The sequence below is a fragment of the Trichoplax adhaerens genome, genomic scaffold (genome assembly GCF_000150275.1).
Source record: "Trichoplax adhaerens TRIADscaffold_1 genomic scaffold, whole genome shotgun sequence".
Classification (NCBI taxonomy): Eukaryota; Metazoa; Placozoa; class Uniplacotomia; order Trichoplacea; family Trichoplacidae; genus Trichoplax; species Trichoplax adhaerens.
Window position 1 is genome coordinate 1298628 of NW_002060943.1, and position 57988 is coordinate 1356615.

The 57988-nt window shown below is 32.4% G+C and overlaps 8 protein-coding genes across 8 annotated transcripts in view; 3 read left to right on the plus strand and 5 right to left on the minus strand.

Annotated features, from left to right (window-relative positions):
• TRIADDRAFT_51366 (uncharacterized protein) overlaps nt 1–1714 on the minus strand; it is a gene marked incomplete at both ends in the record, with an annotated part of 6691 nt that extends 4977 nt beyond the window's left edge. The window contains one exon of the mRNA XM_002108417.1: nt 1639–1714. Within this exon, the coding sequence (XP_002108453.1) occupies nt 1639–1714 (76 nt within the window). The remainder of the gene's footprint in view (nt 1–1638) is intronic.
• A 3350-nt stretch (nt 1715–5064) lies between these two features.
• On the plus strand, nt 5065–6738 carry TRIADDRAFT_19863 (uncharacterized protein; the record flags this gene model as incomplete). The annotated part of the gene is made up of 1 exon (XM_002107613.1): nt 5065–6738. One exon carries the CDS (start codon nt 5065–5067, stop codon nt 6736–6738), a length of 1674 nt encoding a protein of 557 aa, XP_002107649.1.
• A 4867-nt stretch (nt 6739–11605) lies between these two features.
• TRIADDRAFT_51368 (uncharacterized protein) lies at nt 11606–20652 on the minus strand (the record flags this gene model as incomplete). The annotated part of the gene is made up of 24 exons (XM_002108418.1): nt 11606–11682; nt 11821–11867; nt 11964–12060; nt 12183–12232; nt 12350–12419; nt 12665–12787; nt 13023–13154; nt 13242–13372; nt 13707–13777; nt 13882–13991; nt 14132–14287; nt 14404–14523; nt 14622–14744; nt 14961–15080; nt 15512–15631; nt 15748–16085; nt 16241–16541; nt 16715–16978; nt 17134–17700; nt 18154–18370; nt 18473–18970; nt 19239–19622; nt 20107–20243; nt 20442–20652. The coding sequence occupies 24 exons, from the start codon at nt 20650–20652 to the stop codon at nt 11606–11608; spliced, it is 4464 nt and encodes a 1487-aa protein (XP_002108454.1).
• A 10669-nt stretch (nt 20653–31321) lies between these two features.
• On the minus strand, nt 31322–33145 carry TRIADDRAFT_19026 (uncharacterized protein; the record flags this gene model as incomplete). Its single annotated transcript, XM_002108419.1, has 4 exons — nt 31322–31541; nt 31687–32020; nt 32255–32355; nt 32439–33145. 4 exons carry the CDS (start codon nt 33143–33145, stop codon nt 31322–31324), a joined length of 1362 nt encoding a protein of 453 aa, XP_002108455.1.
• Nucleotides 33146–34857: 1712 nt separating this feature from the next.
• Nucleotides 34858–36808, plus strand: TRIADDRAFT_63164 (expressed hypothetical protein; the record flags this gene model as incomplete). The annotated part of the gene is made up of 3 exons (XM_002107614.1): nt 34858–34993; nt 36271–36366; nt 36735–36808. Exons 1-3 carry the CDS (start codon nt 34966–34968, stop codon nt 36806–36808), a joined length of 198 nt encoding a protein of 65 aa, XP_002107650.1. The 5' UTR covers nt 34858–34965.
• Nucleotides 36809–41726: 4918 nt separating this feature from the next.
• On the minus strand, nt 41727–42942 carry TRIADDRAFT_18652 (uncharacterized protein; the record flags this gene model as incomplete). The annotated part of the gene is made up of 3 exons (XM_002108420.1): nt 41727–41996; nt 42187–42411; nt 42550–42942. 3 exons carry the CDS (start codon nt 42940–42942, stop codon nt 41727–41729), a joined length of 888 nt encoding a protein of 295 aa, XP_002108456.1.
• A 1913-nt stretch (nt 42943–44855) lies between these two features.
• TRIADDRAFT_19400 (uncharacterized protein) lies at nt 44856–47557 on the plus strand (the record flags this gene model as incomplete). Its single annotated transcript, XM_002107615.1, has 8 exons — nt 44856–45000; nt 45941–46140; nt 46286–46406; nt 46496–46540; nt 46641–46762; nt 46929–47165; nt 47257–47339; nt 47434–47557. The coding sequence occupies 8 exons, from the start codon at nt 44856–44858 to the stop codon at nt 47555–47557; spliced, it is 1077 nt and encodes a 358-aa protein (XP_002107651.1).
• A 1170-nt stretch (nt 47558–48727) lies between these two features.
• On the minus strand, nt 48728–53034 carry TRIADDRAFT_19032 (uncharacterized protein; the record flags this gene model as incomplete). The annotated part of the gene is made up of 12 exons (XM_002108421.1): nt 48728–48835; nt 48938–49013; nt 49118–49238; nt 49323–49376; nt 49709–50055; nt 50243–50490; nt 50835–51263; nt 51421–51500; nt 51766–51844; nt 52023–52093; nt 52506–52635; nt 52975–53034. Coding segments are annotated over 12 exons (1803 nt in total), but the record flags the coding sequence as incomplete, so codon positions are not given.
• Nucleotides 53035–57988: the final 4954 nt, after the last annotated feature.

The window sequence follows — 57988 nt, forward strand, 5'->3', positions numbered from 1 at the left end:
GTCACATACTAATACTAACTGTACTGTACTGTACTAAAATTGTCCTGCAACTCTAATATATTCTTAAATAAAACCATTTTAAACTGTTCTTTAAATGTAGATACTTTTATAGCCTTCTTATGGAATCTACAAATATAGGTTGATATGTTTAGTTATTTACACCCCATACAGTCTTCGCCAGTTTTCTATAATTATTTGCTATTACATAGCCTATTATGGTAGATGATGTATCTAATTTTGTATCCTAGTTCTTTCCATGTGCTGTGTCTCTAAGGCTATAAACACCAACGACTTCTGCCTCAGATTTAGTTAGTTGCAACAGTTGTAGCGTTAGTATTTTTCACTATACTTCATGGCAGCTTACATGCTCCCCAACATTACAGTACTACCAGATCGTAGGTAACCACAGTCTACAACATTGTACCTATTTTCTACTGAAATCTTTGAGTGATTCTCTGCATGGCAACTAAGTCTGCTACTGCTGTTGTATCGAGCTCTCCATCACGCTACTTTCTATAAATTTGTGTCGATTGTAGATTTATTTTACAACAGGTACGATGGAATAATTCCATTGCATAAAATCCTTTATGTAGGCTCCAAGATATGGTACCATATCGATTTTTGTAGAAAATAAATCGAATTTTAAAAATTTTCAAGTAACGTTTTTAACTTTAAACTGTATTTAATTAAGTGGTCTAGATGATTACAGCAATTAAAAATCAAATCCTACAAAATATAGATAATTTTCTCGTAATTCGAATATATATTCCTGTAATGGCTACTTACAATTAGCACTAGTATTACTATTAACATCGTAAAAATCTATATTCTACCTAGAAATTTTAGTATTATAGTACTGTATACATATAGCGAAACCAGTTCAACGATAAGCATGCACGCTTTACCCATTCTACTTTACTATAGTTATTCAACTATTTTACATCGTTATACACGCTAAAACTTTATACGATGTTTTTCTCATGCTCACTGCAATCAAGACAACTTTTTACTTGGTTATTCTCTGTAATTTCTTACGATTGTAGCGGACAGATAATATCTTGAAACATCACAACGTGCAGTCCATTTAATAATTAAATGAAACAGCCTATAGCACACTATAAGATATGCAAAATGCATCTCAGTCAATATTTTCTCGATAAATCTATATCCTATATTCTTAATTGAAATCATTCTTAGTCATGGATTATTTTAATGGAAAACATACCAAAGGTAATTTTATTTAACCCAGATGATGAAAGTAAACGGTTGTAGAAGTAGGTAATTATATGTAATATAATATGCTATGAAATTCAAATAAGGCAAGGAGTATTTCATTAATTAATAAATCTATATCTTATATTTCTTAATTCAAATGATATTGACCTTGACCACTTCTGTTAGAGGGCTTATTTTGAAGCTAATCTTATTTAATACTGATGGCAAAGACTAACCATGGCGATAACGGAAATTATTAGATGCCGGCGTAAAACTTCAGATTAAGCTGACCGCAAAGTTATGTATTCGTTCATTTTTTGAATACATAGATTATATAATTATCGTTCTATACCACGTTAAACAGTTTAAGTTTTGACTACTGTTGGTAAAAAATTATCTACATTAAAATTTTTTTGTGCTTACCTGTCGTAGTTTGGCCATAGCTGATGATAGCAATGGCAAAAATGATTGCCAAGACGGAAGTTGAATTTGCTGCCATTCCGCTGTTGTAATTTACGCTTTTTCTTTATCGTATTTACCAATCACGGAGTTTTTATGTGATATTTCTTCATCGATTTCATCTAATGCAAACCTAAAAAATATTTTACCGTTTTACTAGTGAGACTGTGCGTAATTCGCTTTTAATACTTAAAAGCTATTAATATATATATATATATGAATTAGTGTGATAAGAATCAACGTGGTCAGGATCGAAAGGAACGCTACAGGGAACAATTGACAATAATGAGATTAGTTCGTATTCAAAACAAGTTACTTTCGGTAACATACACGTGTACTTACTGGTAGTATATCTTGACAATTGCTGTCTAATTTTCAGTCTTCTAGCGGCACTATTTTACCAAAGTAAGATAAAGAATATGTGTGAATAATTTTATAATCAATTAGAGCTTACTTGCCTCTTCCCCATTTTACGCATACGGGTATAATATCAACTATACTAAAAGTGAATAATAGCAGCGTTATTTATAACTTGGTAATAACAGATAGATGTTTATTGACTGTTAAATTTTAGGACATAAAATTAAAATTTGGAAATCGAAGAAATAATATGATTTGAAAAAAGTGCGTTATTCATCCCGTTAATTATCATTAACGGACTTTGTTGCAGTATCTGCCTGAAATATATTATGAATATAATGTACTAATCGTGATGTAAAAGACTACAGAATAACAGTCAATCACTATTATTCCTTATACATTTTCGTCTTAATTTATTTACTCAACATGAATTGATAGGGGAGTTTTGCATCTCTAGCCGTTAAATGAAATGAATAAGACTGAAAAGTATAAATGCTTAATTATTATCATTAGCATGGTGAACAATCAATGTTACATACAATGGGGAACAATAATGCTAGAATTCTGCTAGTATATGATATTTTTGGCTAATATATCACTTAATAAGGTTACTGTACTAGATAATTACAATTTGAAAATTTTAATTTTGTACATTAAATCACCATGTCTACGCTACGTTGACCCCTACTGCAGGGTCCGTCAATGCATTAGCCAACTCCATCTGATCAATAGTTTGTATATAGGGCGTTCCCATAGTATTTTATAAAATAAATTTATCGCTTTATATAATTTCTTTCGATGATAAATTTAATTTATATTAAAATATATGGCTGTCTAATAACCACTTTAACTTAGGTTACACGACTATAACAGGAATAGATGTAATACTTCAGCTCAATCTATGAAGCTACAGAAAATTTATTTGGCTCCGCCAGTCAAGTCTTGATAGTTAGTAATACAAACAATACATTATACTCATAGATAATATTGAAACATGTAATTTTCCAGTTATTGTTATTTTAATGGGTATGCATTAAATTTATTCACAAATGTAACCAAGCACTGTCCGTAGAATCTTAAGATGTATAATAATTAAACTATTTAGATCGAATGGATAGACCGCATTCAATTTAGACGAAAATGGACGTATTTAATTACATACTCATATTTTCAGATTTATCTACTTATATCTGATAATTTCGTCAAATCTACTTGAAAAAAGTCCATTAACCAGATGTAAATTTAAATCTTTAATTTTTACAGCCACTATGTGCATTTTATTTAATCGTATGATCCTTATAATGAGATAACATAGCATAGGCTAATCAATGGAAGACAGAAAATCAGAGCCTTACGCATTTGAAATTTTGCTTTAGTTTCGATTTATTTACTACTGCTGTAATTGAAGTATAAAATTTTTTAAAATTAGGAGCGTATTAATATTGAAGATGTTCTCTTATGTTGAGTGTGTCGTTATAGTCAAAGATGCAATAATACATTGTTAATTTCTAATGTGTATTATTGAAAATTTCGTCTAAGCTTAGTGTGAATACAGAATGCTAATATTAATTGTAGAAAATATAGTGTTCACTATCAGGCCTTACCAGTACAAAATCATCCATTTACGGACCAAAGACGTTAAGATTGTCAACATATACGCTTTGTAATGACTATTTATTACTGCAACATTGTGTCGGGATAGCAAATTAGCAAGGGCTGCAAGGGCTGAAGAACTTAATGTAATATTGTAGCGACTGAGAAGCAAAATAAAATTGAGGATTAACAATTGTCCCCGTCTATATAGTATTTTAAGCCGATAAGCTATTCCCCTTTACTAAATAAACAGTTTGCTGACTATAAATCAACTTTATACACTATTGAATCATTAATCAGAACTAAAGCCTCCTAACTAAAATACGGTAACGTAGAATTCTATGCCAGATTAAATTTGACTTGCCATATACAGTCAATAAATCAATTGGTATTAAGACCTCTCTGAAGGCTTGGTAGCTAGCTAGTTTTATAGCAACTTAGAAAATGATGTTAGTATCAAAATGCATACTTGTTAATTAAATTTAACTTGCAGAATGTATGTAATAATAGTATGCTGAGCATGTGTCTGCCTACGTGACCTAGAGACTAATTGAATCAAAGATCAAATTTGGGTGTGTCGTCAACGTTTTATGTATTAGAGTAAAAGATAAGCGTGGAAAGCTACATCATATTTAATTATCCAATTCTTTACATCATCCTTTCCACATCTGCATTTACCTATTTTCGTTTGCCAAAGTTTTGTCTTAGAAATGATCGCTGGCATGGTTGATGATTGAGTATCTGCTATTATGATAGCAAGGTTTAAAGTTCAATCACCTTCAATTTAATAAAGTTCAATTATAAAAGAAGTTCTACCTCTAAAATTAAAGTTAAACTTGAGCAAATTGAGTAGTGCTCTATAGAAAGAAAGGCATCGCCAACCATTTTGTAGCGGTTGCCATGGAGAATCTAGGGGGGCATTTCCGCCCCTATTATCTCTAGCTCGGCTATTAACTATATCGATCAATATTATATTCTCTATACTGTTACTGTTTTTAAGCAAGTTTAATTTGTTTTAGTGCTAGCAGCAGCTGAAGCAGTGCCTCTTGCCAAGAAGAAGACATCATCGTTCTAATATCACCCTACAATTTAGTAATTTATACTGACAATTTACTAATGTATAGGATAGCATACTGCATCGTAGCTATTTTTAGGTAGTTTATATGATATACAGGGGGATGTAGCATGCATTTCATTCCATCCTATAGGAGTGACCATAACATTAATCCATTGCAAAATCAAATTACCTTAATAAATCCTAACCAGTCCATACCCTATGAAGAGAATTACTCCACAACTTCTGCCTTGTTTTGGGAGTAATAACAAAATTTCTAATAGATAATACTCAAATCATGGTTAATCTCCACATAGCGATATCATTAACTTGATAAGAATTGAAAATATAAATGATCGTACAAATTAGTATTTAGAATTATCATGGCTACTGATTCAATTAATTTACGCCAGCCGTCATCTGCTACCGAACAAGATAACGATTCCGATTTTAATGATCGAACAAAACTGTTATCTGATAGTCAAGAGATAAACTCAGCGAATGGATCTACCCATCACGAAGGTGGAAAAAGTAATCGACGATTAACTGTGGATGACATTGCGGAATCACTCAATTGTGGCTTATTCCAGTATTTATGCAATTTTGTCTGTGGATTATGCTTCATCGCTGAAGGTCTAATTATCCAATCGATCAGTATTATTGCCATGTCCGCCTGTGATTTAAATATCAACCCCCATAACCGAACATGGCTTAGCATGTCCTTGCTTATTGGTATCGTTGTCAGTTGTGCATTTTGGGGCCGATTAGGCGATTCCTTTGGTAGGAGGAGAGTGTTGCTATTAGCATTATTTATTAATATTACATTTACGCTTCTGTCAGCATTTTCTTATAATTATCAAATGTTAATTATCATGGCCTTCTTTAACGGATTTGGAACAGGAGGAGTGTTACCTGTAGCCTTAGCTTATGTTATTGAATTCTTTCCTCGAAAGTATCGAGGTATGGCTGGATTTTCAGCTAATGCATACTGGAGTTTTGGTAATATTTATGCCGCGGTAATGGCACTTTTAATTATAACTAGATCGATTGCAATTCCTATTGGTAATATTGTTTTGACCGGTTGGCGTATTTTCACAATAGTTTGCGCTATACCTCCGTTGATAGCATTAATCAGCTTAGCATTTATGCCGAATAGTCCTCGATTTCTAATTAAGCAAGGCAAACGAGAGAAAACATTAAGTGTAATAAATAGAATACATCGCATTAATAGTTACTGTAGCAATAAGCATAGAAATCAATCGTTGCGTATCAAATTAGCAGATTTGCCTACTATGAGTGATATACTAAATGATATTGATAAGGATGAAGGTAAAGCTAGCTGTTCATGCTGGTCTCGAATAGTACAATTTATGCGACAATATGCAATCCTTTATTCTTTAAAGTGGCGTAAAAGGACATTATTAATGACCGCTGTATGGTTTTTATTTTGCCTTTGCACTTACGGATTTTGGCTTTGGTTACCAACCTATTTCTCACTCTATGCTCATGGTCATGGACACAAATGTCTCCGCCCTGTTATTTTGAATCGTACACGTTATCACATGAATGTGTTAAATCAATCATTATCATGTATAGAAAACACCCGCAATACAGCTATTTATCGTAATTTATTTCTAACAACGCTATCAACACTCCTTGCCGAACTTATTTTTATACCTATTATTAATATATCTGGAAGAAAACTATTATTTAGTGGATTAGCTCTGGCAACGGGTGTAATTATGTTAAGCATTTGGTTAACCAATACATCAACAGGTGTACTCGTATTTTCATGTTTGTTCACTGGTATATCCGGTGCTGCGTGGCCAGTATTAAATGTATGGACTTCTGAATTGTATCCAACACAACTTCGTTCCACGTCCAATGGCTATCTTAATTTATGGGCTCGAATTGGTGCTATAATAGGAACTACCACATTTGGTTTATTATTACAAGTTAGCTGTAAATTACCAATTATTATTGTTGGCATTATATGTTTACTAAGCGCAATTCTTGCTATATTTTTGCCAGATACGAGTAAAGTAGATATTGACTAGATGATATCAATTTAATATTACTGAAATATTTAAAAGTATTTGTGATTAGTATTGCTAGACTGGATTTATGTGTTATCAGACTGGAGTAGTGGATTCTGTCATTCTAAGTTTGTTCGTAAATTTGGTCACGTATTTCATAGTCATAGTTTGAGATGATGAACTACAGTCAACTTTGCAAATGAATAATGAAAAAATTAATGATAATATAGGATCTATTTAACGATAAGAAACTGTAGTAAAGGTGCTATAACAAGGCATTAAAGCACAATTTAGGAATTCATTTAAAACATCGCGAACATAACAAATAGTTCGTTAAAATCGAAGAGATCTAAGTGGTTTCAAGATTACAGTTTCATATCCTTTACTGATAGCTTTATTTAAGCAATAGAATAGATGGCATTCCTTGAAGACGCTATAGGTTTTTAAGAGCAGAATGAAAACATAATGATTATAAGTTCAGTGTTTTTATCGTCGATTATAGGATAGAATAACGAATCAGATCGCATATTATATTTTATTGTTTTGCTGAAGTCGATTGTAGTGTATAACGAGATGTAATTTACTTTTTTGGATGATTCATTTAACCGGCGGAACCAGTACCAGCAGCTGATATACAGGATTACTTGCAATGTTGTGGGATGTAATGATTTTACATAATGTATGATATAATAAAGTTTGACGGTATATTTTTGATATACTATGACATTATTTTTACCAACAGCGTATATTTACTGCAAATGGGTGCGTCATGGATGGACAGATGCTTTAATTTTTTATCTTTATGATACGTTACAGTATAATGAAAAATGAATAACTTGAAAACTAGTAAATAAATTTAAAATTTGGTTTAATCTAAGGTTACTTGATCGTCTATACTTCAAAATATTTGACGTGCATATTGAAGTACAATTCAAATTTATGGCTCGATTCACGAGCATACCGCCATACTTCCATCGACTGTTCAATTTTACTAACTGTATAAGAACTACTGCCCTTTGTAGTAGATCTATCACTAATTATAGCATGCACCAAAACTATGCTGCAAAACGCACGTAGCGCTAACTTTATGTCTCACTCATTACTGCAATTAAATTAAACTCTAAAAAAGTTTCAACATGTCCTAATATTACGGATTTGCGAGTATAACAGCTCATTGAATTTTATTTTGCATAGCCAATTTTCAGTTGCTAAGAAATACTTTTATTGCGACATTTCCTACAATTTTACTCCTAACACGACAGTCATGTCATACAATGACGATACTTAAGGCGCATTTACTACATTACTAGACTCTATCTCGGCTTATTAAGACAAGACAGTAAATTGAAGTAGATGTCTGTTGCTATATGCACAAAACAATACACTGAAAGGATACTTGTATAAATTGTTTTAAATAATAGAATATAGGATTATGGACGGTGTATCTATAAAATACGCTATTCTCAATGGAATAAAGGGAGTAGGAATAAAAGTTTTTAAGCCTGAAAATCTTATCATATTTTCGCGTGTTCACATGCGTTCTTAGTCTGTAGCAGTGAGGAACATGAAGTATTAAGTAGTGAGTAGGCTACAGTTTCTGCTCTATTTTATGTTGTAAATTTGTGAATTAGTCGGTGGATCACCAAATCATTAGTACTTTTTCCGCATAGGCTAGTAGTCGTCCCGATCTTTGCATTGCTATTACGTTCTTTCTGATGTAACGAATAGGTAAATGACTTCTATAGCTATCATAGATAATCTAAGCTGTCTCTAAACAATTCATATAATCAGCTCTACCTTTATGATATTAATCCCTAAACTACGGGCAAGGCGCTTTAGGTTGCTCCATCAATCAATTAATAGACAGTTTACCGCTCTAACTAATTCCCTAGGGTAAATAGCCGCCATAATTATTAAATCCGGGTCTGTCTACCCTAATCGGAATGCTTTTAATAATTGTAACACTATCAGACTTTAATTATCGCATTTGTTCAAGAGATTCTATTATATATGAAATTCTTTACAGTAATATTTGCAATTGCAGGTCAATTGGTGATATTTTGGATAGAAAGAGAACGCTATCAATGTGTTTATCTATTAATGTACTTTTTACTATTCTGTCAGCGTTTTCTTATAATTATCAAATGTTAATTTTCATGGCCTTCTTTAACGGATTTGGAACAGGAGGAGTATTACCTGTAGCATCAGCTTATGTTATTGAATTCTTTCCTCGAAAGTATCGAGGTATGGCTGGATTTTCAGCTAATGAATATTGGGGTTTTGTAATATTTATGCCACGTTAACGGTGTTTTTTAATTAAAACCAAATCAATAGCAAATCCCTTTGGTAATATTGCTTTGACTGGTTGGCGTATTTTCACAATAGTTTGCGCTATGCCTCCGTTGATAGCATTAATCAGCTTAGCATTTATGCCGAATAGTCCTCGATTTCTAATTAAGCAAGGCAAATGAGAGAAAACATTAAGTGTAATAAATAGAATACATCGCATTAATAGCTACTGTTACAATAAGCATAGAAATCAATCATTGCGCATTAAACTAATAGATTTACCCACCGTAGATGATATGCTAAATGATGTAGATGAAAATGAAGATAACGTTAAAGCTAGCTATTCATATTCTCAAATACAGCAATTTATGCGACGGTATGCAATCCTTTATCCATTAAAGTACAGTAAACGGACATTATTAATTACGACCTGGTTTTTATTCTGCTTTAGCATCTATGGGCTTTGGGTATGGTTACCAACCTATTTCTCGTCCTATACTCATAGACAGAAATGTTCTCTCTCATCTCGTTTAAATCATACTAGCCATTATATAAGCACTTCACCACTAAATCAATTACTACCCTGTATAGAAAACGTCCGCAACACAGGCATGTACTGTAACGTATTACTAACAGCGCTATCGGCACTCCTTGTCGAAGCTATCTTCATACCTATTATTAGTATAGAAAAAAAACTACTATTTAGTGTATTAGCTCTAGTAATTAGTATAAGTATGTTTTGTATTTGGTTAACCAATACATCAACAGTTATACTCGTATTTTCATGTTTATTTAGTGGTACATCTGGTGCTGCTTGGAATATAAGAAATGTTTGGACTTTTGAGTTATACTCTACATAATTATGATCAACCTTCAAAGGTTACAATCGTTTATGGGGTCAAATTAGTGGTATATTAGGAAACTACAATATTTAGTTTACTTCTACAAGTTGGCTGTAAGTTACCAGTTCCTATTGCTGGTATTTCATGTTTAATAGTAGCTATTTTTAGCTCTATCTCTGCCAGATACTACTACGGCAGATATCGATTAGCTGATTTTAGTCACCAATATAACAGTATTTTTCTAACTGCAGATAACAAATGTTGAAAATTGTTTTGGAATTGAAGATGTTTAATAGGGTAATGATAAGTATCCCACTGGTAGCCAGGCCAAAAATTACTACAGTAATAATCTTTATAGTCCATCATTGTAATTTTTGAGATGGTGTTACGGTTCATCATTACCGTAAATAAAAAAAAAAGATATTCATATTTTTCTAAAGTAGAGTTGTGATATGTCAAGTCGTTAATGGATTTCCATTAATGAATGTATGATGAAGATTGTCACACTTGATTAGTGAGTTGTTAAGTAACAAGTCTAGTTGATTTGTTAATTGGAGTAAGAGTGGTAAACACTCAATATTAATTTACAGATATTTATTCTATACTGACTATCATAAATGTATGTTATACAAAACCAAGTATATTGTAAATAGAATTATGCCGATAGAAACTGGCACAGGTATATAAGAGCGTGCCTTTAATAATAGAAGGAGGTCTGATATTACATTGCCTAGTAGTATATTCTATCGCTCGAATAAAGAGGATTTATGAAGTCATCTGGATATACTCATTGCTGAATAAGGTCGTATACTGAACTGGTCGAGTTAGTGAAGCTTATTAGCAACGGTATATTACGGTAGAGCGGTTACGCTAGGAATCAAATTAGTTACTTGTGTCACAGATGGATTTGTTATGAATTTAACTCTATAATGATTACATGATCTATTTTCAATCAACTGAATATTAATGTAACAGCCTATATGAATTACGTAGATTTGATAAGATAATGCAGAGCAATTAAATTGCTCTTTTTAAGCAAGTTGCTATGTCAAATTTAACTGTAATGGATACAGCTCAGCGAAGTACCTTGGTGCCGTGTGATTGCTCTTACCTTAAAAATAGCTAGAGCGAAATTATATTGAAAATAATTTCACATATGATCCATTTTCCCTTGATATAATTTATTTGAATTCGCAAGTTCAAATTACATCAATTTATAGAATAAATCCAATATAAATTAAGCAAGGTAATGTTTTATATTATTTGCATTGCATAATAATAAAGGCTATTGGAGGCATTAATAATGCCGTAGTCGAAGAAGTTTTTAAATTAATGAAATGATCCGTGTATTAGCAAGTTACAATTAGTCTAAAAGTTATCAGATTATGGAATAAATGAACCATAAATATGCGTATTTACTTAAGCTACAACAGTTGAAAAGGATAAATGATAGTTTTAAATAGTTTACACAATGCTAAAAAAAGCCGTGATTCGATTTCTATTTCGATATTCAAGCTTGATATCTAATCCTGAATTATCATACTAAATAATTATCGATTTAAGAATCGATTTGTTAACAAATTAACAATTAAAGACTAGCTATTAAGAAGAGTTCTAAGTACTGTAGCTTTTCTAATCAAGTAAGATTTCTGGATTAGAAACTTCTTAACCTGTCTAGAATATCCCCTATAGATGTAAACAGATTACACATTTAGTACTTGATCATTTTTTATTGATATTAGCTGATTACCTTATCCTTATAATAAAACTACATAGATATTGTCTGTTACCTCCTGTTGTCCATGTTGATTTTCGAAGGCTACTGGAGTCTCTGCTATAGTAAAATAGTTAATAACGAATTTTAATAAAAAGATAATATCTTTATAACTTTTAATATCACCATACCAGCGATAGCAGCCGACTACGTGAAAATTGCATAGAGCACAGTTTAGTTGCTAATATTGCTATCTACCTTTAGCTCGGGGAAGCAAATTCTGTTCTGGCGTTACACTTCTTAAGCTGTCGTTGTGATACGAAAATTAAAGTGAGTCAGGATAGGATTCAAATATAGTCTACATAAAATTACAACAACAATTTTTTGATTTTATTTCTTACGTCTTCTTTTGGTTATGTTTGTACACAAAAACTGCTATCGCTACAATGACTAATACACCAACAACAGATCCCACAGCTATTCCAACGATTGTTCCCACTAAAATACAGATGAAAAACGTTAATACCAGCAATTAGATGATAATCTATCGCAATATCATGCGTTAATATAGAATAATTATTTGTACGTGGTAACTGTTTAGACCAACATATTAAACTCACCACTAGTAGGCAAATTTTGACAGCGATTTCCCGAGACACCTTGCGTACAACTGCAGTTAAATAATACGTATTCAATTACAATACTTAATGTTCCATCCGTTACCAAAATATTCAAATTTTCCATTGAAATATCTTAGCTTTTACTGATAGGGCTATAGTGTACTTACTTGCATTGTGCAGCACCATTAGAAGCGTAGCATGTACCTCCATTATTACAGGTATTAGCGAAACAGACAACTGAAAAACGGGGAAAAAATGTTAATCATAACAGTGTAAACTTACATCAACATATCTAAGGTTATGCATAGATGGATAAATTACATAAACAAATAGATAGATATCTTAAGAAAGATATATAGTATTTGTGAGTAATATTTATAATTATTTATGTACAGATATATAAGGGTTATACTATCCTAAGTTAGATTGCAATTTGAGAAAACATTGGTATATTATAGTTTGTAAAATTTCTGCTGACTTACGGGTGCAAGTTTTTCCATCACCCGCAGAGTGACTGTTACAAGCGCAGGTATAGGATCCATTGGTATTCGTGCATGTAGCGTTAACATGGCATGGCTTAACAGCAGCACTACATTCATTTAAATCTTAAAATAGAAAGCCAATAAAAAAGACATACACAGTTATAAGACAGGTTTTCAATATAGACCTTATAAGTGCAAGAGAAAAGTTGCGAATTCTATTCTAACATTGAAAAAATTACTAAAATTCAGATTTATGTTTCCTTGACAGATGTTATTATTTAATCATAGATGAGAATTATCAAGGATTGATTTCTTTATCGTAAATCAAATGATTGTAACTAATATAAATATTTCTTACCAATGCATAGCTTAGAGGCGATATTAAATGTAAATCCCGCTCGGCAACTGCAATTATAGGAACCGACGGTGTTGGTACACTGCTGGCCTCCAGTACAATTGTTATACTGAGAGCTGGAGCACTCATTGAAATCTATTTGGATAATTAGAATCGAAATCGATGCAACAATTTTAGCACATATTAAAGTATATGATCACGATTGAATACAAAGATCGTTACCTGATACAGCAGAAGATTGTACATAATGATCACCGATTGGATTAGTGTCCAAAATAGACTTTAACGTTGGTGTACCAAAGGTGTAATTTTGAAGCAATGTCAAGACAAAATCAATGATGATACTTCCTTGTCTATAAAGTAGTTATAATCAATAAATGAATATTCTACTATCGGTAATTTTTAAGTTATTTAGGAATTAAATTTCGTATTATCAGTAGTTACTAAATCATTTTAAAGAATAGATAGAATACTACAGGGAATGTGAATGGGGCAAAGAAAGTGATAATTTTATGTATACATCTCAAGCCGACTAATGTCGCAAGAATGACGAAATAGTTTAGAAAATTTTTCCACTAACTCATGGCGATGAAAGGACATCTTAATATGTACCGATGAGCTAATACCATATACCGTCGCTGTATAGTTAGAGAAAAACATTAAATAAATAAATAAATTGATTTTTACCTTAAATTAGTAATAGTTACAGCTTTGACAGTATTGCTGGTTCGAGTATCCCGTTGATATTGAAGTAATATCTAGGGTACATCAAAATAAATTCTTATGTTCTGTAGATCATTCTTATAATCTTTAGTAGCTAAAAGGTATTAATCGTTAATAATCTAAGCTATAATTAACTCACATCATTTTGAAATTGTATTACTGCGCTCTTATAGGCAGTGCTAGTTTTATCATTGTATTGAGGATTAAATGTGCCATTTACGGTAGCAGTTACTTGGTAAGCATCGGCTCCTAATAATTATAATCAAAAGGAAAGCGTTTATTAGGGAGAAAGCAGTAATTTCTAATTATTAGCAGGCGAATCCTGTTGTATAGATTATTATATATTAGCAGATAAATCAATGTTGTACAGATTATTATATTATACTCACGCTGGCAAGTTATGCCATCTTTGAGAGACTGGCTCAGGACTAATTGTTGATTTGGCGAATAAAGACCAGGTTTGCATTGGCAGTAATAACTTCCGTCATTGTTAATACAATCGGCAAGTTGGCCGCATGGCGTCCCGGTGCTGCATTCATTAATATCTATCATAAAGGATATCAAATACGTTCTAAATATATCCTGTCTACTTTAATAGAAAATTCTTAAACGAATGTATAGATTTGAATTTGTAGTTAGCAATCTAATAGATTTAACTAACCAGTACAAGTCTTGCCATTGCCCGTGTATCCAGCTTTGCATTGGCAGGTATAAGAACCGACAGTATTTTGACACGTTGCTTTAGCATGGCATGTACCAGGAATATTGCATTCATTAATTTCTAGTCACAGATAATTTGAAATGTTACAGTAATAAGTTAACGGAATAGAAACTATGTCATTCTCAACCAGAATTGATTCAGTAATATCTGTCAAAAACCTGTGCAATTTCTGCTATTAGGATGGAGTTTGTAGCCTGCTGAACATTGACAATGAAATCCACCAATGGTATTATTACATATCATTTGGCATAAATTATTGTTGGCTGTACATTCGTTAATATCTGTCCAAAATAAAATATTGAACACAATTTAATACTGCTTCAAATTTGTTTATTAATGATCTGTTGATAAGTGAAATGTGAAGAAATCGTATAGATTAGCAGTGTTATTTCGAAGTCAACAATACGCAACTCATAGAAATTGTGGAAGCTAAGTAAACTATCTTAATAAGTTATAGGTATTATCGATGTTTTGAAAATTTCTGAATTTTCCCTAACCTGCACAACTTTTTCCATCACTTTGTAAAGCGTATCCCTTCCTGCAAGCACAATAATCAGTTCCATTGCGCTGAACACAAATATGGCTACATGAGTTGGTTCCATTGCATGGAATAGTAACTACGTTGCCAATAAGGTCGATATAAAAGAACGAATTTACATTTAGTGTGATATACCTTACGCGTACAGTGCTAAAAAATTGTTCAATAAATCATTTCTGTTTCATTTGATCTAAGATTATGCAAATTTATAGCACTATATAGAGAATTACTACGATCAAACTATTCATTCTAGGCGTTTTACCCTGTATTACTTATATCGTAGACCATAAATATGGTCATCAAAATTTTAATAGCTTCAATTTGTATGATTCAAAATTTCTAGTTAGAATAATAAGTAAACGATTACTTGTTATGTATATAGGCTAAATGGTATGATCTGGATCTAAAAGACAAACTAATTTTTCGTTGTGATGACCTAGATAGTACTATATTCTAGCTATAATTAATTAGCCATCGTAAATTTTAATTATTTTAATTTTTTTATCATACCATTGCAAGTTGAGTTGTCACTACTGAGAGTAAATCCGGGATCGCATGAACACTCGAAAGAACCAGGTAAATTTTGACAATTTTGCGAGCAAGTTTTTGGATTGAAACATTCATCAATATCTAGATGCAGTCAAAAATATCATATCAGCCTGGAAGGCTTAGCCATAGAAGGAATGACATCAAGGAATAAAAATGCAATATCGCATTATCTTAAAAATAAAATTATTTGCAACTACCATCGCAAGCTTTTCCATTGGCGTTTAATCTATATCCGGGCTGGCAATCACAAATATAGCTGCGGAAGGTATTGATACAAATTTGTTGGCAAGTATGAGTGGTAGAATTAGCACATTCGTCTATGTCAGTACAAATTCGACCATCTCCTGTAAGACCCGATGGGCAGCTACCGCATGTAAAGCCAGAAAGTGGCGCCTTATGATCGGTACAAGTAACATTTTCAAAGCATGGAGCTACAGAACAGCTATCGAAATCAATGGTACAATGATCACCAGTCCAACCCTCTAGACACCTACATGGAACTTGCGATGCAAAGCCATCATCAACGAATTCAGCGCTAAAAGAAAGGTACAGTAATCAACATTTAAATTTATCATTATGCAACCATTGAGCTCTATCCAATTTTAGTGTAGTCCATATCCCATTGCATAAAATCAATAAAGTATTGATATCGGTTACAAATTTCAATGTTATAGCAAATAGTTACGCTACCTGTAATCACATTGGCCTCCATTAGCACAGTGGCACATAATAACTTGTGCTGGTTGATAAATACTAACAGCATCATTAGAATCCTTAGCTACAACTTGGATGCTAAAATTAGTATACTGGGTTACTGTCCATTGAAACTCATTTATTGCTTGATTAAGTGTCGCATTATTTGGTAATTTAAGGGCATCAATTATAGTAGTGTCATCAGGATTTCGATCAGTAACGTTAAATATGAATTTTAACGTTTGGCCGAAAGTGACATTGAGAACAGCTGGTCCAACAATATCGGGTGGGAAATTTTCTATGGAAGCAAACATACAAGAGGTTAGAATAGGATTAAAATTATTATCAGATAAGTTAGTAGTTTGATACAGTAGAGAAAAGCTGGAAAGAAAATTGATAATCATATTATTGCATGATATCGTCGATAAGTCAATATCAATATTCATCTCATTTCCCACTTTTGCTCTTTACCTGCTTGTTTTTCAGCTGAATTGAAACTATCGACATTTTCTTTAGCTTGTACAGCCAGTTTGATATCTAACGTTTGACTAGCATCATATAAACAAGAAAGATCATTGCCACATGCTTGTTGAGCTTGTTGTAGTAATGCAGTGTTATCACCAAACAGTGCAGTAATATTGTCGCTAAAAACAGGCACAAATGTTAAGTCAGTAAAATTTGCATGTGTAGTCCCAGGTGGATAGGTAAATAGGGATTGAGATTGACTAATTTGCCCTACAATAGATGGTCAAGAATAAGAATATTAGCAGTCCATTGTCAACGATTGTATTAATAAAACTTTCTAGTTTGAAATAATGCTCTGCATGCCTCTATTCGATTTCAAGATTTAAAACATAACAGGAAATAATATGAGCAACTCATCAACATACATGCTTGTCCAAATTGGTAAAAGATTTGCGATTCTGTTGAATTAATCTCTACTACTGTATCATCAGGACGTGTAAAATCATCTTCCATATTACCATTCCATACACCCAACAATCCACGCGTTTGACCTCGATAAACTGTTGGAATGTTGACTGCGATATTAATCATACCAACTAATGGTGTAACTTCTAAACTAACACCAGAGGAAAAGGCAACAATTAAGCTGCCATTCCTTGATAATGAAAGATCGACATTGTTGTATTCACGTGATACGTTAACGCTTAAATTAGTCATGGCTAATGACATAGTACTATTAACAAGGATTGTAAAATTATTCGTTTCAAGGTCAAGTGTGCCTTGGATAATATCGGAGCCATTTTGCTTGGCTGAAAAAGCAGTGAAAACAGTTGCACTAGCGGATTGTGTTCCATTAACCAAAGCTCGAGCTGTTCTCGCTTGTACAACCAAGTAATTGTTGTTGACATTGACTAAGGTATATTCTCCTAATCCATTAAACGTATATGTTTTTCCATCCAAAGTTTTAATATGAGGATCGCCCGCAAACCAAGCTATACAAGAAAAATACGAATCAAGTTCAACTTCATTCAATTTCAAGAATTCAAAAAAATTTAAAACAGGCGTAATTTCCGATTCAAACTATGTCATTCGCATGGCTTAAAAAAACAATCAAGTCATTTTCTAAGTTACTATAAGGCTGGAAATGCTTTTCCGATCAAACATAAAATTATAGCTATAACTCAGTAATATTATAGAATTTCAAAGTCTTAATCATTCCTGGTAGCTAACGTACGTCAATACGTTGATAAAACTGATTGAATAAAATTTTACGTTTTATTACGGACATGGCCAGAGTTATAAAACATGCTCAATGTGATTTAGAATAGTAAAATTTTAAAGATCTATCAATAGAAAACTAAATTATAGATGTGAAATGGAAAGGTTGAAATCTTAAAAACTCATTTATTGTAGGATAGGTACACTAGGAACCCTGAAATGCTTACTTCGTCTAGGTGGAATATAGCCTCGGCAACTACCACTCCTTCTTTTACTGTAATACAATCGGCATAATGGCGATTTTACACAACAGCTCAGATAGGCATCCTGATCAATATTTCGTAACTGTCTATTGGCGTAAGTTAAAGTTCCACCATCAGGCCAATTCTCGACTAAAGCACCGAAACGATTTCGTTGGAAAGAATAACAGCAGACTCTATGCATCTAATTTTGAATTGAAGGTTTACGGAAGTGGATATAAGATATTTATAGTCAATCGATGGCTATCATATGGCTAACATCAGATATTAGAAGTAACCGACTTACCCGCTGTCTACGATCACCTAAGAACGAGCCTATGGTTGGAGCTGCAAATCGAGTTTGTGCACATGGAAATCGAGCAACTCTACCCCAAAATGTAAATCGACGATCGAAAAACACCTGGATCCAACTGCACGGACATGGTGATTGCATAAAGGAAGTATAGTAATTTAATGGATGCTGATTGAAGAACCAAGCTAAACATTTCTGTGAATGGCTAATGTGGTCACCGGCTGGATCCAAGCGGAATGCCCATTGGCCCGTTTTATTCGTATTTCCAACTCTAGAATCAATTAAATATAGCTGTCGGCTGCCAGATCCTGCGATCTCATGATGGATAGGTTTGCCAGCACCTTTCGCATAGCCTGTACGAGGCCTTCCATAGAAGTAGAAATAACGTGAGCGGGAATTAATCTTCCACCATTGCATACCTTCGTACTCGTAATTCCACAGGGTAAACGTATTTTGGCCATTACTAACCAGAACGAGCTGAAAGGTGTTTGTCTACGATAGTTTTATTAGGATGAAAAGAGAGAAATAAATTAAAGCCGTCCGTATCAATTCTAACGAAGAATGAATAATCTGCTGATATTATAAAATTAGACTACGATTTGATATAATTAATGCTACAACTATGCTTGGAATAAGGTGTGGAACATGATCATTCGACTTTATTTCTAGGAATATTAGCTATGGATAAATTAAGCTGTTTCCATCATATACTTAATAAATGGACTTATAAGGGAATTTAGAGCATCTTCGCCCAACTTACAAAGCCGTAACTGTTATAATAATATGGATAGGGTGCTATTTTTGCCCAAGTAATAACGATGACACTGGTAGCAACAAAGTTAGGCACTTGAGTATGAAAATGACCAAACTCGGCTTCTACTTGTTGTGGGGTATGATTGGCAGCGTAAGCTTTCATCCTTTGCTGAAATTCATTAACATCTCTTGTTGCTTTATCTAACATAGCTTTAGACTGAGATGTTCTATCGAATGAATAATAGCCATGATAGTAAACTGTTGCATTTTTTGCTCGGTAATCTGCAGACATAAAGAATGGAGCTAGAAGAGGAAAGTAATAAGTACGAAATCGAGTTGGCCAAAATGTGCACCACTGAAATTTAAATGCAACATAACCATTGGAGCAAATCTGTAAAATGAAATCAGAATTTCAAGTTCAGATTCTAACGGATTATATCCATAATGTGATGGTACCTAGCATTGATAAGCTTAAATGAACAGGTAATAGGTGTTAATCATGGAGTATCAGTTACTATGACAGAATTAATTTAAGCAATAAACAGGGTAAATTTTGGTTAATACTTAACCTATTTCATGATAATGATGAGTTAATTATTAAACTATACAGAAATGATGATTGTAAAGCTTTAGAACTATAACTTGCATCGATATGGAATAGAATTGCTATTAATATGCGCTTCGATAGAAGGTAACTCAATCGATTTGTAGAAATAGGTTAAAAATATTTAACTGCTTTGTAAATTTTTCTTATTATAGTAATAATGTTAATGTAGACCAAATTGTCATTTTATAGATATTACGTTTGCAAATTCCATTTATTTTTTAGCTTTATTCACCGTAACTGCCTTAAGCTATTCTCAGGTTTTACTTACTCGAAAGTTATTGTAATATTGATCCAGGAAATAGATTGGTGTTCGTAATTGGAAACGTTGTCCAGGAACAACACTCCAACGCGATTTGTATATCGATGCGTCTCCTTGAGATTTTCCATACGGATATAGCCTTGGTTCTGAAAAGATAGAGATGATTGCCAATTAATTCTAACCTATCCCAAACTTATATCAATTTTGTCATAGACATTAATTTACAATATACGAAATAAACTTAACGTGCAATTCTGATCATTCAAAGTATTGCAAAGCAGCACATTAGCCTATCGAAATAATATTCTATTCCAATTCTATTCCAATTTATTTCTACGACTTACGTCGAACTGGGGTTGGTTGTGGAGTAGTAGCAACTTGAGTCGGTGGAAGTGATATACTCGACATCATCTTAGTTGAACTAGTTAAGCTAGTTGTTGCAATAATGATGCTAGTAGGTGATAATGATTGCGTAACTACTTCCACTATACTAGAAATAGATTCAATCGAGGTAGTTATGCTTGTTGTAGGGGAATCAGTACTGGAGGTTGCCATAGTTTCAAAGCCCTTTACATCACTTGTCACAGTATTTAAACCATCGTTGGATAATTCTATCTGGAGAGACATTTCCGCTAATTATGATAAAAATGCCAGTAAACATTTAATTAAAGCAGAATATTAAAAGCGATAAAAATATTTCATTTTCGTTAGATATAAACACGTAATTGATCATAGATTTATCCTAGCAAATATGCATATTAATTTAATTTCTGATCATCGTATACATGGTAGTATCACTTCAAATCAATTTAAGTAATGAATGCATAGTGTCATATTCTTTTACAGGAATTAGTTTACGATTTGCTTACTGCCATTTTATCATAAGTAGATGACGTCTTTTGACTTTAATTAAAACTTTAAATGCCCATTCATAAACTTTCTTATTTCTAATATGAATTTTAAAGCTTCAATATCATAGTTAATCACTCCAAAAACTTATTAAAAGTACCCAAAGTTACTTTATTTTCCTACGTTTTTCAACCATCATTCCTCATTAATATCAATTTTAGGACAATTTCTTCCCCATTGAATTTCTGTTGATTCACAGAGTTTTTAACGATTAAACTAGCCAATATCCGGCGCACCATAAGGCAATATTCTTCCATGAATAGGATTGAATATGTGTTTTGCTAAATACCTTTGATTAGGGCGCTTTATAAGAATACTTTTATATTCCAAATCATTAGCTGCTTCTCTCAATACATCTCGCTTATTTAATCACAAATAGCTATGCCTAATGATCAGAGCATAAAGTCGATTGATTGATTATAATTATGCACCTCTTTCTAAATTTATAAATTGAAATTCTCATTTCATATTGAAAACAAACTTCTCAGGCCTTCACCCTGATTATTTTAATTGACAAATTTTCATTAGAATATTGTTTTGCAATGAAAATAGTACATCATTCATTACCTAATTATTACCTTCTTTCAGTTAATATTATCAAGTACACATCCCTCTGTTATAATATAAACTATTTTTCTATCTTTATTTCTTTGTCAATTCAAGAATAATGCTTTAAATTCATCTTAAAGTCTTGTTTACTGTGAAATAATAATAAATTACAGTATGTTTTTTAATCAAAAATGGTACTTGCAGCAGTTACTTGGGACATTTTTACTAGATCAAAGCAGACAATGTTCAAGTTTGTTTCAAAACATAAAATTCCAAGGATTATTGTTTTTGTGATGATGTACTATTCCTCAGGAAATTTGAACCCTATTCGATATACTCCTGTTTGTGATCTATAATAAAGGAATAGCAGGGCTTCTAGCTAGATTAATTTACCCCCTAGATTAGTAGAACTGTACAGTATAGAACAATGTATCATGATGACAACTAATTGCTCTCGATCTGTTTTGTCCAATATGTGGATCGAATCGGTAGCCCTAAATTAGATCTTCTGAGGTAAAAGATTGATTTTGTCGTTCAGTAGACTTTCAAAAAATATTATAAAACCATCTGCCTTTTTAACATCCATTTAATCCTGTGATTACAATCTTTTCAGAAATATCATAAACAAACTTGACGTCACTCATTAAATATGATGTTTAATTATTAAAATCTTAGAGTCTACAAATTTTTTACCGAATAACCTATAACTATAATTTCAGTCTATCTATGGAAGTTTAGAAATTTTACTTTGTAAGACAGTGTAATATTGTATTCTAAGTTGATGATATATTTAATAATGTCTACCGTAGATGTTGTGTTCAACATGTGATAGATATTCTCGTTAGAGGCTTAAGTATTAAATATAGCTAGCTTAGTAACTGTAATCCTTTTGAAGAGGAGCGCTGCAGTGCTCACACTAGAGCTTCACATGAAAGGTGTAAACTATCTTGTATTTGAGATGCTAATACTAAAGTGTGTAGTAAGTAAGGTGCTAAGACTGTAAATGCGGAAAAGTACATAAGCGAGTAGTTAAGTATAGTAAGATAGTTCTTTCTCGTTAGAGGTCCTCAGCTAATCGATTACGTAGTATCTTTGTAAAGGAGGTTTTGTTTAATAAATCTTAATTTTCTAAAGTTTTGAAGATTCTTGATCTATCAACCTCACATACTTATAGGAAAATAAAATAAAAATGTGCAAATTATAATAATTGAATTTAAATACATCTATCAAACTAGTCAGTAATCTATTCTGTAGTCAAGCGATGGGTAAAAAATGAACTCAAAGCGCTTGTAGTTACAATTTATCGGTTTAAAGATAATTATAACTGAGCGTGGGCATTAACCGAAAGTATTAAATGTATGCCGCCATCATGAACAAAATCTATTCTCAATACACTTTAAATTCCAATAAAATTGGATTTGTCAACTTTAATCATTTACAATAATTAATATGTCTAAATTTTTACGGCAATTAGAGTAATCAAAGACAAACGAGGGAATAGAGTTTACCGGGAACGTGAATAATATTAGATAATTACTGCTGTTGAAGGAGAGAGCCCAAACAAGATATTAATTAGTTTTCAGGTAAATTAACAGTGCAGACAAGGTAGAGATCAGGTTGGTAGGTAGGATTATAGATTTGCGCAAATATCTATTGGTAGAAGAATCAATTCATGTCATAACATAGAATTTAAGAGAAGGTCATTTATTTTCGGTTGCTTAATCATAGGATCAAATTAAAATATAGCAATGGATTTTGGTCATTGAAACTATTCTTAATTTTAAATTAAAAATATTGCCGTTGGTAAAATTATTGAAATTCTAACGTCCTTGGCCGTATTCTTTGGATTGGAACTAATTTATAATGAAATGAACTCATACGGTCATCTTTTAAAAATAACATTAAAGAGAATTTTTATAATTTTTGTTTTATTTCTGTTAGTTAGTAATAGAAATAACTAACCTCATGGTTAAAATAATAATCTTAATGCTTACTAATAAAATTTATGTATTTTTTTTTTCCCATTTCCTTTGATATTTAAGTGCTATATGTATAGCATTGGTATAAAACGAAATTAGTCTTAATTTGAACATCATTAAAGAAAATCTGAAAGCAGTAATGTCTACTCTTATGGCTCGATAGTAGGACGAGTTGAGTTTGGGGAGAAAATGAAATGGACCAGAATTTGATATTATAGAAAACAATTATTAAAAGTTATTCTTATCCGTCTTTCTATATTTGTTAGATTTATAATTTGTGATTGAGTAACAAAATTAGTCTCAACTTTAATAATATTAGAGAAAATTATCAGGAGGTGGTACTCTTCATTTCCTTTCGATACGGGCTTAATTATTATGGTTATTTACTTAGAAAATTAAAATCTATTTAATCTTTTTATATTGCCAAATAAACGATAATCAGTAGTGCCCATTTCTATCCTTTAGAGATTTTTTTGACTCCTAGTTTCAGTAGGAAAGAGAAATTTGATTCTAATTTCTATTGTAGACAAAGATATTTCTCTTTTCCGGCGATATTTATGGTCTATCCATTCATTACATGAACTGCAGTAGCAAATTAGTATTAATTTTCAATGTTGATGCTACAAGTAAATATTGATATTTCTTCATTTTAACTTACATCTAGCTAACTTATAATTTAATATCAAATGGTGAAATCGATATTTAATTTTAACATTATATAATCATCGTCAACAGACTTGATCATTTTTACTTCTTCAAAATCTGCGTAACTCAAAAGTAGAAATATTAAATTAGTCTTAATTTTAATAACAGTAGTGCTAATTAAAACTAAACATTTTCTTACAAGAAAAAACTTTGGATTACTTCCTATTTACTGTTACCAAAGGAGGAATAAATGACTAATAGAAAACTGGATTGAAGAATTATAACCATTAACTAAATATATTTTCTTTCAAGCTGGCTGAATAATTTGAATAACATTTACTTTACTGTACTATAATTGCCAAGGGAAACTTTCTTCTTCCTAACTGATTTATATTGTTAGATTAGCAACCTATCATGTAATCCGAAACTAAAATTAAGTAAGTTTTTTAGGAAAAGGATCAAAATTAATGAATTATAGGATAAGTTTTCTAATAGTATTCATAATGCAAAGTATCTATTTTTCTGCAGTATCAGCGACAGTTAGGCGTGAAAAGCGAAGAATAAAAACTTTAAGCACTGATAGCACTCATTATTTTCAGATATCTCGGATTTTATTCTAATAGTCCTGATAAATTTTTAAAAGTTTAATAATTCGTAGTGAAAATTAAAATAGGCGTGATTGCTTTAACATTAAATTAAAATTTCTGCACTGATCGAAAGAGATTTGAGATTTTAAGGATAGGTACGTTAACTACTGCTGTCAATAACTTGACATGTTATTTTTAGCCAACAACAGACGATATTAATTGTAACGTGCTTACAAGAATGGGATAGAGAAAATTTTGCTCCGCCTAACCTATTGAAGTCATTTCTTGTTGTAGTATGTATAATTTGAGTAAAAATATTGTCACTTTTAACTATTCCAGAGTTTTATTCTCTATATCTGAATAGAGCGGATGATATCAAAGACTGTAATAGAAGAAATAACAGTGGGAAAATTCATCTTTTCATCAATCAATTTAATCCCAGCGAAAAAAATGATTGAAGAGAAAGACTTGTTAAACGTATTACTTCTCTAATTGCTAGCAATGAATAGTCTATCAAACGAAATCAAGAGTAAAAATTAAGCAAAAATTTGTTGTTTTGTGGGTGAATTTGATTGCTACTATAGCGATTATGACGAAGAAACTAAATCGAATACCAATAAAAATATTGATGGACAACATGCGAAAATTATATACAGTTGTAATCCCTTATCCTTCTAATTGTCGATAATGCGGTAGTGATCAATCAAATTGCATAGATGACTCAGGCTAAGATATGCTTTCATGGAGTATACAATCACAATTCAAAAGAGTCGTGATTAAAAAATTAGCCCAGTATGAGTTATAAATTAGACGGCAAGGGAAAACAACTGCATAAACTTATAAATTCTTAAGCTGTTAAGTGGTAAGAGCCTATGGATCGATTTGTATGGAATACTCCAGAAAGAAAGCTATATATAGTTCAATTTAAATTTAATAAATAGAGAAAAGAACTGGACACAGGTAATAGCATTGTTCTTAAATAGCTTGCTGACAGCAGCTAATAAAAAAGTAAAAAACAGAGTCAGGAAAACAGACTGAATCATTTTTTATAATAGATGGTCTGACTTGAGGATATTGATTGTATAAGTAGAGAAATAGTTTCCCAAACTTTTACTGACAGTACGCTATCATGATATTATCAAACAGCTTAAGAAAAGACCGATAATATGTTTCAAATCAAGTTAAATACCATCATCACTGAAAAGAGATAAAATAGCGGAGAAAATAAGCCTAATACAGTTCCATAATTACTCAGTGCGACTGTATTAAAGATGGATGTTATCAGTATTAAAAACTTAGTTATAGAAGGATATCGTGGATATCGCAGAAACTCCCAGTATGACAAAGAAAAATTCCTTAATGTTGCAATGTTAAAATCATTTTATGGTCTAAAATAGGATAGATATGGTAGTTAATACTTCACTTGCGTTCTTGAAAAAAATAATAAAACGTTATTGATAGAATTACTGTAGCTGCTAAAATCTAAGAAAAGTTTGACTCATAGTATATAGTATTAAAAATTCATTACGGGTGTAGTGGATTTAAAAACAATGAAGAGTACTTTTAGTTAGGTAATTCATTTAGTCGTGTGAGTAAAATCAATTGAGAATTTTATAGCATCTAAAGAGGGATGTTTGCTGTCTGTATATATTAACGGTTAAGGTATCACAACCTTAAAGACGTTATAATTTAATCGGTAAATATCAGTATAATAATTCAAGACCGGAACTTTTATTTTATTATGAAAGTTCTTAATTTATTTTACAATAGCTCTGACGGCGACGCTTCAATTTTTACTAGAAAGTAATGCGTATTAAATTGAGTGATACGATGATTTACGTCATACAACAGTACCGTATCTTGCTAAAGTTTTGTGGAGGTAAATTATGATAGTAAATTAATAAGAATTTATAGATTGTAGAATTAATATTTATATCTCAATTTTACGGTAATTCTTAACGAATAGGTTAAATCGTATTCCAGCATTATTGAAGTTGTTATTGTTACTGAATTCAATATCGTGCAAGATTACCCTCTTCATAATTTCAATACAGACCCATAACTATGGTTACAATATGATTAAATTAATATTGAATTCAAATTGAAATAAACCTTAAAATATTCAATTTTAAGAAGGCATAATAGTAGATACGTATTTTAAATTATTCTAAGAGATAGACATAATATGTAGGGCCATGCATATATCGAACCGCTAATAGCCTGATCTTCGCTGATAGTTAAAAAAATTATTGGAATATAGGTTTCGTTAAAAGGGATTAAATTAACGGATTTACGGAAATATAATTTACTCCCAGGTGCTTAAGCTATAAGCTTAGACATAACGTTGAATATTTACAAAACTGTTATCCCAAAATAAGTTTCAAGGTTAAATTAGATTAAAGTAGTAATATAGTATTCATGGAGGCATTGGTCAAGGAAATTTAATACTAATTTTTCTCTCAAACATTCTCAGTCAGCACTATACCGATATAATTGATATGGCAATGGCCAAAATACTTGTATCCTATCACCGACTATCCTTGCAATATTATATATATACTGTATGTCTAATGTCATAAACAACAGTATATTCTGAAAAGAGAATTAATTTGCTTATAGGTTAAATTTACTTAAATGTGATTTGGGGAACTTTATCTTTTCTTACTGATCATAAGAGTCTTTTAAGAATCCAGTTACTTATTTGCTCCACATGAAAATGTGGGTAAAACATACTCGTATCTATGTGTGAAGTAATACGTTAGAAGCTTGTATATAGATAAGCAGCTGCTTCAAACATTTCAGTATAAATTAATTTTTAATCTATACTGCCGTCATTTAATGCATATAAACAATTTAAAGGTGATTTTTTACTGTTTTTTTTTTCCGGTAACTGATTTTACCAAGGATGAGATGACTTACAGTATTTGCATTCCAAATTATATATTCTGTTTGCTGAGTTAATATATTCGGGACAGAGTAGACAATAGGCTTTAAAAATCTTATTAGACAAATATTTTAGCCTGAAGCGAAATAGGAGTGTTATTTTCGAAATTATACTTAGCAAGAAGTAGTCGACTTTAAGAGCCGAGTTCTTTTGAGAATAAAAGCTGATCGTGTCTTTATTTATTTGCTACACTTTACTACTGCTTTTTCTCTTAATGAAAATAACAAACAGAGAATAGTGCCAATTGACTAGCACGTTTTATTTTTTATAGTTTTTACTCCTGCTGCGTAATGGCGTAATTTGAAATAAATATTGTATATGAAGCAATGAAAATTGTGAGGAAGTTCTCGACTTTCAAATTAATCTCTACAAGTAAATCTCTTTAAATGATAATAGTAAAATATAGAAACTTATGATCATCAATCTAAGAAAATTCATAATGGGGTAATCTTAAAATCTTAAACGTCAAATTGAAATCCTAGATGCAACTGTATTTTATGGTATAGCGAAGAATAGAAAGCTGTCTTAAGCATAGTTATCGTGTCGAATGAGGATTCGTTAAAGTTTAATTAAAATATGACGAGTTAGTTGTTTAAGCGAACAGAAAAGAGTTCAAGTAATCCAAAAATATTTTATAACAGATTATATCATGCATTAAAATGTGGTTAGAAAAGATTAAATTCAACGATTATATTCATACCTCCTTGTACATCGTTGAAATTACAGACCAATATGGCTAATGCCACCGCTATATTCCAATATAGCGATATCTTGCGATTCATTCTAATGCTGTTTGCTGCAAGACGATCACTTTCTTAAATTGGATTTAAAGTAAAAATAAATGTAGAAACGATGAACCGATATTTTGATGTTGAATTTACCGATATTTTAAAATTTAAGATAAAGTTCCAATTTGATCAATAGCAAGAATCGTTAATATGATTATGCCAGTTGACAGCGATATAGTTTCTATTTTTCAGAAGCGATAAAATCGTCGACTTCGTCCCGTAGGTGGTCAAAGGCTCTGTTCACGTTCTTTTACCCGCTTAAATAACAAACAAAATAACAGCAGCTAGAATCGATGCTTTCATGAATTTAGATCATTTCTACAGTCGTTTCGTCAATTAAATTATTTGTTTCAATCTACTGATAAATCAATGCAATATTTTGGTTGCTAAGAAACCTACAAAAGAAAATTAAATAATACTAATAATTAGTATAGCGATTTAATCATTTCGATTGGATAACAATGGAATTGCTTACGATTATGTATCAACAATTCTCAATGCTCGATTTTTTATAGCTCTATCCAGTATAAAGTGTAGTGTAGCTGTTAAAAAGTTAAAATGACCTCAGCTTTATTCCGTATCACATGAACAATAATAATTTACCCCTATTGTTAGTTGTCAACAACTTACGTAGATATTTTAAATTCTATTTGAGATGAAAGGGAAAGAATTCTATCACGAATTCATGGTGCTTGATAACTTTTATCCGATGGGATACATTACATACTGCATGAGTATATGGCATATTATACGTACAAACAGATATACTATATAGCCTATCGAAATAGGTGTGGCATTTTACTTGTTTAAAGCAATTATATTTAGTAATAGAAGTAGCGTCTACTACAATAAAATATTTGCCACGCTATTTTTTGATTGATACATAGATTGCATCATGACTCAAAGTAGAATATCAATCCTACCCTGTAAATATAACTGATACTACCATCTGCAGTGCCTTACGTAGCCTAGCATCAATCATAGCACCTAACAATATCTCCATTAGTGATAAATAATTGTTAAGATTACTACATACGCATATTCTTCTCCCACTACTCTAGCTATTGATATTATGTTAAGAAGCGAATCAAATTAATTTCCTGAGAAAAATAATTAGAATCCTGTATTATAAAAATTTTTTTAGCATTAAAACGAAGATTGCCATGATAAGAGTTTTAGTCATGCAATCCTGCTTCATACAGAGAGACAGCAGATCTATTCATGCTTTGGTTGGCTGAGAAATGTAATTTCCAAGCTAGGAATTAGGATGTGCAGTTTGTTATTGTAACTTATTTTAAACCACTATACAATAGTTATTATATTTGCGTAGTATCTTAATATGAATCTTTGGGATGTCGTTTTTATTCACAGTGGTAAAGTATTATCGCTAGTTAGTGCAAGACTTATTGCGATTCAGGCTAGTATACTTATTATTACATCTGTTATCATTCCGTTCTTGGCCATCACTTATTTTCATTTACTAATGTTGTTTTTATAGCTATCAGATACTCGATTTATTGTGATGTTAAAACGCTCATGTGCACGAAAAATCTTTGTGAAATTGATCAAAGACTTAAGTCAAACTCTGCGAGCATTTAATCTTAAATTCGTGAATATAATTGGATATTACGGTTCTTTCATAAGCGTATAATCTCTAATGCAGATGAAAGAGTGATCACCTTAATTAACCAGTAGAGGAGTTATAGGGTGGTTAGTGGTTACTCTATATGTTGTCATGATAATGACCCTTTTATACTTCTGTAATAAAATTAATCTGCTGCAATTTGAAGATATACCGTATTAGACTCAAGCTCTGTAGCCCTATTGCATGCAAATATTGTAAATGAAGAGCTGTTAACAACTGAGTTAGGCGGCTAGGTACTTTCATCTTGCTGACGCTTTAAAAAATAACATTAGCATTCAATATTAACAGCTAGTTAATAATAAATAGTACAACAGTTTGATTCCACCATTCACGACTTCAATTATGATATAGTTAGCAAATCATTTTGCCTTGATTAAAATACAATTTTAAGCAATTTTCTATTGAAGACTAGTAATATTATGAGTTGAATTATAAGTATAACTGCGATATATCTTTTCGAGTTCATAGTATAGTATCACTAATATCGTACTACACATACTATTTGCATATACTGTAAGTAAGTATTGGTGTATTTCTGTAATGCTGTATTCCTATATTTAGGAATTTATTTATATTATATATTCCTATATTTATTATATAACTGTTCTATATTTATTTAGTTGATATGGTAGAATTACTATATACATAGCATCCTATCTCAAAACAACACCAAATATGTTTTTAACAGCTTCAGCAGATACAATAGTTTCTATTTCATAAACGATTTGTCGGTTAAAAGATAGTAAGGTAACAATATTACCATAACAATTCATCGAAGCTGAAGATGCAAATTTATAGATATTTTAGTATTTTAGTCAAAGTCCTATAAGATCTCACTTCAAACCGATTAAAATTTTTTTCTGTTACTAAAGTTAGCAAAACGCTATCGTATCTCACAATATTGATAGCTGATACAACGAGTATATATGCAGTATATAGCCTTCAAATTTCCAGGATTTATTAAACTCCTATGCAAGACTTGCTTGCATTTAATGCAACAGGTTCCAAGACTGAATTTATAAGAACTGATACAATGAGAGTCCGAACTCAAATCGCCTATGTAACCACTTTTAAGTTAGCAACAGTTGCGCTACCACATAACATAGAAAAGATCATTCAGATAATCATAATTGATTTGACATCGAAAGTCATTTTGAATTGTAAATAAACCAAGGTAATTAAATATTGTCATGCGAATATTGCTTATCAGACTTCAAAATAAAATCAATGACATCCCTAGCTAATATATCAGGCTCTTCTAAAGCAGCAAAATGTCCGCCTCTAAGCATTGTGTTGTAAGTGACTATTTTCTTGTATCTATGAGATAACCAAGATCGCGGCGGTCTGGAAACTTCATTTGGAAAATCTGCTATACCTGCCGGAATGGATATTGGTACTCTACATAAAAAATAAATTACTTATCAATTCTCGTAATAATAGTAGTATTATAAAAGACATTCTAAAACAGGAGCATTAATATTTTTAACATAACGAATGGTAGAAGGTCAAAGAATTGCGATGTAAATACCAATACTAGGTTCACCTTTCTAACTCGAAAGTCTTGCTGTTGAATATGGATTCTTTATAGTAACGGAGGGATGGTACTATTGTTTGTGTTACCCAATAGATCATAACATTTGTTATGAGCTCATCTTTTGTGAATTTCTCTTCAATGCAATCAATTTTGCTTGTATTGGAGCATCCAGACCAACGGATAAATTTCTCAATAATATAAGCAGCTAACCCTAATGGTGAATCATGAAGTGCAAGTCCTAATGTATCAGGTCTGGTGCTGTGTAAGAAAAAGTGCGACATTTCAATGGAATACTCAATAATCCTTTGAAGGAAAGGAAAGACTCGCTTGCGCTCTTCAGGATCTAATGGAAAACGTCACGTAATTGTTAACTGGAAGCTCGTATGTAGGATGGTACTATAGCTATCACTGAAATATCAATACTGCAATCAACAATAAGCAGTGTCCTTATGTAGTGCAGCGTTTGTCATATGAAATTTATAAGCTATCATGTTTATCAAGCTTAAAAATGTAATCTGCCTAATTTGTATTCAACAATTGATAAGCATAATAGTAAAACAAGATATTACATTCATACCTGGGACAAATAACGACGGAAAAAAGCTGCCTATACTATATGTTAGGATAGGATTAGGAGCTGTCATAAATACAAAGTTGACGTGCAACCCTTTGCAATGCCTATTTAAAACAGTAAAGGCAATGTTAGTTCCAATGCAACCATGTTTATACTTGTACTATGAATAAGAAACTATGATACCGACTTAGAATCTAATATAGCCATCGCATTGGCAATTGCAGATCCCCAATCACCACCTTGAACATAGTAGTGATTGTATCCTAATCGTTGCATTAACTGTATGAATATACTAGCTGTTTCAATAGTGCCTAATCCAGATTTTTCTGGAGGACTTGAAAATCCAAAGCCAGGTATTGACGGAACAATCACAGTGTGATTGGCCTTTACTAATATCGGGATGACTTTGTAAAACTCATAAAATGAGCCCGGCCAGCCGTGTATCATTAAGATGACCTTGGTTGACTTTTTGGCCAAATCATCACTGCCAGTTTGATGAATAAAATGGACATTAATTCCTTGTATTCTTGTTTTGTAATGATTAAAGTTGTTTATAGTTAGTTCATGATTTCTCCAGTTGTAATGATTTTGCCAATAATTTGCTAGTGATAAAATATAATCTGCATTGGTTCCATAATCCCAATGAGTGTCTTGCAATGTTGCATAATTTCGAATCCTTTTCAACCTTGTATTTAAATCTCTTATGGCACCTTGACTAATGTTGACTTTAAACGGCTTAATTGTTGTATCATCTTCAATGGTATGAGATGGACTGTTGGTCCAGCATTGATCATTCTTGATGTACTTGGAAAGATCGACCGTTTGTGATAGGAAATAGTAATATCCGGCAGCAATAATAATCACGACTATCGTAGCTATACTATACCCATTCATTTGCAAGCAGATTATCTAACAATTACACATGATTACCCTGAAGAAGAACCATTTGATAGCATTAATATTAAGTATATCTCTGTTCAACAATCAATATACCTGTCTAAGGATAATCTCGTCGAAGCATTGCTGTATACACTACAGTATACAGTCAGTACAGTATGTCTAGTCATTGACTACAGTAGTACATGTTGTAGTTTACAAAACATAGTAATGTAATCGTGCCATGCTTAATATTTGTAAGTCAGGATATATCAATCAATTATATTATCGTCAAAACATACTGGATTTCGATGCACTTTGCGAGGAAATAAATAAATTGTTGTTGATGACTGGTATGATTGGCAGAATCTCCCAACGAATAACAGCAAAGTACGATCGCATACAGAACTCACACGAATAGAATCGGCAGTCTAGTCATGCAGTCGACTGGTAAGCGGTATATCGAACTACTGCAATTTGCTCTTTGTAACAGAATGGAGCAAAAGTTGGCTCTACTTGGTACTAGATAAATCTGTAAATAGTGTCTTGAGTAGTCAAGTACCTACCTGATTAATAAAGGAGTAGCGGATTTACTACTGGATAAATAAACAAGATGTGCAACATGATTACTAGAGACCTCTAATTCAGGGTCTCTTATGATTACAGTACTACAGTAAATCATACTCACACTGTTTGGGTGTTTTTGTCGAGCAGTCCAGTTGTCCGTATTCGGACTCAATCCATTCCCATACAAAGACTGCTAGTGACACGGTGTTCAAATGACGCATTGTTCTACGTACCACGTGAGAAGTGGAGCGTAATGGAGGCATGATGGATCATGCGCCAAGAAAACGCTTGTACCAGAACGTTGACGCAACGAAGGCAATTTTTTGATTGGCTGAAGTAAAAAAGATTGCTAGATTCTTGACCTACTACACGCATAGGGGGTAAAATGGAATGAAAGCAGGTCGTTGTTTTGCCTTCGGCTTGGCTTTTGCCACTGCATCGAGTCTATTCTAAAATGGATGCGACCGCAATGGCAATCACCACACGACGATCGAAAAGGATCAATACTTGCTGTACGTGCATCCTGCGCAAAAGCAGTACACCACGGGTCCAAATTTAAGGATTAAAAAAGGCTTGATCGTCAAGGACAGCACACTCACAGCTTCAAATGACTGCCACGGCCCACCGATATTCTTCCATGTCTACACAGGCATTTGTTGAAGCGATCAAAGTTGATTGAATACCATGTCTTAAGTTCACTAGAGCTAAGAGAACACTTTACACTTTATTATAGAAGGTATTGGGCGCATATTTTGCTGGACAATGATGCTGATAAAGATGTAGGTTAAATCAATACAGATCCGTCCATTTTACGCTTGCTGGTGATACAGTACTACTGTCACAGTCATGTTGAATCATACTGTACTGTGCGGTGCTGCTTAGCTTGCATTGCATGATGGTTCGTTCATTCATTGCATTACATCAGTGCATTGTATGTACTGTACTGTACTAGTGTACTGTATACCATCCCCTTAAAATGAAAGCACTGACTGCAATGTTTATTTTGATATTGACGGCTTCTCTTTTTAGACGTACGTGATACAATAATGGTGCCATTTTGCGATCGCAAAGGATTAATGAACGACCGCAAGGCACTACACTACGATCGAAAAGGATCAACGTTTGCTGAAAAAGTATAAAAGTGCTACCAACGCTTGTTCAGTATACTTTTTTTTTTCCGATCCTTCACTGTTGCTGTTCACGTCGTCGGCGTTCCGTTAAAATTTCTACCGATCAATTTCCATTCCTTTGCGTTACAATTTCTAACTTCAATGGATCCTCCTTGTAATTGTGCTGAAAGTAAGTACAGTAGCATGTATCTCATTCTAGCGATAATGTATAAAATATTATATAGTATAGAGTATATCCAACTTTTTCAAGCGTTAAAAAAAATAAAAATGGTAGTATATTATCTCAAGAAGGAAATGTGTTTATCCATTTTTTTCTCTCGTCTTTATCATAAATCACTGTTAATATGAAAAAGGGAAATACAACTTGGGCCAATTTTGAAAATGTCTAGTTTGAATATTTCGGCGAAAATTCTTTCCATTTTAACGCCATATCCTCTAGTACATTTTGAAGTTGGTTTACTTGACTATTTTTTTGTGCGCCGTAATACAGTTCAATACTGTACGTTATAACGACTATAACCATGGTATAACTATAACCGTAACCAGGGACTTCTACAATCTACAGTACAGTAGACAAGTCCCCCATACAGTATTGTACTGTACTGTACACTACTGTACACTACGCACTACAGTGTTTACTCACTGTACTGTACTGTACACTGTACCTGTATAGCGCGGTATCAAACGTTACGCGAGTCGTTAGGTTTAATAAATAAATAAAAAAATTAACTATAAATAAATAATAAAATTTCATTTAATTGAATTTAAAATATTTATTTAAAACAAGGCTAGTTGAAGGATGGAAAAAATTATTCCAGTCAGTCCAAAACTACTGTACTGTATAAATAAAAAAATGAACTAGAAATAATAATTAATTGAATTGAATTGAAAAAATTTAAAATTTAAAAACAACGCTGGTTGACGGATGGACAGAAAATAGTCCAGTCTGTCTCAAAACACTGCTACTACTATACTGTACTGTATATATAAAAAAAAAATGAACTATATAAATAATAATTTAATGGGCTTCAATTTAATTAAAAAAATTAATTTAAAAACAAAGCTACTTGACGGATGGACAGAAAATATTCCAGTCTGTTCGAAAACACTCCTACTATACCGTATAAATAGAAAAAAATGAACTTTAAATAATAAAATTGAATTGAATTGAAAAAATTTAAAAACAAGGCTAGTTGATGGATGGACAGAAAATATTCCAGTCTGTCTAAAAAGCACTCCTACTATATCGTATAAATAAAAGAAAAAATGAACTATAAATAATAAAATTGAATTGAATTGAAAAATTTAAAACAAGGCTAGTTGATGAATGGACAGAAAATATTCCAGTCAGTCCAAAAATACCGCTACTATACTGTACTGTACTCGTAATACACTAGTTTCGAATCAACGTTTTTACTTAGAATACTTTCTTTCTTCATTCCTCAGCTGGTGACTGCCAATGTCCTTCTAACTGTGCCTGCACCAATTGTAAATGCGCACCTAACTGCAGACTCTGTGGTGGGAAAACATGCAAATGCGCTGGTTAGTATTACATAATAGATGGCGCACGTACGCGTATATTTAAAAATTTGTTGTTATACTACATTAATTCAAATGCTGTCTTATTCAATTAAAATAATAAACAAATTATAAGATTTATTGAATGACGTTTAATGTACAGTACTGTAGTTGTACTGATAATAGGTTATACTTTATGCTTATGATGCAGTAAAGTTATTCCCATATTGCACTGTGAGTACTGTACGGTAGATATATTATTAATCGTAGTATTTATAGCAAACTGACAGTGATAACTCTACCTATGAATGATTCATAACTTCGACGTTTAACTGCAATCGAAGTTGCAGGATAAGGAATTAACTGTAAGCAACTTTACTTCATCTTTCTAGAAAATATCAGTAGCTGCGTCTGCACAACTTGCATATGTACTGATTGCAAGTGTCCTAAAGGATGCAAGAACTAAAATATTACACCTGAAGATGTAAATGTACAACTTTTTCTGGATTTGATTAGTTATTCTCGATGTTGTTGATGTTTATCTGAAAATTTCTTTAACTTTGTTGTAGATGATAGTTCATGTTGTGAACCGTATTAATTAATGGTCCGATTAATTTCTAGTAGTAAAAATCAAAACTTTCAATATACCTTTATTGATTAGCATGCACAATGCTGTTTGCTATCTGCTTGTAGTGATGTTTGTCTATCGGTCGATAGTGTTCATTACAATAATAACTTGAGTCAGTTCTCAATATATGCGCGTGTCGATCAATCACTTAAGTAACCAGTTAAGGATAGTAGAATGTAATAAAACCTAAAATCTACCCGTATTTTATGCCTTCGTGCCTATCAGCTAACTAGTATCGTACGTAGCAAAGTAACGTTATAAAGTGTATTAGAGTTATGGATTGTCCTTCAATCAAATGTAAATCTGATTTCTGGTTTCATTGTATGAGTTCAGAATAAATTCTTGCAATAAATTAATGATGATAACCGTCTCGTTAAAATGAATTCTAATAGATCTAAATAAACTGAATCAATATGTAATATATATTTCATTAACGAATGACTCAATAACATGTAGCTGTGGGCATTTATCAGTCTGCCCTATAGCATTGTGCATAGCAGTTATATGCCTGTACAAGCGTACATTCAACATCAACTAGGAAGGCCCTGCCGATGAAGCCATTTGAACTTTGAGAAACACTCACATTCACCCTGACATACTAATGCGGTGAAAATATATAAAAATAAGGCTTCAATTAACGTATTGATATTCCAAATTGAAAGTGTACTAATCCTAGAAAGGTACACCAGAACAATAATGCGAAGAATTTAGTCGAAATTGATTTAAGCATTGTCCATAATAAATATATATAATTATGGCAAGCATATCCATAAATTATGAAGAGCAAAGCAGAAGTAAAATTGTACGACATCTTGATATTAAAGTAAGATATTTAGGCCATGATAACTTTCAAAGACTGGCTTTATTATCGCTACGGATATTAATTTCATCATTACCTTGATTATATTGTGATTATGTCACGATCTAATTTTGATTACGATAGCAGTTATTGTTCATTATTGTTACGTATATCGTTATTTGGTATCGCTCGGAACTTTTTTTTATCGAATTTAGATTTGTAGCAATGAATACTTTTTCACAGTCTTGATTCCGTTGCTGAATATTGTCTACTGTTTGTAGGCCTATTTGTATATTGACTTGTTTTGGGAAATGCAGAGAAGTATTAAATACATGAGTGATTGATACGTAGCGCATGCTGATGGTATAGAAGATAATAATAATAATAAAATGCCCTTATTGCAAAACGAATATCTTGTATATGAAGTCAAGCACGAAGATGCAGTACTTTATATTAGCGGAGCATGAAAAAAACTATTATGAATGTACCTAAATTTCGATCTAGCATGTCTAAATTCTCGTACGTAATCGAAGTTAGAAACATTAAAGTTACTATGGTATAGACTATACACACTTGCCATAAAGTACTAAAAAGTAATATAGCAAGACTTCGGTTTCTTGCTAAACTTCACAACTATATAATCTAACTTATAACATGATCTATTTCTTTTTATGGGGGGGGGGGGGAGAGGATTATTGCAAAATTTCACACCAACAGTATATCAGCTACGGAAATTACACATAAGCTTACATACTTTAGCTGTGTAACCAAGATTCAAACATAGTCATTTGTTGATAGTATTTAATTAGCAGTTTGGCTCCGAATGCAAATAAATCGAGCCCTGAAGTAAGAAAATACCCGTAAACTTAGTCTTGCCAATAATAGTTGCTGTGAATCTTTAATTCTATTTGATTATATTCATATAATTTGCGTGCAATGTTAGGCTAGACTAATTTTAAAAGGAAGGAGATGTATAGAAATTTACTGTTTCAAAAACAAATTTTGGCAACGGTATTATTTGTATAGACACGCTACAATCGATACGTACTACCCGTTGCTACTAGATATTACGAGTTCGAGGTAAACCGATTTAATTGCTTAGCCCTATAGTTATAGAATTTAATAGATATTCCAACAAATATCTCGCAATTGATTATATGATTAAAAAAGTTATTCAGCTGAAATTACCAATATTAAATATAACCATAGAATTTACGACGTTAATTAATTTATATTTATGGTGAATGTATCATGAAGGAATCTTGCGATACACGAACTTAAAATACATGCAAGCAGCCACAGATAGCATTGGTATAACGCAATCTCTATGAAGAAATGCAGTCAATACTAATGTATCATCCAAAGAACCTAATCTATCCAAGGTGACTATAATTCCGAAAGCAGTTGCTTTAATTTCAGTTGGAAAAAGTTCAAAACTCCATAATGAAAGCATAATCCGACTTGGCTCGGTTAATGTCATACAAAAGCATGAAATACAAGCAATCTTACTGATGTATCTGCAAACCAAATAAAGTAAAGTGCAGATAATCCTGTAACACTATAAAAGACATGTAGTAGTTTCAGCTAATTACAGTGGTAATTGAAGTACGGTAGCATTAAGAAGTAGAATAGTCTACTATGTTTATAAGGCAATTTCATAATTGTCGACGATGAAACGGTATACTTATAGTATTCATACTGCGTGCGTATAAGTTTGCAGTAGACAGCTATATAACGTGATATTTTTGTGTAATGTCTTAATATAGCTGTTAGATAATACGGAATTATTATCGTGGAAACGAAGTCGATTATCCGGTTTATCTTAGCTACTTTCGGCTGTTATGAGGGTAGAAAAGTGGATTTTTCTCTTGTTAAACGTTCTACAATATTAATAAACAGATACTTTTAAGGTTAAATGCAGTGTTTACCTGATCTTGTTCCAGGATTAGAGATTTGCTGAATTTTAATAACTCAGATTTTGAGTTAGACGACCTAAGGGGTTGTAAAACCCACCACATAATTTGGCGCTGCGAGTACTACAAGGCAATTTTATTACTACCAGCGATACGTATAAGGAATAGTGTGATTATACCTACAATTAGGCCACAAGTGTATCAGTGTAGTGATAACAATTCTTGATGGAGATGAAGGCAAAATGGTTAAGAGTAGATAGCGTTTATTTAAAGCTAGAGTTACAGCAGGAGACGACAAGAAGATAGGTTAGCCTCATGGTAGAGAGATTACGGATAAGAAGTGCTGTCCTATAAACAAATGTACAGTAATTTCTACTACTGCTATACAGTGTAAAGAATTGACTTTCAAGATTCTTTTCCGCTCTTAATGAGAGGGTATATGCTCGGTATAGATTAATGTATGCAATACTACAGGTCATTGCCTAACAGTACAGTACAAGTACCTCTTTTCACTATGCCAGTCTAGACTCATAATCTATAGTTACTTTATCAAGCACCGCCAACTATTTTACATTACATAGCGCCTTAACTTCATATAGTTATCATACTTTTAAAATATATAACTATAATTAGCTGAAATCACTACAAATTTATTGGCCATTATATATACAATAGCGCCCTAATCTCATTATTATCAAACTTTTAAAATATATAGCTACTGTAATTAGCTGAAATTACTATCAATCTATTAATTATAATTACTATTATATACAATAGTGCCTTAATTTCATATCACTATCATGCTTTTAAAATACATAACTACTATAATTTGCTGAAATCGCTACAAATTTATTGATTATTATATATGTAATATTAGCATTCACTAGCTGGCTCTCCCAAGGTCAGACGGGAAATCCCACAAAAATAGACATGACCGGCAGAAATAAGTTATCGTAATGATTTACTATATTTTATTAATGAGTACAATGTAAAATGGAGCATAAATTTTGTTTATGTCACAATTAGACTGAGAGATCCATTACTATTTATAGAGCCAATCACTGCAGTAATATTTCCTTGCCAAATAAAATATTAACAATATTAACAATATTCAAACAGTGTAGAGGCTAATGTAGTCAATTGAAATAGCCGATGAATACGGTATACAATGAGTTATATCTATTTAATTAAAGCCTACAACGAGTCTAATAAGGAATAAAGAAAAGGTCATCCGAAAGTTGGAAATAATTAATCTAAAGATAGCTTGGACAAATTATCTTCATAACTCTTTTGAAGACTTTAATACTAAAATTGTTAGAAATTGTACTTTGATCCCACAAGATTGTTTTAAATTAAGAATCGGAAAGTTTAGAACTTTGAGTTATTGTATTTAGGGTTATCTAATGGATAACTTGATTGAATAATATCAGGTAATACTAACTTGAAATATCTACCAACTTAATCATCCAACATCTGGAGTTATGAAGCCATATTACTTATGATATAATTTTTACAATATTTCCTAATAGTTTTTTCCAAGATTATCCACTTATGTATTTGAATGAAATGGAGATACGTGTACAAATAAGAATAATTTAGAAGGAATATTTTTATTTCATGAAACATAAATTACGGTTAAACAGCTTCAAATTTATTGGGATTAGAGAATTCAGCAGTAAATAATATTTTGCAGCAGTTACGTGCAATTGAAATATCATTTCCATACGTTGCCGGTAAATGTCGTTAAGATAACTAAGTTCATAGAAAGATAGACTGTATGTCAACTGAATGCCTTGATCATGCTTTGGTATCTAACATGGGCCAAAGTAATGAATATTATATATATATATTAATTACGCATATCTTCAGGTTAAGAATCGTACATTTTGTGATGGGATCACCGGTTGAAATTAAACTTATTCTGACTCATGAAACTGTCGTAGTATCAATAAACATTACATGCAGTATTATTTATTTATGTTTAACTTACAATCTATAATTTAGGATTAAATCGATCCATTTAATTAAAACAAGATCGATAGTTCTAAGTAAGTCGCCCACACTTTCTATATTCTGCCAGTAAAGCATCACATTCTTGAATAACAAACGACAGCGTCTTTTGAGAATAGAAATTTGGAAATAATTCCAAATTTTCAATTACATCTTCCAAGAGATGGGCTCTTCCAACGACCGATCCAGGGGCTTCGTACTTGACATGTGTAAAATGAACATGGAAATGATAATATGATGGCTGATAGTGGATGTAAATTCGCAATTGTGATTGATTCACACCATACTTTTCTTTAATCGCGGCCTAAATAAAGTTTAACAACATATTTGTTATCATTTAAACTTTAGCATTCTAAGGAATGCAACCGCTGGCTATGAAGTTACTAATTCAATATTAGTATCGTAATTGATACTGCACCATACAATTTTTGTAAAGGTCTACTATAAGCAATGGAATTTAATAGTGATACATCCTCCATACTATGCAAACTTACAATTCCTTGGTTTCGAATATTACGTAATAATGGTAGATCGGAGCTAGTTAGATCTCTTAATGAGCGTAAGCCGTGACGATGACAAATTGCAACCAAGTATAAATCGCTTAGTTGCTTTTTATCCCATTTAAGATCAGGCAATAAGATAAATCCTGTGTCACGATCTGGATCTTCAAATATTATGTTTTCGCTTTCACTCTCGTGTTTGAGTATTCTTTCCACCCACTGATACGATCGATGAAATGTAAAATTGGAAGAAAACAAATTTATACACATGACATTCATCCGTTACTGCATGGAAATGAAGTACAGAAACTGCAACGTAATACAAAAGTCAAAATTTAGACGAAAAGGTAAAATTACCTGAGCGCTAAACGCGTTCTTTTCGATAAACGGCAAAGTGATATTACGATAATCATTAGGTGTTTCTTGTAGGAGATAAAACTGATGATCACTGTACTTGTTGATGTGCTTTTCGGTAGCCGGGTAAATGACAGTCGATTTTAAAAGATTTAATTCAGCTTTAGGGGTCAAGCTATACTGACTATAAATATCGTTTTCAAGCTGGACTTGAGCCAAGGTATCTTCAGATATAATATTTTGCATGAGATCTTTTGTAAAGGGTGGTTTACTGATTAATAATATTACATCACCATCACGATCTTTGAATTTAGCAAGGATATTGATGGATTTGCTAGCAGGATTTTCAGCTAGGATTCTGCTGATTTGAATATCTTTCAAGTTGACTAAAGGCATGATGTAGATATGGCTTTACTCTGGCAATGAGAAGACCTACCTTATATAAGAATCGTAGTCAAGCCTTTAGTAAGTAGAATCAAACTGATGCTGTTTCTCTTCAATTGCACTTGCATGCGATTGTACGTACTATAATAATAATTAGCTAGTGCAATACAGTATGATATGATTATCACATTTTTTCTCGACTCTACGTATAATTAATTATAGCAAGGGAGTCTAGACTCATCAGTGATTCATTTCGGTTCTGTTTAAGGCGTTTAATAATGCTGTGCATTGTTACTACTGCAGTCAATACTGTCATGAGAAATATTATAAGCTGGATATACTGTACGAGTATAGTATAATAATTAAATCAGATATTGCACATTGAACAAGTGCACGACTGCTATGATAACGAGATACAGTGACTGAATTGAGCTTTGCTACATTTGTCAAAACTTGTGGATTATTATCTTGAGCTAATTGCGTGGTTGTAAGCTACTAATTACAATGCTAGCTACTGTTAGCGAAGGTTCTTCTTCTTCTTCTCGATCAGTATAAAAGACATCAAGTTGTGCTATAGTACAGTAGGTCAAAGCTAACACCTTGTCTTCTCACTGACTGAAGTATTTTCTTATGGATCGTATAAATCGACAGCCTTATACTGTCATGAGAAATATTATAAGCTGGATATATGAGTATAGTATAATAATAATTAAATCAGATATTGCACATTGAACAAGTGCACGACTACCATGACAACGAGATACAGTGACTGAATTGAGTTTTGCTACATTTGTCAAAACTTGTGGATTATTATCTTGAGCTAATTGTGAAGTAGTAAGCTACTAATTACAATGCTAGCTACTATTCGTGAAGGTTCTTCTCCTTCTTCTCGATTAGTATAAAAGACAGCAAGTTGTGCCATAGTACAGTAGGTCAAGCTAACACCTTGTCTTCTCACTGACTGGAGAATTTTCTTATGGATCGTATAAATCGACAGCCTTTATAGAGCATATGGAAACAACAATAAAATGAATATGTGTCATGAAGGCCATACAGTACTTACACAATATCAATAAAGTCGTAGTCTGATCCGACTTGCCTGCCAGCCAGCTTTTAATATGATTAACCGATTCAAATAGTGCTACCCCACTAAAAAATTGCTTTCTTTTCTAGCTGGAATATGCTCATGGGGCATCGACTACCAATAGACGGTCAGTCATTTCAGTACTGGCTTGTGGCTACAGTATAGTTCTCGACATAGTGCATGGACTTCTAGAAGTACAGACTCTACCGACTGTACAGTGTACAGTGTACACTGCCAAGTGCTGTACTGTAGACTGTACACTGTAGTCTGTTCTAGGATTGTCCAGTCCTTCACTATACCGTAGCGGAGAACTTTTGCACTCGATGAATCTCATCCAGTCAATCTTCAGATCAAAGTCTGACTTTGCAATTAAATAAGCAGGTCGAAAATAAGAGATCAAATTAGGTAAGCACTTGAATAATATCCACCTTCAATTGCTATTGCATGAATGGCTGTCGTTGGTGATCTTTGAAACTTTTGTAGTTTGTCTCTTGGTCAATGAACTCTGCCTACAAGTACAGTACTTCAATCAGCTGTATACTGAGTGTATGGCATTGTTGATAGTAATATCTAGGACTGATATTGCTAGATCAATTTTCGAATAAAAAAATCTTGCATTTATTTAATCAGCTCATACTGTGATACGATGACCATGATAAGATTCGAGAACGTGAATTCAATGTTTCTTCTTTCATTCGATGTTGGATACAATACATTACTCGGGTAGACTGATTTTTGCTTGAAATGGACAGATTGACATTATTTTCTATTTACAGGCATCACTATGATGCACCACGTTAGGTCAAAAATTCCATACCTGAGGTATGTGGATAATGGGTGGATGGTTGCTAATCATACAATTATTTCCTTGAGACAATCAAGCCAAGCTGTAAGCCAAGAACAACCTGTTCATCCGATCATAGATCGTCTAATACAGGGCATTACTAGCGGTAAAAGAGCAAGTCTAGCAGAAAGCATCACATTAGGTCAGTTCCTATGCGTTTTGCCATCGCTCATTCTATTCTAATCAACATTGGCTTTACTGTAACGGTCACTTCGAACAGGAAGTTCCTGTTAGAAGCCTCTGACTGTAATCTAATATTAATATTGAGTTTGAACAAGTAGGAATTACACCATCATTTAGAAAGCGAATAGGTACAGTATCGAGATTGAATAAGTCAAGCGCTAACAAAAATTTGCAATAAATGAATCTGCAGGATGCATACGATATTGCATTGTTACACTAAAGAAATGCTGGTGACAATGAGATATTTGCTGCATGAACTTTAAACTTCCAGAAAAGAACTTCAATAATACTAGATCGAATAGTTGTTCATATAGGGTACTCGTTGCCCAAATTTTTATAGAATTGAATCGTATTTGTAGAAATAGAAGCAAGGAGCTATTTTTAAGGCTACGCTGATGAGTATTTATATACTGTACGCGTATATGTTTGCATGTATATGCACTTAGATATTGATATCTTGTCTAAAATACAGTACATCCTATCAGCTTATCCAAAAAGATGCTGTCATATATCTATATATCTATAATTAACAATATACTTATTTACACACTGGTAAATAGATACTTGCTCGATAGGAGTGTAGATTGAGTTCAATTTTCGCACAAATTGTTCCCGCAATCACTGTTAAAACAAACTATACCTGCATTATATTAAAAATAATTCCTTTGCAGTATATCACTGAATGGAGCGCAAGCACAGTACAATACAGCTCTGTAACGTACTAATATAACAATTTTCACTTTACAAGAATTACTGAAATACGATTTTGATGATAGTATATCAAGATATGATGAAATAGAGCAGTTCATACCAAAAATCTACGTCTGCGAAATACTTTCCTGCTTATCTATTCCAATTATAACCTGCAGCTATATATTTTTTTATATACCTAAATGTAGTGGAATCAAAACATCCTAAAAAAAAGGAATTAGCTAGAGAACTCCTTAATTCAGCTTTAAGGCTATTAAAAGAAAAGGAACTCAATTCTACTCCTACTTTCCGTATTGGATTATCTGGACCTCCTGGTGCTGGAAAATCTTATTTTATCGAAAAATTCGGCAAGCAATTAACTGCAATGGGTCATCGTGTGGCTGTTTTGGTATGTATACCTACAAAATCTTGGCTTGTACAGTAAATTCGAATGTAACGTTGCAATAGTTTAGCTGCAGAGTTTAAGTTGCATCACGATATATAATAATATTGAAATGTTCTATTTTCTATTCTGCATGTACTGTATATGTTAGGCCGTAGATCCTTCTTCTAATTTTACGGGTGGATCACTACTTGGAGATAAAACAAGAATGGCTGATTTATCTAGAGATCCCAATGCTTACATTCGCCCTTCTCCATCTTCTGGAAATCTCGGTAAATTACAATTAAATTTAACAAAAAATCAGTGTACATGGAGTATGCCGTTTCACAATTTTAATATTTTCCATAAAATTTTGTCATAGGTGGAGTTACCAGAACAACCAATGAAGCGATTGTATTATGTGAAGGTACTCTGTTTGTCAGTCAAATAGATATTTCTCAGTTCTACCTTACGATAATTTTGTATTTAATACGGCGTATATATTCTACTTATCCGTAAAAATACAGCCACCGATTACGACATCATATTAGTGGAAACAGTCGGTGTAGGTCAATCCGAATATGCTGTAGCAGATATGGTTGATATGTTTGTACTTTTGATACCGCCTGCCGGAGGCGATGAACTACAGGTTATTTACTATGTCATTTTATTCGTTTTTTACCTAGATATTTGATTTTAGCTCTATAAATGCGAATTTATTGTTTTTTTATTGCTGCTATCGATAGGAATATTATTTTTACGTTACATGACACTTATTTAAATAATATTTGTTTACGAAATAATTTAAATTACAGGGTATTAAGAGAGGTATCGTAGAAATGGCAGACTTGACATTAGTTACTAAAGCTGATGGTGACCTTATGCCAGCAGCACGTCGTATACAAATGGAATATACAAGCGCAATGAAATTTGTCCGCAGACGCCTCCCCTTTGATATTTGGCTCCCATCAGTTTTTCGTATTTCATCAGTAACTGGCTACGGCATGGACCGTGCGTGGTCTAAAATGAAGCAGTTCCATGAACGAATGATTGTAGGTTATAGTTAGAGTTATTATTATTTATACATAGCTGTTAACGATCTGGAAAATTTTCTAAACTCTATGTAATAATTGAATACGATAGGATATTGGCGAGTTTAATAAAAAGCGAAGAGAACAGAGGAAGGTGTGGATGTGGAATCATATTCAAGATCAGGTGTTAGATAGGTGGGTAAATTATTAACAAGCAAATATCTAAACGATTAGGTTTACCGGCCAAAATTCTTATTACTGATTTTTGATTGCTGTCGTGATATTGCAGGTTTAAGACACATCCGCTCATTAGTCAACGGTTATCTTCCATTGAGAAAAGAGTACAAGAAGGTGAACTAACACCTGGCTGGGGTGCTGAATATTTAATAGAGCTGTTTACAAAAAAGTTATGAAAATCCTATTTGCAAGTATTTTACCATCGAGGATAACTATTTTTATTAAATTGATTTATACCCGTAACTTGCTCTGAATTTACCAAAATCTATTTTATTTTATGCAAATGTATTACGATGGCATATCGTGCAATTTATTATACGCGTACTTGCTAGATAACTTCTTGTATTTACTAATAATTTAAAGGAAAATTTTAGTCACTTCGTATGTTTCAAACCGGGAACTGAGTATTTACTGTATTGTAAAATAGTTCGAGTTAAAATTGGAAATTTACACCTTCTGAAGATTGCTAATATTGATATTATTTTGCTGGCTGAATAAAGATGCGTATCCAAGAATTTGCCAAGTTAACTCGATTAAACGACAGCTAGTGAAAACCATGCCTCCTAAAGAATTCATTGCTCATGACTACCAAAGTAATAATAATATAGAGCTAACAAGGTATTATATGCATTAAGTAAAAGTAGTAGTCTAGGCGGTAGCATCTTCAGCAAGACTTTAGCAATAAGGTTGAGTGCACGAAGGTGACATTTCTATAACACTAAGACACATAATCACGTTAATATATTTTAAACAACTGTTAGCTATTATGTGTACGCCAGAAGTAGAGCCACAAAGTAAGCTGATAAGTTATCGACTTGGCCCATCCACCTTACAGAATTTAAGGTGTACGGTTACCGGCAGTACCTTTACTGATAAAGTGTAACTTAGCACGTGATTGTCAGTGCTCGTTTACTGATATAACAGAGTGATTTAAGAAATTCGAAGGCCTTTCATATATTAGCTTAAAGTCATTGAACACTATTAAGAAATAATCTTTTCTAGCTTTTACAGTATACATATATATTGCAGGCTTGCATTTTACATAACTTCAGCTTTAGAAATAAATACCATAACTCCCATAGTATTTAAAATTTTCGTGTAAACTTTATTTTCTGCCATAAAGGCGCAATTGAAAATTGCACTCTAAGTATATTGTACACTATGTGAATGTAGAACGTGCAAGTTAAATACAATCACAAATCAAAGTATTGCTTTCATTTTTTTTATGTACAGTAGCTTTTAGATATTTAGATGAAGCCATAAATCTTGTCATGACTATACACATCCATGAAATTGCCAAGCGTACAATTGCCGTAATCTCACAATGACAAAGATAATATAGAAAGCTATGGAGTAATTAGGTACTTCTGGAACGGTAATCGCTTTCGCTGATTGTGGCATTCATAAATCCATTCACTTCGAAGGAATGTCAAATTCGGAAAATCAGCCACAGCCTTAGAGAAAATAATAAAATAGAATGTCTAATACGCCATAATGAGGTAATCATACCTCCAAATATATTAGCAAACATATCAAGTCATAATGCTCAGACTGACTTGGTCAAACTTCTCATCCCATTCGTTATCTGTTACTACAATATTTACTTTCTCTCCCATGTATTCCTCAACATGCCTACATAGTTCAATATGTAGTTTAGAAATATAAAAATAGTACCCTGTTCAGTGCTTGACTTTATTTTAATTCAATTAATGAATCCAGGGTATATACAGACTTACCCATCATAAGCAGTCAAGTAACGAATCAAAATACGACGTTCATCGTAAGAGAAATCACCATAAATTAAAAATCGCATGCCAGAGAAATAGTCCGGTAGTGATATGTCACTATTTGGATTTTCTATTTATAATACGTCAGAAAAATTTTAGATACAATGTAATAAGAAACTGTAGAAATAATACTAAGATCTACGAGTATTATAACCTTGAACTTCTTCCTCATCTTCAGTTGAGCATTCATAAGGATCATAGTTTTTATCTTCGATTCTGTTTCATGGCGGTAATTAAAATAAGTAGCTATTACATAAAATGGTCTAGTTTCAAGATACTTGTAGATCAAATAAATTGCAAACCTGTCAGATTTGTTCTCTTTCGATGAACTTTCCGAACCTGAATCTATACAGAAACAGCAATACCGTTAATTTGTAAAAGGGTTAAAGATAACCATCAGGACTTTTAAAGTTATTTACACGTGCCATTTCAGCGCTATTGTATTATAATATTACACAATCGGGATTATTATCAATGCAAGTCCTTCCTTTATTGGTAGTAAATGATATAAAAACAACTATGTTTAGCAGCTTAACAAACCTGCATCAAGAGGCAATGTCGCATCGGAGTCATTTACATCATCTAAAGGTAAGGTACTGTCGGTATCGTTTGAATTGTCTAATGGCAATGTTGCAGAGATATCTTGTTGCAATGCCAACGGCAAGGTTGCGGGTATATCATCTAGCACTTCCAAAGGTAGCGTGGCAGGGGTGTCATCTGTCATCTGAGAACCGGTACGTTCAGGCAATTTAGCAACATCCGGTTTAGAAGAGGTCGATGCTTTATTATTTTGGATACTAGAAATCTCAGCAGCATCCGCTGATTGCTGGCTAGTAATCTTCGTCTTGGATTCTGCTTCAGCATTTTTCTTACCAGATGTCGACATGCTATCCTGTTTGGATTGTGTTCGTTTCATTGAAGATGCTTTCCTTTTTTTCCAATTATAATCTTCATCGGAACTAGTTTCGTCATCGGATCTTAAGGAATACCTTTCAAAATATGTTAATAAGTTAATATGGTTATGGTTAGATCATATTTGGACAAACAAATATCAATTTAATATATCTCCGTCACTTTTTAGTTAGGAGTCTCTTTTTATGCTTATAACAATCTGTTAGCCAATCGCTGGATACAATTCTGCCTTTAGTTTTTCTGACTTGTCTGTATTTCGGTGTACTCTTAAAAGCGCAAATTAAATGTGTACAATCTTTTCCCCAATCAGGCCTATACTGGCCACCTAAATTTGTTAATTTAGTTCTTAATTGCCCTCGTAAAGGATTCTGATAACCACTAAGGACAGCTATAACTTTACGTAAAGGTTCCTCATCCGATGCATCGTCATCGGTTGAGATTTCTTCAGCAATTTTTAGTGATATTTCTATAGAAAATCGTATATTGTTAACATAAGACACTCACATAAAGTTATCATCAGTAATACAATAACATGGATAACTAACTTTTAGTAATTCCTGCATTGTCATCAGTTACTTTTTGGACGGGAGTTACTGCTGCTTTTGCGCCAGTTATAGCTTCCACTGTCATGGATAAGGGAAGCATCAGATAATAGGCACGTATATACCATTTAATTAAAGCACTTCAAGGAAAATACAATATACTCTCTTCTATAAAATTATTAGTTAATTTTTATACCTCTCGGTTTCTTCACTTGTGGACTAGCGACATTATTCCCTTTAATATCTACTTTCTGTTTTGTAGTTACCTTAGCAAGGTCATCTGACTTTCGTTTAGCTGGTATTGTGACGGAAGCCTTAGATATAGAAGCAATTTTAGAGCGATGAGATAATGAAGTGTCTACTGGCAGTTGTGAGTTATCAACTTTTTCGTTTTCCATTTTGACTTCAATAACTTTCTTTTTCCAAGTTGAAGGTTGGAGATCTTGTGTACGTTTCTCTGCTTGAGATACATCTTTGGAAAAAGTACGAAATAATGCACCAGGAACAAATTTTTGATCATTTTCTTTTTTCATATGAAATCCTCCTAAACGACTTACTGACGGTGAAGTTTTATCACCTCCCGTGGCATCATTTCCTCCAGGTGATATTAATTTAATAAATGATAATCCATAGGTAACATTCTAACCAAATGATAAGAAATGCTTTTAGGATGAAATCGGATACGTACGTTTCATCAATATTGCGTTACATTTGACTAAGATCCTTTGTAGAAGTACTGATATCAATAAGATTATATATTTCTTTGTAATATCATCGAATATCGATAAAGTTTAATACCTTATTGTAAGGCTGAGTACAAATTACTTTTATTCTATCCCAAGACTCATCAAGGACGGATTTGGATAATTTATTTGAATCTATCATTAGAATTAATGAAATTACATAATCAAATAATGGTAATAACAGTAGTAATTTTAGAAAATGTTAGATAAGGCACTAAAATAGACCTGATAGTTTTGGCACAAGGTATTTATAAGATTAAAGGAATTAAATTGAGCTACGGTTATGCTTAAAACATTGGTATTATTAATAATAATAAATGATAGAAATGAATATACAGTATGAAATTGCGATAGAATTAATACAATGTCAGCTTCAGTTTAACTTTCTCGTGCATCTTACCAAACATTCGAACACGATTTAGATTAATGCCATTTTTGCTTTCTTGAGGACTCATGAATGACGAGGTTACTAATATAACCTAAATGATATTATTATTATTCATTATAGCGTTGAACTATTCCATTAAATTACGGAAAGCAATGATAAGAAACTCTAGCATTGCATAGTATTACCAGTTACTTTTGACAAATGTCAAAAGTCTAATGAAACAGAATTTTAATACAGCATTATTGATCATGCTTAATACAGGGTAAAACCTTGAAATCTTCGTTGTGAGTCCAAGCTGATTTACCAACTAAGACCTCAATAAAAGCAGAACCTTCGTTCCCTAATCATTTATTTGGAGTTAAATACGAGTTTAATCTAAGGCGATACTTTAGCACAAAATCAACAGTCCATTCAATACAAGTTTAGAATTGTGTCAGAATTTTTTATCTATAGATATACTTTCATCAAAATTTTAAGATAAGGCACAGACACATAGCTACAGTATCAAGCATTGCAGGCGGTATCAACTGCACATGACAGAAGATAGGTATGAACACTGAACAGTATAAGCAAGAAATGAAGTTATTCATAGTTACTCGTTCTGTTTACATTAGCAATATATACTACTATCCTTTACAAGTATATCAGTATCCTACATTTTATCAATTCATCGTTGATTGAATACTGCATCGAATAAGCGTCAACTGTGCATTCAAGCTATCTGCTATATCAATCGGTTTCATACACCTTACCAATATGAATAGAGTCAATCTTTTCAGCTTTGTTGAACTGTATAATAACTGCAACTTGTTTATCACCAGGATCAGCAGATTTCCATTTGCGAAAAGTGTCTGCATTCAAGAGATTTTTAGCGCAGTAAACCTAAACACGGATGACAAAGAGTCCTTCGATGAGAGATATGCAATACAAAATGCAAAGGTTGAGATTAGGTATAACCTATCAGTATAACTACAAGCAGCAATATTGCAATTTGCACAGTGACTTCAAATCATTCAGCATGCAATCTCTCCTATCAACTAGGTATCTTCGTTATAGAACCCAAGCTGTTGAGATTATCCACAATTCCTTCCATGTTATTATTTACTGTTCATTATTGTGTTTTGATGAGTGAAATGATATTATTTACTAAAGCAACATCGATTAATCTTCTCTATTTTCACTTCATTATGAACAGATCGATAGCCTCCAAGAAATAATTACCTTATCCTCACTGCTGCAAGATACAATATGGCTAAAAGCGATTTCCGGCATGATTACTTCCGCTATAAATGGCAGGGGTATACTAATCAAGTCCAGCTAATATTGCACACCAATAAGAAGCAGCAGGTCCAAAGAGAACGTATGAAACATTATGCAGATCCTGGAACAAGTTCGTGCAAATCATCAAATCATTCTTCGGAGGTAGGCTGTCCGCTACTGTACACAGTATCCTGCAGAGTACAATACGTACTGTACTGTACTGTACGTACATTGCACTGTACGGTACAGTACCGTACAGTACAGTTATTCATAGAGACTCGTATAAGAAAAACCTTCAGTACAGTACAGTATCACAACATACAGTACTGTACATAGTGTACAGTACATTGTACAGTACTGTACCGTACTGTACTGTACGCAGATACTGTACCATACCTGTTTAGGCATGGACCACTAGAAATATACCGGATCGGACCGGACCAGACCGGACCAGATGCTCTTCGGATGGACGGAGTTTTCTTTCCCGATGAGACCCAAAATGTCGAAAAATAATGACTCACAGTCAGTATAGATCTTGCGTGTCTCTTTTCGAAATCACTGGTATAAATTTAAATAACATTGATGATCTAAAGTTACTGCTTTCAAGCACAGCTTAGTAACAGGCCGTGGAATACAATGCAATATCACTTAATTTATAAAACATCAGTCAACTCAGAATCGACTGTCTAAATACTAAAGTACTCTCATAATCAAGTGTTGAACATAATTTGTCGACGAAATGAGCCCAAATGTCTGCCCCTTCACAGGAGTGTCTAGGTATTCTTCTCGTCGTTCATGCTTTAGATTGGTACGGTATATAATTAATATTAGGGGGCATTCAGAGGATACTATATAACAGCCATTTACTCAAAAAACGCCGCTTTGGAAAATGTCCACAAGAGTGCGTCTGTGCAAAGTGTACAATTCAGAGAGATGCTATTTTTGTAGTCATTTTCGAAATTAGCGCTTTTGGAGTAAATGGCCCTTATATAGTATCCTCTGTATTTACCTACAACACATCGGTACTAGCTGTTTCGAAGGTATCCTTTCCAGCTCATGTTACATGCATTAATCCCTCATCTTAACAGCATAGTTATCGTACATCGCTAATTTAATAAATGGAATCGTATCAGTAAACATCAAGGGATATTGATACACAGCTCAACGGAGCAGTTTATCAAACCAGAATTCCACACATTCTGGCAAAATAGTATTCTTTCCGTGGCATGTGGCATCAATAATTACCACTTTGATACGAATTTTACAACAATATTCATGCTAGATAGAAATAAGGTTATTGATGTCAAATCCTATGCAATAATATTCATCATGATAAAAATAAAATTCATTATAATTACGTAATATCAAATTCTAATTTATAGTGATATTCGACTATTACTTATTATTATTACACAGCTTCCAATAAGGCAGCTATTTTTGTTTGGCAAAATAAATTAAACTGTATATGATACAGTTGTTTGGCTATTTGCTTAATAATACCGATCAAATGATGTTATATCTAACTTTACCACCCATCATTAATTATTTATTACTTGCTATAACAAAATAAACCGTAATCACTATGGTCACATCAAATTGATCACGAAATAAGAACAAGCAATAGGTATTATTAAGTTTGCAGGTAATTAAAACGCTCTTCTATCACCCATCCACTATGGGTACTTTTGATCTCATTCGTGTCAATCAATACGAAATGACTTAAATAGAGCAAGGTTAAATATTGCCTCAAAATTAAAATTCCTAATTTAACAGCTAAGCAGAAGGCTAGCCTGTAGGACAGTCAATTCCAAATGACACATCATAATGATTATTTACACTTACAGTCGAAAATTGAGTTAGCAATAACATGGTTAACCTTAAAGTGCATTTTCGGTACTACCGATATAAAATGAAATTTCACCCTTAAAACTTGAATTTATTATTACAAAAACATGCTCCATTCTGTAAAAGTATCAAATAGAGTAGAAGGATAAGATATATTCTCTTCACATCAGCATAAAAACAATATTAAGATGTTAAAAAAAGAAATCTTGCACATTGGCTTCTGTCAGACGGCAAGTAGAATAACTGATCAAATTTATAAGGCTGTGACTACAAAATAACTCAAAAAGATGACAAATAAAGACAATAACAGTAAAGTGATTATTAAATATAAGAATTTTAAGTACCTAATTCTGTTATGATATTTGATAAATACCATAATAGTGTGCAATCAAATAGGATATAACGGTATCATAATTAAGAACCCACCTAAAGGATAGAAATTTATATATGTCTATCAATAGTATAATAAGTACTATCAGTATACAGTTTAACGAAAACAGAGATTAGAGCACAATTAAAATTATAACGGAATAAGGAAATAGACATTAAAAATAAAAAATTTATTTATTTACCTTCCGTAATGATTATGATTAATGATCACAATACCTGAAAGAAAATGAGGAAAAACATAATGAAGATTCCATATCCCCATTTTTATTTTACACTTTTTGCGATAATGTAGTGATATTGTTACGGCAACTATTCGAGTTTGAATTATTTGTTTCAACGATCAGGTAGGAATTACCATGACATTTATAAAAGCCCACGATAGCAAACGTTGTAAAATTTTTTGCATTTATTGATCGAAAAAAATAGTACTGAAAATTATTTATTGGTTTATTAACTTACTTCAGCAAAGACGGACAGTTTAAGCTACGTAGATAAAAATTTATAATACTGATTTGCAGATAATAATTTTTTTGTTTAAATAGCTAATAAATAAATATGAGTATGAAAAGAAATTAGTTCAGTATTAGAATGAGTTATGATTGACGTCAGAATAGCCAATAACAATAATAGATGCCATATATGCTTGTTTAAGCTGTTTATCGATAGCTATTTTTATTGCATTTCACTATAACGATAATTTTAATCTCGCTTGAGAAATCTTTATAGTAGGGCTTTCAGTAAACTCTTATACGAAAGTAATATTCTTCCACTCTACATAATATACGAAATTAAATAGCTAGGCTAACATAAGAATCCATTAATATCTTTATCTAGTTGCAACTATTTTTGCTAATATTTTTGGCTATCAATTATTACAGCTGTAATATTCCTCTTACTGAGCTTAGTATTAGTAAATATCCAAACCGTTATAACTAAATAAAATACTTACCCATTCAGCTAGTACCGTAGTAATTGGTAACGTAATCATGACAAGCATAAATTTTCTGCAACTATTCAGCAAGAACTACCAATATACTAATATCTAGTGAATTTCTAACACAATCTCACAGTACATTTCCATTAATGGTAAATAGTAATTAACAGTAACGTTATCATAACAATAATAGAAGCTTTTCTCATTATTTGACTTGTCAAGACAACTTTATTGCCGGTGCAGTTGCATCTAAATTATAGGCGTCATTCATTCAGAAGTAAGACGTATTTAAGTTATGTATGCATGCATGCGAGTGCTTTGCAGTGCAATATGATATGCTCTGTAGGCCATTATTGAGTCTTAGAAATGATTAAAGAGGTATTTTCTGTCATTATTTATTCAATTGCAACACCGTACTAAATAAACATAATTTAAAAATCTGACAGATATACAAGAGAATCAATCATCAGCGTAAATTTGAAAGTATACATAGTCAAGGTATAAACTATGTGAACTCATTATGATAACATACGTTAAATATTTCAAAGCCAGTAATTTTAGTACAGGATAAGGCTAGCAACAGCCTAAACTCAGCAAATTATTATCCTTCCATATGATATTGAACAAAAGGAAAAAAAAGGAAAATTTAATACCAACGACATTGATTAAGTTCAATTATCAAGACGACATGAGTAAACTGTAAACAGACAAGATATCGCCATTAATATTAATACCCGCGTGTATTAAAATCTTGATCTTAGTATAAGAAAACCATTATCATTGTTATCTAATTTGAGGAAGAAAAAATGGCATAGCCGCAGTAAAAATATGTTAGAATACCGACGTATGTATCAACATTTAATGGAATCCGGCGGGTTGTCATTTCTTATCAACGCGTACTTTAATACAGTTTGATATTAGAATTAGCGATTATAGCAGATTTTAACAAGTAAAATGAGCCATTTTGGCGGCTAAGAATAATTAAAGATAAAAATTGAATGAAAATAAATCTTGAGATCATCTAGTGACTGAAATCTTCTTAAATATTCGTCAAGTTTTACAGTTTGAGCTTAAATTACTGCTATAATTTTACAACCAAAGTGACAGAATTAGCATAAATTATAAAGCTCGCATCAGATTAGAAAATGAGAGAGCAAAATTGAAAATCGTTGTCAGTTTGATGAGATCAATCAATCAATGCAATAGTTCGAGAAAAAAATGAACCAGAAAACATTCTATCAAAACAGAAATATAGTAAGTTACATTATTTCATTAAAGTAATTGGAAGGTAAATTCAATGATGAACCTTACAATCTCATTCTACTAAATCAAATAAAAATTGTTCAGAAGCATATAAGTCAGCATTATGGCTTAACCCGATGATCATGACTATTTCCTATAGCATCAGATCAACTAGTTTATGCCATAGGGGATCGAATCATCTTACTTAGGTCAAAAGGTAAGCAAAATGTAAGTTAATAACCGGTAATAATCTTATTTTCTATTGAACTATGTTTAATCATCTTCTTATATAGTATCCATTATAAAATAAAATAAATAGTCTATCATCACATAAAATGAACGATGATTTAGCAAACAGACAAAATGAAATAGCATCACCTTTAATATAATTTTGTAATCCATGGAAAAAAGGAAAGTCAGTTAATGAGATAAAGTCATCCAAATTGCCTGCAAAATGCTGACACAGAAGAGAAACAACCTTCATTGCCTTGTTTCTTATGCAGCTATCGACGGAAAGAGTTGAGAATAAAAAATCGATCGATAGCAAGAGGAAATGGAGGCGAA